Source organism: Malus sylvestris, chromosome 13 (genome assembly GCF_916048215.2).
Source record: "Malus sylvestris chromosome 13, drMalSylv7.2, whole genome shotgun sequence".
In the NCBI taxonomy this organism is placed as follows: domain Eukaryota; kingdom Viridiplantae; phylum Streptophyta; class Magnoliopsida; order Rosales; family Rosaceae; genus Malus; species Malus sylvestris.
This window is the reverse complement of record NC_062272.1, coordinates 17,871,734-17,943,822: the sequence shown is the minus strand read 5'-3', so window position 1 is coordinate 17,943,822 and position 72,089 is coordinate 17,871,734. Positions and strand designations below refer to the sequence as shown.

The following is a 72,089-nucleotide window of genomic DNA, read 5'->3' as shown; positions in this document are numbered from 1 at the left end:
TGCGAGACAATGAGAAAGAGAGCAATCAGCCAGCACTTGGTATCAATCTTCCGATCTGGAACCGACTACCTGGAACCCCTTCCTGATTGCTTACCTAGCCTTGCTCTCGAGTACTCATCTTCAACATCTTATGCTTCCTCTTCGTCTGGGGAACAGATAAGGGAAGTGAAAATGATACCTCGAAGCATGTGGAGACAATGTGCTAATTCATCCTCAGCTAGGGACAAGGAGAAAGAAAGGAAATTGTGGGCACTTGGAAAGATTGAAAAAAGAAACAGACCATCACCTCTACCTCATGTCTGCCTGCCGTGCAGAAGAAACAAGCAGAGAAGAATGCAGATTGCACAATCAAATCAACCCAGCAGAAGGAGTCTGATTTGAAACCAAGGAACTCTGATATTCCTCGCTCAGAATTCCAAACTAGTTCGAGATCAAAGCTATGGAAAGTCAACAAGATCATCTATCTCCAAAACCAGATTTGCATTCTTAAACTCTACTATGTCTGGTTTTTACTTTGCTATACTTGTCATGTTTATTCTTTGTTTGTTTGTTTGCTTGTTTTTGTATGAGTTTATGCTTGAAACATTGAGGACAATGTTTGATTTAAGTGTGGGGGGGGGGGTAACCAAGTGGTTTTGCATGAAATTCGTAGGAGTTTATCACCTATTACTTCTAGTGTTGTTCCTTGCTGTTTTAAGTGTTTTTAAGCTGTTTTGGAGTGTTTTAGTGTGTTTTGACATAAAAATCCGAAAATCTCATAAAAATTTGAAAAATTGTTTTGAAAAACCCAAAAAGAGTTGTTTTTGTGTGTTTATTTGTGTCTTAGGGTACCTTCCAACACAATGATGATGATTTGATTTTTAATTACATGACTGTTAAAGAGAGTTATAAACATGGATGAAAATTGATTTACTCTTTGGTGTATGCTTGGTTGTGATTATAATTTATGAATTCACATGCAATCATAAAGGAAAAAATCAGTTTTTGAAACATGCTTGAAGGAAGGAACTCAAAGTAACGCTACAACCTTGTGAGACTTGAGCCTAAAACCTTTATTTGGAGAGTTAATAATCTGTGCATTGTTGTTTTCTAAAGTCATTGCATGATCTCATTATTCTTTGCTTGGTTGCTACTTAGAAGGTGTTTCATCATTTAGTTCAAAATGCTAGAACTCATGCCTATTTCATTCAAAGCATCTTATTGATTTGCATAACACATATTCAAGATGAAGTTGTTTAGTGAGCCAAGAGCCAAAAAGCCTATCCTATTTCATTATGTGTTTAAGTTTAACCCCGTTGAACCTTGTTAAGCCTATATTCTTTGTTAATCCACACTATCCTTACCTAGCCTAGTTTTAGGACCATCCATACCCTTATTCTTGAAGCATAGTAAAGCATGACTTAAAATGAACTCTTTTTTTTATCAATGTATTACATAAAGCAAGTGTGGGGGAAGTGATTCTTGTATGTGTGTGTGTGCCAAAGTCCTTAATAAGGCACAGGTAGAAAAGAAAAAAAATATATGAAAAAAGAAAATAAAATAAATAAAATAAAATAAAAGAATTGAAAAAAAAAGTATGAAAATGAGCTCTAAAGTGTTGTTTGTTAAAGAAAGGGTTCAAAACATTGAATTCGGCCCTAAGTGTTGCATGAATCTTCCATTTGCATTTAAAAGTTGATTTTGCATTCTAAAGTGATTTCCAAGTGTCTATTTCATTGCTTTGCTTGCTATCGCTTTAAGAACGTTTGTTATCCCTATCCTTTCTTTGTTAGCCATTACCCCCAAGCCTTGTTACAACCCTTGACTTCAATCTTGAGTGTTGTGTGCTTCAATTTGTGGAGTTCGAAATTGGTATGAGCATATGGTGTCGCTGGTTCTCGCATCTAAGTAGTAGCATTCCATTCATGAGATCATATCTAAACATGCTTAATAACTCCAGAAAATTGCTTTTTTTTTTGTTATAACATATGTGAGTCCTAGTCTTTCGTGTTTACATCAATCTTCTCACATATACTAGTGTAGGGTGTGTAGTCAGAAAATGTGTGCGAAAATAGAGAGTATCTTGTAAGGAATTGAGAAAATTCTCTAAGGCATGTTACTACATTCAAAACATTGTTTTAATTGGTTAATTGTGAACTAGTAAGTGGTGACTATGATTAAGTATGTGCTCAAGTGTAAAGATGACCAAAATCTGTGGGAATGATGATTTTTAACATGTCATGTTTCATTAAAAATCCCTGAGGCAAATGTTGGAAGATCTAGGTTGTGTTTTGTTTGTTTTGTTTGTTTTGTTTTGCTCGAGGACTAGCAAAAGCTGTGTGAGGGAATTTGATAGGAGCATATTTATGCGGCTGAGTTAGCTTGTTCTCATGCATTTATGTTGTTATTTCTTAGTTAATTATGTATTTTAAGCTATTTTCGTGTGTTTGTAGGTCCATAGGCCTTATAAAGTAATAAGATGCATTTTGGTGCATTTTGAAGCAGTTTTGGGCTTGGAATGAATAGCACATGCATGGAGCAAGGTGGATGGACGAAATTGAAGACTAAAGAGGCTAGGAATGTGTTAAAAAGAAAGAAGAATTAATGTAAAAAAGACAAAGAGCTCAGCCACAAAGGGGTGTCACTCCACCATTCACCTTTCCATCATTGTCGTGCACCACCATTGCACTCCCTTTGGATTCCTATGCCGTGCATCATCATCCATGTTCCCTCCATTGACTTTTGTTGCATCATTCCACTTCCTTTCCTTTGTCTACCATGTGCACAATATCCTTTCACCTCCTTGCACTCATTGATTCATCACTTACTCACCTTTTCACCCATGCCATGCATAACCACCATTGTCCCCTTCATTATTTCAGATTTCATGCATCATTACATTGAATCATTGCACTCAATTGCTACATCATTCCTTGTTCCCTCCATCATTTCAGATTTCATGCATCATTACATTGAATCATTGCACTCAATTACTACACCACTCCATGTTCCCCTCCATTGCCATGCACTTCCTCTATAAAAGGAAGTGTGTGTAACATAAATTTCGTGGAGTTTTCGCTTAATCATTCATCCCCATTTCAATACAACCTTCACCCAAACACATTCATTCATCGTCACATCCATTCCTCCATACAAACAAACCTTCAAACACTCACCAACACCTTGTGTCGTAGCAAAGGAAGGGAAGGAAAATGCTTGGACGTGCTTCCTGTCCAACTTGGATCGTTGGAGCATTTAGGTGTTTTCGTTCTTTTGTTTCTAATGTTTAAATTCATTTCCTTTCATTTTGTTGTAAATATGAGTGGCTAAACCCCTTTTGGCTAGGGGTGATTTCAAAGCCATGATTATGTGTGCAATATAATTTGATAAATTCCAGTTATGAACTCTTGAATCGTGAATGCAATTGGCTTAACTATTTGATTGATAACTTATTTGTATTTGTTGATTAAGGGTCGACACTTAATTGGCATGCAAAAATCCGATGCTAGAATATAAGAAAGTTTCACATAATCGTTACAAACTTATATTCTTAAGTAGTGGAGGTCGCTTAGAAACGATCGTGTTAAGTTTAATTCTAGCATGAGTGACATGATGTCATAGTTGCAAGTGCTTTGTCAATGCTTATGATTTTCATTAAACGTAATGATCTTTGATTGTATCTCTATTATGATGTCATGTAGGGAACTTTTGAAGAATGTTTTAGGTTGTCGAATGATGTCATCCAATCCAATAAAACAAGGAAAATCTGAGTTAACTAGTGATGTCACGGTTAAGTTGGAGCATTGTCGTTCATAATTCAATGAAGTAGTAACTGGAAATCGAGTTATTTGCATACATGTCATGTGTGGAGAAAAAGCCTCTAGCTATCCCATCCATCATCTTATTTATCAAATTTGTTTTACAATCTGTCTAATTTTTCATACTTGTTTGTTTGTTTCAACTTCATCCAAATCAAAACCCCCATTTTAGTTTCTTGTTTCAAAGTGTTTCAAATCTGTTTTAGTTTGTGTTTTTAAGTGTTTTGATTCAAGTAAAAGTCAATTTTCGTCCAAAGTCATTCCTATTGTCTAGTTTAAGTTTATTTGGTTGTTTTAAGCTGTTTTGAGTATTTTAAATTTGCTTTAAGTCTTGTGAGTCTTGTTAAGTGTTTTTAAGTTTAGTTTTATGTTTTTGAGTCAGTTTAGAGGTTATTAGCAAGCCCTCCTAATCCCCGGTCCAGAACGATCTCTACTTATACTTGTACTACAATTGTCAAAAGAGGGTTAAATTTGTGTGTTGAGATAATTTTCGCATCAACCCTCCAGCCCAGTTCAAGAATAAGCCTGTGGAAAGTTACTTCTTCAAAAGCAAAGGTATCTCATATCATCTATTCTCCATTTGTTTATCCTTATCCTTGTTGCTGTTTACGACATAAGGAGAAGGAGAACAATCAACCGGAAGCTGAAGTCGAACCTCCGATCCAGGTTGCTTGCTTGGAAGTCTGATTGCTTACCTTGTTTGTTATCTCCTTCGGCAAATCTCCTAGCTCGGCGACTTGGGGGACTCCTACTATAGGGTTTGTATCGCACTTGACCAAGCTTAAAACTACAAGTAAGCTTCAAGTGAAATTGATACATTACCTTGTGCATCTTCATCGGTTAAAGATACCACCCTGGATAGAGGAAAAGTACTTCCAGAGAAGATGCCACATCTACATATGAGACAGATAAGGCAAGTGAAAATGATACCACACTTCGATACTTAGAAGTTTCATGATTATTCAATGGCTTGGATCTTGCAAGTCCCCAACCGAAGAGCTTCCCTCACTTGGGAACTTAAGGAAGCACTGTTTGTACCATACTTGACCAATCCCGAAACTACTAAGCACCGGTCAAGGTTATACCGTCAAGGACCCAGAAGAGTTTCCCTTCAACCAGGAGGCCAATAACAGCGCGACACGTGTCAACATCAGAAGCCAATCATAACACAACACGTGTCAATGTGAGAATGAAACTAGAAGCTCTCTTCTATAAATAGAGATCATTCTTTCACAATATTTCCTAATGTCATTTGTACTAAATCATTCACTAGTACTCACCAAAGGAGAGCTTGAACCTATGTACTTGTGTAAACCCTTCACAATTAATGAGAACTCCTCTACTCCGTGGATGTAGCCAATCTGGGTGAACCACGTACATCTTGTGTTTGCTTCCCTATCCCTATCTATTTACATACTTACCCACACTAGTGACCGGAGCAATCTAGCAAAGGTCACAAACTTAACACTTTCTGTTGTACCAAAGTCCTCACTGATTTTGTGCATAAACAGTTGTAAATGGTTGTAATTATGAAAAAAATATTTAAACAATTATTGGTTAAAATGTTAGTGGAATAAGGGATCTATCATTAAAATGAATTACAAATAAATTTGACATTGATGTCAAATCTGACTCCAAATCACAAATCATTCAAATTCAGTCAGGAAATAATACTTTGGTTAGAAAGACTTTTGATGTCAAATATGCACAGTGGCATTCCAACTAGGATTTTGACATCTCATTTGGAGATGCTCTAAGTATGTCTAGACTGCTTTTCTTAATTGTTAAACGGTTAGAGATTAATTTGAGTTGCGGGTAACCGACTAGTACCTAAGTAGAACCTAGGCAGTGCTCGGTTCAAATTTTAAATACAGTGAGCTCCACATGTGCCCTTCTATTTTGAATTATATATTATTGGATTTTATCTTTTAACTACGCAGTGTAGTGGATTTGCTGTGGTAGTTGTATTACTCTCTAATTCAATGTGTCTTAAGTTTAATCAATCTCCTTCTGAAGGGTGTATTGTATATGGATTTTGATAGACTCCAAAATTTCAATGTATTTAACATATAATTTTTAAGGAGACAATAAGATAACGTTACAAGTGTTAAACTATTAAATTGGTCTTATCTCGATTGTAGGTAAGTTTTAGATGGATAGACTATAATAAGTGACAAATTATTAGCTGGTTTTATCTCGGTTGTATGTAAGTTTCACGTGAATAGACTAAGGGTTGAACTATTAATTGGTGTTATTCAAACTCTAGTAAGTTATCAAGTGAATAAATTAAAGGGAGACTTTGGATGCGGTCCCTAGTTATGAACAATCTTTGACTGAAACTTTGTTGGTTTTCAATTTTTGATCCAAGTCCCTAAAATTAATTGATAATTTATTTCTATGTATGTTACTATATTTTTTAAACTAAAAATTAAAATTATAGTTGTTTATATTAATGAGATTTTAAATAAAAAACATAATTTGTGGGATTAAAAATATTAAAATATAAATATACTATTGTGTGTGTGTGTGTAAACATGGGTACATTCATAAAAAATAACCAAAAAATTATTGTATCAAAACATGGGTACATTCTTCAAAATGGGTACATTTAGCAAAAATAAAAATGGGTACAAATAAATAAAAAAATATGGGTACAATACAAATAAAACTTTAAAAAATATGGGCACAAAAAGAAATTAATATATGGGTACAAATTAAAATTGAAAGGAAAATTGGTACAAATTAAAAAAGGGTTGCAAATTAAAAATGGGTACAAACTAAAAATAAAAATATATGATAAAAAATTTAGCCATAAATATAAATATACTAATTGTAACATTTTTAATATTAAATGAATATATTTATAAATAAAAAATATTTTATTATTGAAATAATTAATGATATTATTAATACAAAGGACCTTGATCAAAAATTGAAAAGTAATAAGGTTTTAATCAATAGAGTAGTAAAAATAAGGATGAAAACCTAATTACTCCTAAATTAAATGTCAAACGTTTAAGTTGATCTTATTTGATATACACGTTATGTGTCGTTAACTAATTTACGAAAACATTCCTAAACGACTAATTATATCAAGAGTTATTCTAAATTTGCTCATTAAATTCAGAGCTTGCTCCACTTCAGTGTATTCAAACTTTTTTTTTCATCCCAAGTTTGACCATAATTTTTGAAATGCCCCTAATAATGGCTTGTTTACTAATCCATTACCGAAAAGGGCGAAATTACATTGAGGGATCAACTTGAGCCGGAAAAGAGTAAAAAAAACCCAAGAATAATGCAGGAGACTAAATTTTTTAAATTAAATTTATGAATGAAATGATATGCACGCATTGTTATTTGGTTGGGAATATATACACACCCAAGGAAACACCGAAAAGAGAACAACTGTCTTGCCGTGGCCTCCCCCACTCATTCAAAATTTCAAAGCGTGGAAACCTTCCGTTTTGTCCTTCCCATCAACTTCTTCCCACCAGCGGATCTCGCCAGAGCCCCAGAAAGTTTTCTCGATTGGGTTTTTATTCTCTCAAATCGTTACCAGGTTCGTTCGCTGAATCCCTCTTTGTTATCTTTTCCAAATTTCAGTTTGATCAGATTTGTTTTTTGTCTCATGTCCTTTGAATTTTACTTCTTTAATGTTCAATTCCGGTACTTTCAAGCATGTTTAAGCAGATTGTATCTGGGTTTTGATTAAATGAGTTTATTTCGTAGATAAAGATTTAATCTGCAATATTATATGATAATTCTTGTAAAATGAAAATATGTGTAAATGGAGTCAGAGAAAATGGCCTCTGTTGACTGCTATGTGAACGTAGGTGTGTAGATGAACACAAATATTTTTGTTTTTCATTCGAGCGATGTTCTTATCTAAATTACGGGGAAGGGGTTTGAACTTGGGTGTAGAGGGAGAAGGAGCAGCCAATTTCGCTAAAATACTATGGATAGATCTCACAAGCTATATGGTTTTGTTGATATTAAGGATTAATTGGACCAGAGAATTATGATTTATGCTGTCCTCTCCTCGTTATAAAATTTGAAAATCTTACTTTTATTTCCATTATCCTGATATAATTGTAACTGAGATTGTTCGAACAACTGCGTGTTTGATTGAATGGGATTTAGAGAAGTAATAAGGTAATACCTAACAAGCTGAGTAGTGTTCAACTGCTTGGTTAGCAGGGCACAAAAGGAAGAGATGCATTACTTATGTAATTGGTTTAGAGGTGTTTTTGACGGGTCAGATTGCAGCGTACATACAGCTTGTATGATGCTGTGCGAACAAATGATTTCCTGAATGCAAGTTACTTATTTCCTCTCTCTGTCTCTCTGCCTTGTTCGAGCGGTTTGAAAATTCTAATTTCTGATTGAATATAATATCTACCCTGTTATTAGTGCTGGTGATTCTGTGACACATAATTGTATTCGCTCTTTACAGCATTCCATCAATCAATGCCTGATAGATTAGCTCCCTCTAGTCCAACGTCTCTATGTTTAGAGATGTCTTCCGAGCCTGTTATTCAGTCTTGCTTCTCATTTTTCTCTGAGGCGTTTGTTTTCTTTTTACGCATTTCCTAAGAAGCTGCTCGATTGATTTATCAAACCTCTGTTTATAACCTCGTTTCTTTAGGAAAATTTTGAAGAGATTTGAGCATGTTTTATGAAGTGGAATTGTTCAGGGAAGTGGCTGTCCTTCCTGAAAATCTAGACCAAGACAGACTTGTATCTACAAGGACCGTTGTAACACGGCTTTTGGAGGATTTGTTAAGAGAGAAGGCAGACAAGGATCTCGGATACTTTCTCGCGGTCACTGGCTTAAAGAGGATTGGGAAAGGAGAGGTTGTAGACAACTCAGGAGACGTGTTCTTCCCTGTAGTATTCAATTGTCGCATGTTCCTACCTTGCAAGGGAGAGATCATGGAAGGAGTAGTTCATCACATATACAGGCTTGGGGTTTTCTTGAGATGTGGACCTATAAATTACGTTTTTCTCTCCGCTCGGAAAATGCCAAACTTCCGCTATGTTGCTGGCGAAAGTCCAGTTTTCTTGAACGACGACCTTGCAAAGATAGAGAAGGATGTTGTAATTCGTTTCAAGGTGCTGGGAGTCAGATGGATAGAGATTAGGGATGATATAAGAAAGGAGTTTGTGATGCTTGCCAGTTTAGAGGGCGATTCGCTTGGTCCCCTTACGTTACCTGGTCCTGATGGACTGGATTTGTAATTTTTCCAAATAATGAAGGTTTCTTCTGTAAATTAACTTGTGGGAAATCAATCTGGATTTCTTTTGTTGTGGAAATGAGATTATCAAAATCATTTGTTACATGTTGTTTAAGCCACGGGAACTATTATTTACACACCGAAAAGATATATCATGTATAATGCACCTACAGAGCGTGTCATTGAAAAAACTTTCTAAGCGACATTTTCAAATTGCCACATCAATAAACTAGTTTATGCTCTACATGAACAAGGAATCGCTTATTCTAGGTGGATTTAGGTCAGTTAATTACAATGGCATTGTTTGCACTCATGCACCCAAGTTTGAAATTACGTAAATTAAGAAATGGTTGTTTGAAAACTCCAATATAAATCAACAAATAGTTGTTCAACATTTTCCACTTAAGTTTGAATTCATAAAATATAATATAAAAAGGGGATATTTCTTTTAAAACAAATTGAGTGGTGCCAATTATCCACGTAGCTATAGCTATCAGTAGACCTAATATTTTGGAATCGATCCAACCTTTTAATATTAGTATTTAGATGGATGCTTAACGGGTTGGGTCACTAACGTGTGAACCCGTTAACAATCCGTTAAATAATGGATCACTTTGGGTCAACCCGTTAGTTGAGGATGTTTGAGTAATTTCAGTAAAGCCTTAACAACAAAAAATAAACTCTTAGCTTTTTCTAATGAGCATAGTTATCACCACACTGCACATAAAAGCTTCCGCAACAGCAACAACAAGGTAGCTTCTCATTCTCTACGTTTTTCGTGTTTATTCCCAATGTGGCTCGCCATTGTTGACTCACTATTGTAAATTCTTATGAAGGTTGGTGTTCCTGACGGAGTGTTTAATGTCATAACCGGATTTGGAGAGATTGCTGGTGCTGCCATCAGGTGAAGTTCATAATTTCTGTACCTAAACCCTAGTTAATACGTGTAAGTGTATTGTTATGCCAAAAAAAAAAATGTTAATAGCTGAAACGGGTGACCTATTAAATTAACGGATTGGGTTCAGGTAATCCGTTAGCTTAACGAGTTAGATTCAAATGACTCGTTAGCTTAACGAATCGGATTGAACCCGACCCAAACTGAGAAATTCGATCCATTTACAGGTCTAGCCATCAGCAATGGAAACAGTGGGCATGACACATAACCAATGTCTCAAATGCCAATAATATCGGCGATATATCGCCGATATTATCGGTTTTTCATGTTACCAATATTTTAATAGGTATCCAACAGGTTTTCGTCAAAATATCGCGATATTATCGATAATATCGCGATATTTTCGAAACTATCGCGATATTTTGAAACTGTGCTAATCGGAGAAGAATGCCGGAGCTTCTACAGCTCCGGCCGACTATAAAAAAGCACCTTAGACTCCGATCTAGGTATCAAAATGAAATAGAAGATGAGATGAATGTTTTTATAAATTCCGTTTGCCGTGAAACGGTCGGAGGTGTTCGGAAAGTTCATCGACACCCACGACCTCGCTGGAGATGGGTGTGCCTATTCCCGAGCCGATTTCGTCCCAAAAACCTTGCAAAAACACGATTTTGAACTTAAATTTCACATATAAGCTTCAATCTAGAACAGAAAGAGGCAAACCAGAAGTTTACCTAACCGGGGAAATTCAAGAAACTCGCCGGAGTTCCTGCGTTCGCCGAGTTGCAGAGACGAGAAGGAGAAGGAGAAAGACGAGGTTGCTGATGATGATGGGTGTCTTCCTAAAGCAGGTGCGATGGTGTGCGTGTGTGTATGTGGGTCTTGGACCCTCGGTGCAGAGAGAAAGAAGAGAGACGGCGCCGACGAGGGAGGAGCAGAAGGCGATGTGGGAGAAGGATCAAGAGACCTTGAGTCTTTGTGCGTGTGTGTGGGAGAAGGATCGAGAGACCTTGGGCCTCTGTGCGTGTGTGTGGGAGATCTGTGTGTGTGTGTGGGATAATGGAGAAGGGGGAGAAGGGGGAGAAGGGAGCTCAGAGAAGAGAGAATGATCGAGAGAGAGACTATCTGTGTGTGATGTCTGTGTGCGTGTGTTGTGTCACATAACTTGTGTGCGTGTGTGATCTCTGTGTGCGTGTGTGGTGGCGTGTCTGTGTGTGTGTAGTTGTGTCATCTGACTCACCTGACAACTTTTACAATCACTTTTTACAATTTCAGACTATGGACAAAAATAATAGTGCTTTCATAATGAAACCGTGTGCCACTGTGAGTCTGTGATATTCTTTCACATTCAAAACCGTGTGCCACTGTCTGTGATATTCTTTCACATTCTCAAAGGTGGAGTATCAGAGCCATTCAGAGCATTTTCGTTTCTTCTTCTTCCCTTACCCCTTTCAAAGCCATTCCAGATCCATTCCAGAGTTTGAACACAAAGGGTTCCATATTTAAGGTAAGTTTACAAACTTATATTTATATTATTGTAATTTATACAACAACAAAAAAATTTGTGTGGACTCGTATGTTAATTTTTTTAAGTAATTAATACTTGCATGTTAATTTTTGTAAGTAATGTTAACAATTACATGTTAATTTTTTTAAGTAATTAAGTAATGTTGTATAATTATTCCCTAGGATAATTTTAATATGTTTAATGTTATTTATTATTTTATTAATATTAGGTTTTATTATCAAATTGGATTATTATTCATTAATATTAGGTTTTTTTAATTATCAAATTGGATTATTCATTAAATTGGATTATTCATTAAATTGGATTATTATTAAATTGGATTATTATCAAATTGGATTATTATTCATCACTATGTTTTATATTAGTATTATTTTTTTATCAAATTGGATTATTATTCATTAATATTAGGTTTTATTATTCCATATTATTTTTATAATTACTTAAATTTTTACAATCATTTTCTTTACTTCATATTTAATTCTTCTGTAGAGTAACTTTATTATTTAGGTTCTCTTATATAACCATCATCACTACTATATTTTTTGGCCAAAAAATAATTGTCTAATTTTCATGAAAAATAAATATAGGTACGTTTAAGATGTCTAGTGGAGTTACTAAACGTGATCCAGCTTGGGAACATAGAGACCCATGGCACAATTTGCAAATGTTGTGGTTGGGTAATGAAGAGTGGCGGAGTGACACGACTTAAGTACCGTCTTAGTGGATTAGATCCAGCAAAAAATGTCCAACGATGCGATAATGTCCCCCCCAGAAGTGAAGGCATTCATCAGCACATTATTAAAAAATAAAAAATAGCAGAAGGAAAAGATAACACATGGAATGGAAAATATTCGAGCTGGGCTACGAGGAGAAGTCATTGGCCAAGCGGTTGACAGTGATGATGATGACGATGAGGACGAATGTGATGATGACATGGGACCTGAAGAACGACGCAGTTTGAAACAAGCATTACGTGCCTCCAAACAGTCAGCATGGGAAAGAGAACACCTTCATAAAATTCTTAATAGAGCACAAGGTTCCGGAACAAGTGGTGGTTCACAAATGAGACGGGGAGGTAGTCTTAGAGAATCACAACCAACACCACCAATAGCCCCAAGTTTATATAAGTCATCCAAAGCACGTCAAAAGAGTGTTTGGAGTTATTTCACTGGAGGTAATGTGAAGGAAGGAATGAGGCATCTAATTAGCAGGTTCTTTATCTATAAAAATGTCTCTGCTGAGAAAACATCATCACATAATTTCAAAAATATGGTAGTGGGATGTCAACAGGCCGGTGTTGGAGTACAACCTCCCACTCCCTATGAGATAAGAAACAAATATTTGGATATGGAGTATAAAGACATTGGCGAGTATGTTAACAAGTTGAGGTTAAAGTGGGAAACTAATGGTTGCACAATCATGTGTGATAAATGGACTGGCCCGACCAGATTGTCTATCATAAACTTCATGGTATACTCCAAGGGAAAGACAATTTTTTTTAAGTCTGTTGATGCTTCAGACCATATAAAGAACTGCAAGTATATTTACAAATTATTGAGGGATGTAATCATGGAGGTGGGAGAGCATAATGTTGTCCAAGTCGTGACCGACAACGGTTCTGCATTTGTTAAAGCTGGAAAAAAGTTAATGAAGCATCATAATGTGTTTTGGACATTATGTGCAGCACATTGTATTGATCTCATGTTTAAGGCAATGGGGAAGAGAGAGAATGTTGCTACTGTGGTAAAAAGAGCTAGAACGGTCACAAATTATATTTACAATCATGGTTGGTTGTTGGCAAAGATGCGTGAATTTTGCAAAGGAGAAATTATTCGTCCAGCTATCACTCGATTCGCCACCAACTATATTGCATTAGACAGCCTACTTCAGAAGAAAGCAGGGTTGAAGCAACTATTCACTAGTGACGATTGCGCCAACCACATTTTGAGCCGCTCAAATGCAGGTCGTATGGTGGAAAGTATAGTGCTTAATCATGCTTTTTGGACTCAATCAGAACATGTGTGCCAACTGTTTGAACCTCTTTACAAAGTTTTACGGATCGTTGACACAGAAGTGTATCCTACTATGGGGGCAATATATGAGTTGATGCGTGTAGTGAAGGATGAATTGGAAAGAAAACATGGTGCAAGGTGGGTCATAAAGATAATTGAAGACCGATGGTATAAAACATTATACCACGATTTGCATGCAGCAGGTATAAATTATGTCATAATTTGCAATTCATTTCTTTAGTTGCATAAGTATTATTTCTCTTATTAGAGTATGTGTTTCTTTGAACAACATATTATTTGAATCCTCGATACCAATACAGACCCGGTGTTGGAGATGATGGTACCCTTATACGTGTTGTACATAATATATACTCTAAATTAGACCTTGCATCACCAACAGTTGGCCAATTTGGAAATGAGGTAAACAATTACTTAAATTATAATAATTACTTTGTTTGATTAAACTAACACGATTTATTGAATTCAGCTAACATGGTTTAAAGATGCAAGAAGAACTTTTGGAGAACCAACATCAGTTGCTGCTCGAACAAAAATGTCTCCTAGTGAGTGTAAACATATTTCACGATAAGTTTATAATATTTGTTGGAGTTATTAGGCTTATCAACATTGTTTTTCATTGTAGCTGAATGGTGGATCATGTATGAGACTGATGCACCAACTGTGAGAAAGGTAGCAATCAAAGTATTATCACAAACAACTTCCTCATCTGCTTGTGAAAGAAATTGGAGCACATTTGCACTCATACACACAAAGCAAAGAAATAGGTTGGCTCATAGTAGGTTGGAAAAATTAGTTTATTGCTACTACAATATGAAGCTTCAAATTCGAGATAAGGAAGTAGAAATAAATCATGTCGACCGTGGTGACCCACTAGATGTGCTTGATATTGTTGCTGAAGATGATGATATAGAGGGTAACCAACTTTATCAATGGATTAGACCTCTTCATTTAGATGATGATGAAAGCAATCCAGCTCTCAGAGTTGCTGAAGAAGCACGTAATGAAGGGATAAATGTAGAAAGAGTATTAGAGGAGGAGGTGGGATCTAGCAGCGTTGACTCTTTGGAAGAACTTTTGCGCCCAAGACCAAGAAACACTAGAATTCCACCTTCTTCCAATCCTATACAAACACAACATCGTGCTGATACTAATGATAGTTTTAGTACAAGATCAGGAGACTCACCTACCATCGGAGGTGAGAATGATGAAGGATATAATGGAGTTGGAGGTAGTGGTGGTGGATATGGAAACTATGTTAGACCACCTCCCGGATTTATGAGCCTCTTCACTGGTGAGGCAAACTTCACGATGCAACACAGAATGAGGACCATGGTAGTAGGCGGGCAGGACCATGAATTGGTGCCATAGGGAAGGACTATACTCGTAGAGAAAGAGGCAAGGGGATTTTGTCAAGTCAAGAAGATGACTCGTTATCTATAACTTTAGACTCTGTTGGAGTGGGAAGTAATAACTATGGTTATACTCATAACCAACCATTTCCCTACCCTTCATATCCCATTCCTGTTAGGATGGAATCAAGCGACTTATGAAAATAATCTGAGACTCAATCTTCAAATGATTTTTCTTATGAACAACGTCAACCAATCTCGGATCCATATAGGTGGCATGTTAACAATTACATGCAAAACTATTTTAGGGATTTATCATTTGATAACTATTCTTCACAATACACTCACTCTACACATAGAGATGATGAAGATAGTGAAAATTTGAACCTCATAGGAACTCTATGTGGTACTAAGTTACTCATGTATCTTACCATGCAATGTATAAAGTATAAAATATTTTACTAATTCATTATATATAAATGATTATGGTGTGTTTAAATTTCTTTCATTAATTACTACATATTTTCTACACTCACAATGTTTGCCAGTTCGTTATATAATCAACTTGATAATGTTAAATCCATCATGAAATGCATTTCATTCTAATTTTTTGTAATAAACTAATAGATAATTGACTAAATAAATATTCTGCAAAGTTTCAATAAAAATTTCCAAGTTTTTCTTATAATTTCCGTGGTTTCCATATTATTTTTATCGATATCGATAATATCCCGATATTTCCATCGATATTTTCGTGTTTTCGAACTATCGATATTTCCAATATTACCGGTATTTAATAACGCATACCCAAAACAAAAACCAAGGAAAGTGTGAAGAGTCTATCTCTCCCTTGCCACTCGCCACTCGCCAGTCACGCAGTGTGCTCAGCTCAGCTCAGCTGGAGGGTCAGAGCCGTCGACTCAGTGAGTGAACTCGTTCCTAGGGCTCCACGCGGTTGACCCACTCGCCATCTGTCTCAGCCCATCCTCCAAAAGCTTCCGCTTTCTCTTGTGTAGGGGTTTTCGCCTTCCAAAGGTACGTGCTTTAAAGCTTTTGCAAACCCTAATCTTTGTGTGTGTGTGTGTGTATGTATGTGTGTGTGTGTGTGTGTATATATATATATCAATGTATATGCATGCTTGTGCTTGTATTATTTTGTTGTTTGAGTAATTGGGTTTCACATATTTGAGAAATTGGATTTTGGTTTGTAGATTTGTGAAATTTGACTTCACAGTGAGTCCTTGAGCGAGGAATTTTGTGGTTTTGGTACTGAAATGGAGAGGTTTGAAGAACATTTGAATGGATGAAACAGCTAATTTGTGGTTTCAGAACCTCTTTGCGCTAGATATTGATAGATCATATGAGGGAATGGGAAATGGGGTTTATGGTTTAGGCCTGATTTAATAGTGATTACGTATTTGTTTGTATTTTGCTGCTTCACTTTGTTTTACGGCGGGTGGTTAGTTCTTACTAATGTGTATAAGTGTATGGGTTCCAAGCACCTAGCAGAAGGCATGTACCTTAGTTTTCCACAACTAAACCAAGCTAGCAAAGGCTGGTGGTGAAGGGATAAATTTTCCATCCTTTTCCGTCCTCACTTTGATTTGCAATCTCCATATTTTGTTCACATTCTCACCTTAGGGAATGTGGGGTATTCATGTGCCCTCCCCTCCACTTTTTCGTAAAGGAAACAACTATATATACATAATATAGAACTGGTTTATGTTAATAAGCTTATAAGTTAATTTAGCATTTAAATGACATAGAAATATACAAAATTTGAAAAACTTAGCAAGTAAGCATATACTATATGTTTGTAGGCAAAGGGGGCAAGGATTGCCCTGGATCGGAAATTTTACCAAAATCTCCATCCCTACTCCTTTCCCCATTTATTTCACCAAAGCCCCTGGTAGGGGTTTGGTTACAGGCCTGTTGCCCAAAGCTCTGAAATGAGGTAGGTTGTGCGGAAAGTTCTTGACGCATTGTTCACCCTCATGCAGAGCTCTATAGTAGTCTGATGCAGAAATGAATCTGCAGACAATTTCCCAGAAGAAAGAATCTATGGGTCAACGAGTCTCCTTCAGAGGTCTATATGTTTGACTGTTTCCTTAAACCTCTGCTCTGATCTCAAATCTAAATATACATGATGACATTCATGACATGAGATAAAGATTGACAAAATGTCTTATTTCGAGTTTTGTTTTCTTGATAGGTCATTATTGTTAGTAACGAATGATGAATGAAAAGGGAGAGTGAGACGAGTTTCGAGGAACCAGGAGAGCATTCACTATCAGCTTCTATAACTTTACCTATTTTCTTATGTCTATTTACTTTATAGAGAGATTCTTTTTTTGTGTTCTGTATAATAATTAATAATACAGTTGCAATAGTCATATGATGATGCGTGTATGGTAAGGGGGATTGAGTTTCCAAATTGATTCCTATGATTTCATAGAGAGAAGTCAAGTGATAGAGACAACTGGACATTGAGCTTTGAGGCATGTGTAGAACCAGGGGAAAGAGTTATATTAGGTAGATTAACACTCCTCTCACAAAAAAAGTGGGGCCTATAGTTGAGCTGGTTCTGCAGTTCTGCTCAGAGTATTTATTTTCCTCAAATCTGAGTATCTTGTTTCTCCAGAAAAGGGAAAGGGTTTGGGAAGAGAATAATGAGAATAAAATGGGAGAGAACGTGCATGAAGGACCCAGCGTGAGTTATGGGAGAAGGATAGAAAATGTGGGGAAAGAAATATTGAGCTGATTCATCTGAAAAACGGACACTTGTTATGCTTATTTCTGTAATCCTTTGTAGCCATCTGAGCAATGTTGGAATAGTTGTGTTGCTCTGCTCTTTCAGGAGAGCAGGACTCACTTAGTTCATTGTTTGGTTGCTCTTTACATGTTTTCTTTTGCTTTCTAGATTTTTTACAGTTGATGGGTTGGATACTCACTTAGTTCATTCTCTGGTTTATGATAGGTAGGAAAAAGCAGCCATGTTTCTGAAAGTACAATTGCCCTGGAACGTTGTAATCCCTGCTGAGAGCTTGGATATGAAAGGGTTGATACTCCAAAAGTCAATTGTTATCCGCTTGCTGGAGGACTTTGCATCAAGAAAGGCAACCAAAGATCTGGGCTACTATCTCGCTCTCACAACTCTGGAGAGTGTTGGAGAGGGTAAAGTGAGGCAGCAGACTGGGGATGTTCTGTTTCCTGTTGTTTTTAGCGCGGTTACCTTCAAGCTTTTCAGGGGAGAGATTGCTGAGGGGGTTGTCCACAAGGTTCTGAAGCATGGAGTTTTCCTGAGTTGCGGCCCAGTTGAAAACATGTATCTCTCGAAGATGAAGATGCCGGATTATAATTATGTGCCAGGGGAGAATCCTGTATTCATGAACAGCAAGATGTCAAAAATTGAGAAAGGCACCACCGTACGCTTCATTGTTATTGGGACTAAGTGGCTTGAGGCACAAAGGGAATTTCAGGCTTTGGTTGGCTTGCATGCAGATTATCTCGGACCGGTTTCTTAGATCGGTTCCACTTCTGTAAGCAAATTAGGAAGGTGGTGTTCTTTTCTTATCATGACTTGGAAATGTACAACTTAGCGATGCTGGTTATTGTTGTTGACCTTGTTACTGTAACTTTGGTATGTTAATATCCTTTTGAGTAACTTCTGATCTCTTTTGTGTTAATTTTCTAGTTCTTATAGTTCTTATTGAGAGAATAAGTTTATTTTGAGACTGGTTGGTGGTTTTTATCCTGTGCATTATGGACGCTAGTTTCATCCCATGAGTCTTTTTAACTTTCAGATGTCTCATATGAATGCAGTTGATGAGTGCTGAACACAAACTGTCAAAGTGGTTTGATGTGTGTGATTTATGACAGTTTAATTGTTAAGTCACTCTCACCTGAAGGTGAAATGTACATTTGCAACAACATAAATTTGCTGGGCTTATTGAAGAATTACCGTGATACACCATTAGAAGGGGAGAACATCTAGATTTTTCACCATACCTTGTTTGTTCATCACCACCACCACAGGTTTACGCCTGAAATACCACATGTTCTCGATGAATTTGTTGCCAGCCGTTAAGTTTGACGAACACTGCACTATGTACCACGCACCGCATCTTCCTTCTCAAGATCTCGAACTTGTTTCGCAGTTCATCAGTCCACTGCTTCACAACGGGGATCCACACAATGTTAGATTTGTCATATGCTTTTATTCCCTCATTAACGATCTTGAGAGCTTCAATATCAGTCAGAAATATTGGTAAGGTTCGAAAGGAACAGCAACAAATTATTGTGGCTCAGCACATCCAACGGAACCTGTTTAATTTGTAGGGTGAGTGTGTGATAAAAAAGTATTACAATTGGCAAAACCATTTGAAAAGAAATTTAAAAAATGATCCAGTAGCATTGCATATGCGCTGCCTCTAATTAATTAACAAATGATCAAGAGGAGCAATGTGGTTAGAAAGAAAGCAAACCGGATTGTTAGTCGAACCATCAATAAGTACGGTCTGAGTACTATCCTCTCCAAAAATTCGCTCTGTTAAAAACTCCATAGGCTCAGCCATGGTCACAGCACATGAGCACAAACACGAATGCATAGTCACAATCTGCGACAAAAGGTTTCTGTAGATTTGGTCGATTTTAGAAGAAAACTGGGATAGATCGTGTGGCTTCTCCCTGAAATCGAGCAAATCAATTGGTCTCAAATGAACGATTTTAAGATCTAATTTACAATAATTTTAGGTGTGAGCATGGAAGAAAATGCCGATAATATCGGCGAAACATCGCCGATATTATCGGTTTTTCGCGCAATGGATATTTAAATAGGTATCCAAATGGTTTTCGTCAAAATATCGCTATATTTTTTGAACTACTACTCGGAGAAGAACGCCGAAGCTTCTACAGCTCCGGCCGACTGTAAAACAGGACCCTAGACTCCGATCTAGGGGGTCAGAGACTTGTCGGAGGAGGAAGATGAGGAGGCGGAGCAGTCGACACGGACGACAACGTTTTCTACTTGGGGGACGAGGGAGTGGAAGCGGCGGGAAACGACGCAGCAGCGGCCGAGGGCGGCGGTTGCTGTTGCGGCGGCGGATTTTGATTCCCGGTGAAACCCATGGGAGGAGGAGCAGCAGATCTATAAATATGTGTGTGGGTTTTGTATGTGAATGAAAAAGATGGGATTTTGATTCCCTGACGGAATGGATTTTAGAGAGAGAGAGAGAGAGAGGGGCGATTGGGAATTTGGGATTTGCAGAGAGAGTGGGATCTGAAGAGAGTGACGAGCAGGGAGGAGAGAGAGAGAGATATCGAAAAATAATTAAAAGTTGTGGGAATGAGGAAGGAGGGAGAAGGGAGAAGAGAGAAGGGAGAAGGGAGAAGGGACTGAGGTCTCTGTGTTGCGTCTGTGACTTGGCACCATCTGCAAAGAAGAAGAAAAAGAAGGGCTTTTGGATTGGTGCGTTGGCACCATCTGAAAAGAAGAAGAAAAAGAAGTGGTGCGTTGGCACCATCTGAAAACAAGAAGAAAAAATGTTTGCCAAAAAAAACAAAAAATGAAGAAGAAGAAATAATAATAATAAAAAAAGGTTTTGGAATGGTGTGCTGCATCATGTGAAAAGTGTAAAATATTGTACTAATTCATTATATATAAATGATTATGGTGTGTTTAGACTTCTTTCATTAATTACTACATATTTTCTATACTCACAATGTTTGTCAGCACGCTATATAATCAACTTGATAATGTTAAATCCATCATGCAATGCATTTCCTTCCAATTTTTTGTGATAAACTAATAGATAATTGACTAAATAAACATCCTGCAAAGTTTCAATAAAAATTTCCAAGTTTTTCTTACAATTTCCGTGGTTTCCATGTAATTTTTATCGATATCGATATTATCCCGATATTTCCATCGATATTTCCGTGTTTTTAGACTACCAATATTTCCGATATTACCGATATTTAATACCTTGGGTGTGAGAAATGAATTTTACGTTTTCTCATTTGAGTTTTAGTACAATGCCAGTACAATATAATGTTATTTAGATACATAATTTATAATTGTACGTCTATGAGACATATGCACTAGTACAAAAAGTTGTTTACGCAACGCTAAACACATAATGTTGCGCAAACGGCTTTTGTGCAACGACACTTTGGGCGACAAAGACTGGTGTCGCGCAAAACATCTTTGCGCAACGCGCATATTTGTAGCACAAAATAGTTTTGTGCAACACCAGTCTTTGTCGCACAAAGGACGTTGGCACGATGTTTTCTGCATTGCGCAAGATTTTGGCGCCAAACCAAGAATGCTTTACCGTTTTTTTCCTAGCTTTGCGCGACGCAGGTGTACCGACGTCGCGCAAAGCTGTTTTGACAATCGAATCAGTTCGTTGTATTCATATAGGGTCAAGGAGTGTAGCTGTAAAAAAAATCAAAATCAGAGTTAAAATAACCGTTAAATCATGATTTTCGTTTATAACCATCGAAAAAGTTTGTCTCATTACTTGATATTTGATTGTTTGATTTTTGCGATTTTTGGCATATGCGATCTTGAAGCATATACAAACAAGTTCGACAGTTTGATTGTTGAAACCAATTTCGTACAAAGCGTATCCCATCAAAACAATAAATTCACTAACACTTGGAGTTTACTTATACTTTCATAACATAAGATTTTGTTGTATCCACTTGTGTAAACATTTTAAATCGATGATCGAATTTGTCCATAAGCAAAAGGGGGAAAAAACTTTGCATGACGTAGGTCTTCGTAGTGCAAAGTTGTTTTGAGTGACGCCGGTGCACCTACATCACGCAAAGTTTTTTTTTTCCCTTTTGCTTTACTTTTGGGGTTCTTGCATTGCATTTTTCCTTTGTGGTATCCACTTGTGTAAATGTTTTAAATTGACGATCGAATTAGTTCATTGTATTCATATAGGGTTGTGGAGTGTAGCTGTAAAAAAATCATCAAAATCGAAGTTAAAATAACCGTTAAATCGGGATTTTTTGTTAATAACCGTCGAAAATGTTTCTCCCATTACTTGATATTTGAATGTTTGTCTTTTGCGATTTTTGGCGTATGCGATCTCGAAGCATACACAAACAAATTCGACGGTTGGATTGTTGAAACTAATTTCGTACAAAGTGTATACCATCAAAACAATAGATTCACTAACACTTGGAGTTTACTTATGCTTTCATAACATAAGATTTTGTGGTATCCACTTGTGTAAATGTTTTAAATCAATGATCGAATTAGTTCATAAGCAAAAGGAGGGAAAAAAAACTTTGAGCAACGCCGGTACATCTACGTCGCGCAAAGTTTTTTTTTCCTACTGCTTTTCTTTTGGGGTTCTTGCATTGCCTTTTTTCTTTTGTAGTATCCACTTGTGTAAATGTTTTAAATTGATGATCGAATTAGTTCATTGTATTCATATCTTAATGTTTGTTTTTTGTGATTTTTGGCATATGCGATCCCGAAGCATATACAAACAAGTTCGACTGTTAGATTGTTAAAACTAGTTTCGTATAATGCGTACTCCATCAAACAATATATTCACTAACACTTGGAGTTTACTTATACTTTCATTAAGTATAACATAAGATGTTGTGGTATCCACTTGTGTAAATGTTTTAAATCGATGATCGAATTAGTTCATAAGCAAAAGGGGAAAAAAAAAACTTTGTGCAACGTAGGTCTTCGCCGCGCAAAGCTATTTTGAGCGACGCCAGTGCACATACGTCGCGAAAAGTTTTTTTTTTCCTTTTGCTTTTCTTTTGGGGTTCCTACATTGCTTTTTTCTTTTGTGGTATCCACTTTTGTAAATGTTTTAAATTGACGATCGAATTAGTTCATTGTATTCATACAGTGTTAAAGAGTGTAGCTGTAAAAAAAATCATCAAAATCGGAGTTAAAATAACCATTAAATCATGATTTTTCGTTTATAACCGTTGAAAAGGTTTGTCCTGTTACTTGATATATGAATGTTTGTTTTTTGCGATTTTTGGCATATGCAATCTCGAAGCATATACAAACAAGTTCGATGGTTGCATCGTTGAAACTAGTTTCGTACAATGCGTATCCCATCAAAACGATAGATTCACTAACACTTCGAGTTTACTTATACTTTCATTAAATATAACATAAGATTATATGGTATCCACTTGTGTAAATGTTTTAAATCAATGATTGAATTAGTTTATAAGCAAAAGGGAAAAAAAACAAAAATTTTGCTAGACGTAGGTGCACCTGTGTCGCGTAAAGCTGTTTTGACGATCAAACCAGTTCGTTGCATTCATATATGGTCAAGGAGTGAAGCTGTAAAAAATCATCAAAATCGGAGTTAAAATAACCGTTAAATCGTGATTTTTTGTTTATAATTGTCGAAATTTTTTGTCCTGTTACTTGATATCTGAATGTTTGTTTTTTGTGATTTTTGGCGTATGCGATCTTGAAGCATTTACAAACAAGTTTGACGGTTGGATCGTTGAAACTAGTTTCGTACAATGCGTATACCATCAAAAAGACATATTCACTAACACGTGGAGTTTACTTATTCTTTCATTATGTATAATATAAGATTTTGTGGTATCCACTTGTGTAAATGTTTTAAATCGATGATCGAATTAGTTCACAAGAAAAAGGGGGAAAAAAAAACACTTTGCGCAACGGAGGTGCACCTGCGTCACACAAAGCTGTTTTGGGTGATGTAGGTCTTCGTTGCGCAATGCTCTTTCGAGCGACGCTGGTGCACCTACGTCGAACAAAGTTTTTGTTTTTTTTGTTTTTCCTTTTGCTTTTCATTTGAGGTTCTTGCACTGCCTTTTTATTTTGTCGTATCCACTTGTGTAAATATTTTAAATTGATGATCAAATTAGTTAATTGTATTCATATAGGGTTAAGGAATGTAGATGTAAAAAATCATCAAATCGGAGTTAAAATAACCGTTAAATCGTGATTTTTCATTCATAACCATCGAAAAGGTTTGTCTCTTTACTTGATATCTGAATGTTTATTTTTTGCGATTTTGGCGTATGAGATCTCGAAGCATTTACAAACAAGTTCGACGGTTGGATCGTTGAAACTAGTTTCGTACAATGCAAATACCATTAAAACGATATATTCACTAACACTTGGAGTTTATTTATACTTTCATTAAGTATAACATAAGATTTTGTGGTATCCACTTGTGTAAATGTTTTAAATCAATGATCAAAATAGTTCACAAGCAAAAGGGGGAAAAAAAAACTTTGCGTGACGTAGCTCTTCGTCGCATAAAACTGTTTTGAGCGAAGCGGGTGCAACTACGTCTCACAAAGTTTTTTGTTTTTCCTTTTGCTTTTCTTTTGGGGTTCTTGCATTGCCTTTTTCTTTTGTGGTATCCACTTGTGTAAATGTTTTAAATTGACGATCAAATTAGTTCATTGTATTCATATAGGGTTAAGGAGTGTAGATGTAAAAAATCATTAAAATCGGAGTTAAAATAACCGTTAAATCGTGATTTTTCATTTATAACCGTCGAAAAGGTTTGTCCTTTACTTGATATCTGAATATATGTTTTTTGCAATTTTTGGCGTATGCGATCCAAAGCATATACAAATAAGTTCGCCGGTTGGATCGTTGAAACTAGTTTCGTACAATGCGTATCCCATCAAAACGATAGATTCACAAACACTTGGAGTTTACTTAGACTTTCATTATGTATAACATAAGATTTTGTGGTATCCACTTGTGTAAATGTTTTAAATCGATGATCGAATTAGTTCATAAGCAAAAGGGAAAAAAAAAACTTTGCACGACACCTACGTCGGTCAAAGCTATTTTGAACGATGCTGGGGCATCTTCATCGCACAGAGTTTTTTTTTTTTTTTTCCTTTTGCTTTTCTTTTGGGGTTCTTGGATTGCCTTTTTCTTTTGTTGTATCCACTTGTGTAAATGTTTTAAATTGACAATCGAATTAGTTCATTGTATTCATGTAGGGTTAAGGAGTGTAGCTGTAAAAAAATCATCAAAATCGGAGTTAAAATAACAATTAAATCGTGATTTTTCGTTTATAATTGTCGAAAAGGTTTGTCCCTTTACTTGATGTCTGAATGTTTATTTTTTGTGATTTTTGACGTATGCAATCTCGATGCATATACAAACAAATTCGACGGTTGGATCGTTGAAACTAGTTTCGTACAATGCGTATCCCATCAAAACGATAGATTCACCAACACTTGGAGTTTACTTATACTTTCTTTAAGTATAACATAAGATTCTATGGTATCCACTTGTGTAAATGTTTTAAATTGATGATCAAATTAGTTCATAAGCAAAAGGGGGGAAAAAAAAACTTTGCGCGACGTAGGTGCACCTACGTTGCGCAAAGTTTTTTTTTTTTTTTTTTTTGTTTTTTTGTTTTTTGTTTCTAGTTTTTTTCCCTTTTGCTTTTCTTTTGGGGTTCTTGCATTGCCTTTTTCTTTTGTGGTTTCCACTTATGTAAATGATTTAAATTGACGATTGAATTAGTTCATTGTATTTGTTGATGCACAAAATCAGTGAGGACTTTGGTACAACAGAAAGTGTTAAGTTTGTGACATTCGCTAGATTACTCCGGTCAAGCTCTCCTTTAGTGAGTACAAGTGAATGATTTAGTGAGGACTTTGGTACAACAGAAAGTAGGTTCAAGCTCTCTTTTAGTGAGTACAAGTGAATGATTTAGTACAAATGACATTCGAAAATATTGTGAGAGAATGATCTTTATTTATAGAAGAGAGTTTCTAGTTTCATTCTGACATTGACACGTGTCGTGTTGTGATTGGCTTCTGATGTTGACACGTGTCGCGCTATGATTGGCTTCTGATGTTGACACGTGTTGTGCTGTGATTGGCCTCTTGGTTAGAGGGAAACTCTTTTGGGTCCTTGATGGTATAACGTTGACTGGTGCTCAGTAGTTTCGGGATTGGTCAAGTATGGTACAAACAGTGCTCTCCTAAGTTCCCGAGTGAGGGAAGCTTCTCGGTTGGGGACTTACAAGATACAAGCCATTGAGTAATCACGAAACTTCTAAGTACCTAAGTGTGGTATCATTTTCACTTGCCTTATCTGTCTCATATGTAGATGTGGCATCTTCTCTGGAAGTACTTTTCCTCCATCTAGGGGTGGTATCTTTAATCGATGAAGATACACAAGGTAATGTATCAATTTCACTTGAAGCTTACTTGTAGTTTCGAGCTTGGTCAAGTGCGATACAAATCCTATTGTAAGAGTCCCCCAAGTCGCCGAGCTAGGAGATTTGCCGAAGGAGGTAACAAATAAGGTAAGCGATCAGACTTCCAAGCAAACAACCTAGATCGAAGGTTCGACTTCGGCTTTCGGTTGATTGTTCTCCTTTTCCTTGTGTCGTAAACAACAACAAGGATAAGGAGAAGCAAATGGAGAAGAGATGATATGAGATACTTTTGCTTTTGAAGAAGTAACTTTCCACAGGTTTATTCTTGAACTGGGCTGGAGGGTTTTCTGGTTTCCTCTAGAGTATAAGGCCGACTCAAGAATTTGAGGGTCAAAACAAGTCCATCAAATCTAGAGTACTTTCGACCCTGATGATATGTGATACTTTTACTGTTGACAAAGTAGTGGATGTATCGGCACATGTTTTGTTACGCTTGTCTCCACATGTTTCTTTGTATCCTTCTCACTTGCCCTATCTGTTCCTCAGGCAGACGTGGTATCTTCTCTAGAAGCATAAGATGTTGAAGATGAGTACTCGAGAGCTATGCCAGGTAAATAATCAGGCAAGAGGTTCCAGGCAGTCAGTTCCTGACTAGAAGCTTGATTCAAAGTGCTGACCGATTGCTCTCTGTCTCTTTGTCTTGCTTGGTAAGAACAAGGCCAAAGGAAAAGACAGGGAAAAAGCATGATATGGGATACTCTTGCTTTTAACCCTGATGATATGAGATACACTTGCTTTGGTGTGGCTTGTTTGCAGAGGTATTATCGGGAGGAAAAGAAGCTGAGTATTTCGAGAGACTCTGCTGAGAATGCCTTTTCGGATGTGAAGAAAAGTTGAGCATTTTTTTTATTTGCAGGTCTGCCTGGCTGTGGAGGATGGAGGTCGACATATATAGGAGTCGCTCTAACAACAAGTAGTAGTGTTATTCCTTTACCCTTCTTGGTCATAGCAATGTAGTGGGAGTTGAGCTTCACGTATTTTAACTTTGTCAGAGCACTTTGAAAAAGTGGTCTGTGGTATTTGGAAAGCTGATGTTGCGTGTTAAGATTGCAGACAAGCTTTATCCAAGGAAATCTGGCTCTCGAAGTTCGGAGAGCGGTGCCTCTTCGGTTTTCGAACAAGCAATCCTGTTGGGGATCTAGTTCTTGAGATTTAGAGAGCGGTGCCTTTTCAATTTTTGAGAAAGCAATCCTGTTGGGAGTCTGACTCTTGAGATTCGGAGAGCAGTGTCTCTTCAATTTTTGAGAAAGCAATCATGTTGGGAGTCTGGCTTTCGAGATTCGGAGGGCGGTGCCTCTTTGATTTTTTAGCACGTAATCCTGTTGGGAGTCTGGCTCTCGAAATTCGGAGGGTGGTGCCTCTTCGATTTTTGAGCAAGCAATCTTGTTGGGAGTGTTTTCTCCAATGTGAGTAAAGGTTGGGCATTTTTGTTAGTTTGCCTTGCCACGGAGCATGGAGGTTGACACACATTGGGACTTTCTAGTTATCAAGCAATGGTGATGTTTCTTTACCCTTGTAAGTAATAGTATGGTAGCTGGACCTTCAATATTTATGTGTCTAAACTTTGTCAGAGATCTTTGGCAAAGTTATTTGTGGTACCCGAGGAGTTGATGTTGTGTGTGGAAAGTGGTGCCTCTTTGATTTTTGAACCAACGGTCCTGTTGCCCTTTCTTTTATAAGGGCACCAATTGTGTGCAAGAAGTACATTCAGAGAGTTATTGCTTGTAGGAATTTTCCCCTTACTTCAAAGATTTATTGCACCTCATTTCTCCTTCATCATTTCTGAGAATGTCTGGCCCATCCGACCGTCGTTTTGACATGAACTTTGGTGAAGAGGCAGCCATACCTTCTCAAAATAACATATGGCGCCCATCATTCTTATCCTTTGCTGGTCCTCTTACCGTTGGGGACTCTGTGATGAAAAATGATATGACTGCTGTGGTGGTGGCCAGGAACCTTCTCATTTCCAAAGATAACAGACTACTTTCCAAACGGTCTGATGAGTTGGTTGTTAAGGATTCTTTGGATCTCAGTGTTCAGTGTGCAGGTTATGTATCTAATATGGCCCAACGTCTATTTGCTCGAACCCGCCAAGTTTAATCATTGGCGACTGAAGTGATAAGTCTCAAACATGAGATCAGAGGGCTCAAGCATGAGAATAAACAATTGCACAGGCTTGCACATGACTATGCTACAAACATGAAGAGGAAGATCGACCAGCTGCAGGAATGTGATGGTCAGATTTTACTTGATCATCAGAGGTTTATGGGTTTGTTCCAAAGACATTTATTGCCTTCATCTTCTGGGGCTGTACCGCGTAATGAAGCTCTAAATGATCAACCTTTGGTGCCTCCTCCTTCTACGGTACTGCCTAGTACTGAGGCTCCGAATAATCACCCTCTGGTGCCTTCTCTTTCTGGGGTTCTGCCGACTGCTGAGACTTCTCCTGAGCAACCTTTGTGAAGGCTCCATCTTGTTTGTTTATTTTGATTCATGTATATGTACATATTTGTAACTTATCGGAGATATCAAAAAACAAGCTTTGCTTTATTTCAACATATTGTGTTAAATACACCAAGGTCTTATTCACTAAGTTCTTTGAATTTTTCCTTTTGTTGAAGTTTGTATGTTGAAGCTTTATGAGTGAAGCATGTAGGTTGAGGTAGTGCTCCCTTAATTTCCCGAGTAAGGAAAACTTCTCGTTTGGAAACTTGAAAAATCCAAGTCACTGAGTGGTCATGAGTCTTCCGAGTATCAAGGTGCATTAGCATATGGTAGGAGTCCCCCAAGTCTCCGGTCGAAGGAGTTGACGAATGAGGCATTTCCTTTCTAAGTGGTAGCCCAAAACTCATTCTTCATATATATTTGTTATGAAAGTTGTTAGGCCCAAAGAAGAGGAGGCCTAGGTAAATTTTTTTATCGAATTTTTTTTATTCGAATTTCCAAATTTTTGAATTTTTGAATTTCCAATATATATATATATATATATATATATATATATATATATATTTTTAAAGCTTTGTAGGTGAAGCTTTGGTGTTGAAGCTTTGTAGGTGAAGCTTTGAGGTTGAAGCTTTGTTGGGTACCATGAATTGATTTTGCTTCACACTATCTGAATCAAGATAGTGTGAAGCTTTTGTAGGTGAAGCTTTTGTGGGTGGGTGAAGCTTTTGTGGTGGGTGAAGCTTTTGTTGGTGAAGCTTTTATGGGTGAAGCTTTTATGGGTGAAGCTTTTGTAGGTGAAGCTTTTGTGGTGGGTGAAGCTTTTGTGGGTGAAGCTTTTGTAGGTGAAGCTTTTGTGGTGGGTGAAGCTTTTGTGGGTGAAACGTTTGTGGGTGAAGCTTTTGTTGGTAAAGCTTTTATGGGTGAAGCTTTTGTAGGTGAAGCTTTTGTGGTGGGTGAAGCTTTTGTAGGTGAAGCTTTTGTGGTGGGTGAAGCTTTTGTGGGTGAAGCTTTTGTTGGTGAAGCTTTTATGGGTGAAGTTATTGTGGGTGAAGCTTTTGTAGGTGAAGCTTTGGAGTTGAAGCTTTGTAAGTGAAGTTGTCCTCCATTGATGAAGCTTTTGTTGGTGAAGCTTTTATGGGTGAAGCTTTTGTTGGGTACCATGAATTGATTTTGCTTCAGACTATCTTGATCAAGATAGTGTGAAGCTTTTGAGAATTTGTAGTTGTCATCCATTGATGAAGCTTTTGTTGGTGAAGCTTTGTTGGGTACCACAAATTGATTTTGCTTCACACTATCTTGATCAAGATAGTGTGAAGCTTTTGAGAATTTGTAATTGTCCTCCATTGATGAAGCTTTGTTGGATTTCCTAATTTTTTGTTTTTTGTTTTTTTTTTTTGGGGAAACTAGAAATTTGAAAATGTGGGAGAGACAACATTTACAAATTTTGCTTCCACACTATTGAGCAAGAGATTGTGATGCAAGCCACACCTTGTAGTAGTCGAAGGTTTGGATGAACCATATAAATTGAATTTGCTTCGAAGGTTTGAGAATTGTAGTTGCCCTCCATTGATGAAGCTTTTGTTGGCACCATAAATTGGTTTTGCTTCACACTGTCTTGATCAAGAGTGTGTGAAGCTTTTGAGAATTGTGGTTGAACTCCTTTGATGAAGCTCTTGTTGGCACCATAAATTGGTTTTGCTTCACACTGTCTTGATCAAGAGTGTGTGAAGCTTTCTATGAGTTGTAGTGTTTGCATTGTTATAGAGGGGAAATGTTTGAAGCAGACGCAAGAGGGCTGAATAGCTTGATTTTCGTATGCCATGCACTGAAGTTGTTGTTGGCTTGCAATAAGACTTTGTTGGTGACTATAACTCTTGTTGGGCATAAATGCTCCCCTAGTTGAGTTGTGAAGCTTGAGGGTTTTTGATTATTTGTGAATGCTAGGAGTTCACATGTACAAGTTGTACCACTCATTTTCTGGTAGGTGGAATGAATGGTGAGTTGCTTTTATCACTTGGTTAGTGGTACGAAGGTGAGTTCCTTTATCACCTTTTATCACATTTCATCACCTGGTTGGTGGCACAAGGATAAGTTCCTTTTTCCCCTGGTTGGTGGCATGAATGGCAAGTTGCCAAATGATATTAGAGTACGGGTTGTACATTTCATCACCTGGTTGGTGGCATGAAGATGAGTTCCTTCTTCACCTGGTTGGTGGCATGAGTGACAAGTTGCCAAATGATATTAAAGTATGGGTTGTACATTTCATCACCTGGTTCGTGGCATGAAGGAGAGAACGGATTGTACATTTCATCACCTGGTTGGTAACATGAAGATGAGTTCTTTTTTCACCTGGTTGGTGGCATGAGTGGCAAGTTGCCAAATGATATTAGAGTACGGGTTGTACATTTCATCACCTGGTTGGTGGCATGAAGGAGAGTACAGGTTGTACATTTCATCACCTGGTTGGTGGCATGAATGACAAGTTGCCAAATGATATTAGAGTACGAGTTGTACATTTTATCACCTGGTTGGTGGCATGAAGGAGAGTACGGGTTGTACATTTCATCACTTAATTGGTGGCATGAAGATGAGTTCCTTCTTCACCTAGTTGGTGGCATGAGTGGCAAGTTGCCAAATGATATTAGAGTACGGGTTATACATTTCATCACCTGGTTGGTGGCATGAAGATGAGTTTCTTCTTCACCTGGTTGGTGGCATGAGTGGCAAGTTACCAAATGATATTAGAGTACGGGTTGTACATTTCATCACCTGGTTGGTGGTATGAAGGAGAGTATGGGTTGTACATTTCATCACCTGGTTGGTGGCATGAAGATGAGTTCCTTCTTCACATTTCATCACTTGGTTGGTGAGAATAAGGGTAAGGTGTCTAGGCACATTGTAGCAAGTGTCGATTGACACAAAGTATGTTGAACCCTTTCAAAGCACAGTTGGCTTATGTATGAATGTGTTGGAATGTATGATTGAACGACTATACTGTGAAGTTGTTCGTTTATTTGTATAGTCTTGTTAACATATACTTAGACTTTGTTTCATGTTGGAATCATTCATGTTGAAGCTTTGAACCCGAGTGTTTCATTGCTAGGAATGTAAGAGGATTAGGATCGAGTTGTCTAAATCAACTCTTTATTGAATTCATGCTAAATAGTCTTCGTTACATAGGATGCCGAACGGCTGAAGCTTAACACTTGTACTATGTGAGTTTACTTGTAATAGTACTTCAAGTGATCAGCGTTCCATGGATGGCCAAGGGTCTTGCCATTGAAGCTTCTAAGCTTGTAGGAACCAGGGCGACTGATGCCAACAACTTCAAACGGTCCATCCCAGTTTGAACTAAGTGTTCCTTCACTCGGGACTCTGTCGCAGAGTAATCTTTTCTTCAATACCCAGTCCCCCACTTTGAAAGAAAGAGGTTTGACCCTTGAGTCATAGTAGTTGGAGATGCGCTGCTTGTAGGCGACATTCCTCAAGTGAGCCTGGTTTCTGTGTTCCTCGACTAGATCTAAGTTGAGGGTAAGTCGTTTGTCATTTTTGCTTTGCCCGTAGTTATGGACTCGGAACGTTGCTTGCTTAAGCTCAACTGGAACAACTACCTCTGTACCAAAGGCAAGTGAGAATGGGGTTTCTCCTGTTGATGTCCGATACGAAGTGTGGTATGACCAAAGAACTTGGGGTACAAATTATGGCCAACAACCTTTAGCCTTGTCCAAGCTGGTTTTCAAAGTTCACTTGATTATTTTGTTAATGGCTTCAGCTTGTCCATTAGACTGGGGATGAGCTGGGGAGGCAAAACATAAATGAATGTTGAACTTAGAGTAGAACATCCTGAACTTATTGTTGTCGAACTGTCGCCCGTTGTCAGTGACTATCGCATTGGGAATGCCGAATCTGCAAATGATGTTCTTCCATACGAAGTCTTCTATTTTTACCTCAGTAATGGTTGCCAAGGGTTCTACTTCGGCTCACTTTGTGAAGTAGTCAACTGCAACGATTGCATAGTGAACCTTGCCCTTCCCTGCAGGCATTGGGCCGATCAAATCAAGTCCCCATTGGGCGAAGGGCCAAGGGCTGATCATAGGAGTGAGCGGCTCAGGAAGGGAGTGAGGAATAGTTGCGTAGCGTTGACACTTATCACATGAGTGAGATATTTTAATGGCATCTTGGTGGAGTGTTGGCCAGTAATATCCTTGGCAAAAAAGCCTTGTGTGCTAGGGATCGAGATCCAGCATGATCTCCGCAGACTCCTTCATGTATTTCTTGAATGACAGTTTCCGCCTCTACGGGCGTAAGGCATCTTAGGTATGGTAGGTTAAAACCCCGCTTATAGAGTTGGTCATTAATGATCAAGTAACGGGTAGCCTTGTATCGAATCTGCTTAGCTTGGACTTTGTCATTTGGAAGGGTGCCATGAGCAAGGAATCTATAAATCGGGGTAATCCAACAATCCCCCTGTTGTAAGTTGCACATTTCCATAGCCATGGTGCTTGGTACTGCCAACAATTCGACCTGAATTTTTCTCCCAATCTTGTCTTCCACCGGTGAGGCGAGGCAAGCCAAAGCATCTGCATGACTATTTATTGCTCGAGGAATTTGGGTGATCTGGTAGTGGAAGTGTTTGAGCAACAATTGTGTTTGTGCCAGATATGCTGCTATGGAGCTATCCTTAGCATCAAAGTTGTTGGTGACCTGGTGAACCACCAATTGGGAGTCATTGAAGATATTAATTCGTTTAACCCCAAGGTGTTTGGCCAAACGTAAGCTTGCTAGGAGGGCTTTATATTCAGCCTCATTGTTCGACGCCTTGAATTTGAAACGAAGAGCATACTCCATCGCCACTTTGTCAAGGGTCGTAAGGACTTGTCATGCTCCATAACCTTGTTGGTTGGACAAACCATCAACATATAGACTCCATGCTGGGGCTGTTGGTTCTATTTTTTAAGCTTCCGAGGGTAATGAAACCACTTCTTTAGGCGTAGAAACAATGTCAACAGGATATATGAAGTCGGCGATGAACTCTGCCACTACTTGGCCCTTCTCAGCTGGTTTTGGTTGGTAGGAGATGTCAAACTCACCCAATGCTATCGCCCATTTGATCATTCCTCCGGAAGTGTTAGGACTTTGGAGTATCTGTCGAAGAGGATGATTAGTAAGCACGATGATGAAGTGTGCTTGGAAGTAAGGGCGAAGTTTTCGAGCAGACATGACTAATGCTAGAGCTAATTTCTCAATGTTGGAGTATCATGTCTCCGCATCTTGTAAGGCCTTGCTAGCGTAGTAGACAGGTCGTTCGACATTACCATCATTTCGAATGAGAACGGAACTTACTGCTGAAGCCAATACCGACAGATAGATAATGACAGTGTCACCAACCTCAGGTTTGGAGAGTTGAAGGGCTTTACTCATGTAGTCTTTGAGGTTCTTGAATACATCAGCACATTTATCAGTCCAGGTAATGTACTTCTTACTTCCCTTAAGTGCTTTGAAGAAAGGAGCACATCTATCTATGACCTTAAAGATGAACCTAGTTAAGGCTGCTACCTTGCCAGTAAGGTTTTGGATGTCTTTTGAAGTTACCGGTTCCTTCATGTCGAGGATTTCTTTGATCTTCTCGGGATTAGCCTCAATGCCTCATTGGCTTATCATGAAGCCTAAGAATTTGCCAGAGCCTACGCCGAAGGCACATTTGTTGGGGTTCAACCTTATTCGATACCTCTTCAGAATAGTGAAAGTTTCAGATAGGTTGGCGATGTGTTGGTCAGCATGTTTGCTCTTGACTAGCATATCATCAACGTAAACTTCCATGCTCTTCCCAATCTATTCGGTGAACATTGAATTGACCAGTCTTTAATAAGTTGCTCCTGCATTCTTTAAGCCGAAGGGCATGACTTTATAGTAATATAGTCCCCTGTCAGTAGTGAAGGCTATGTGTTCTTGGTTCGAAGGGTTCATGAGGATTTGGTTGTATCTTGAGTAAGCATCCATGAAGCTCAATAGTTCACACCCTGCCGTAGAGTCTATAAGTCTGTCTATGAGAGGAAGAGGAAAGCTATCATTCGGGCATCCTTTGTTTAGGTTAGTGTAATCGACACACATTCTCCACAAGACCTTTTGGAGCAAGTGACTTTTCTTGGTCGGATTCTTCTTAACAAGGACAACATTTGCTACCCACGTTGGATAATTGACTTCGCGGACGAAGCCTATGCCTTTGAGTTTTTCAAAATTTGCCTTCATTGCCTCGTACCGTTCAGCGTCATAAGATCTTCGCTTCTGTCTCACTGGCTTGGTCTTGGGATCAATACTTAAGCGGTGACAAATGATATCGGGAGATATGCCTGGCATGTCTTCGTATGACCAGGCGAAGACCTCAATGTTCTCTTGCAAAAAAGAGATCAATGCCAACCGAATTGGTGGTGACAAGGTGGTGTCAATCTTCACCATGCGATCCAGATAATATTTTGAGATAGAGACCTTCTCCAACTCTTCAGCGGGTTGTGCTTGCTGGGTTAAAGAGTCATCTCGAGGATTGTCGGGTTGATTGTTGCCATCATGAAGATCCAAGTTGTCTTCGTCTGGGCTGGTCTTTATGACTTGGTCATGTATAGAAAGGGTTTCCTTGGGCACAGACAGGTGTTGTTGCTTGACCGAAGTGTTGTAACATGGTCGTGCACTAAGTTGATCTCCTTTGATATAACCATTGCCATAGGGGGTTGGAAATTTTATCAACAACATACGTGTGGATACCATGGCCTTGAGATCATTGATGCCTATGCGTCTGAAGATGACATTGTACTCCGTTGGGCAATCAACCACCAGGAAGTTAGTGGTAATGGTAGCTGTGTAAGGGCATGTACCAATGGTGAAAGGTAAGTGTATGCTCCCCAAAAGTTGCATGATATCACCGGAGAAGCTTATCATAAGGGAAATCGAGCGATCGAGCAAGTGTTCAGCTACATTAAGTGCCCTGAAAGCTTCAGCAAACATGATATTGACCGAAGCCCCTGTGTCTACCAGGATTCATCGTACTTCAAAGTTGGCTAAGTGAGCTTTCACAATCAGTGGGTCATTGTGAGGGTAGATGATACCTCTTTCTTCCTCAGGGTAGAAACATATTGGATCCCAGTTAGGCTTTTAATACTTACCTCCCCTGATGTCTTCCAAGTGAAACACTTGGTGGCCAGACCTTAAAGCTCGTTCACTATTTTTCATGGTCATGTTGGAAGATTTAGATATGGGTGTGCCACCACTTATGGAATATATCACATTCACCTGGTGTTGGTTACGGTTACCCCTTGGAGGGTGAAGGAGGAATTGATCAATTTTTCCTTCACGTGCCAAAGCTTCAATATGATCACGAAGGGTGATACACTTCTCGTCGTCATGGCCGTTATGCTCGTGGTAGCAGTGATGCGAAAATTAACTTAACACACAAATTAACCCTCTTGTATTAATCGTAGTAAAGAATGTAAGTAGGGATAGTTCTGGACTGGGGATTAGGAGGGCTTGCTAATAACCTCTAAACTGACTTAAAAACATAAAAACAAAGTTAAAAACACTAAACTAGATTCAAAGAACTCAAAATAAGCTAAAAACGCCCAAATCTGCCTAAAAACACAAACTGGGCAGATTTGGACTCTAAACACACTTTTGGACGAATTTTGGTTTTAACTTGGTTCGAAACACTTAAAAACAGAAACTAAATCAGTTTCTAACTAATATGACTCAACAAGGTAAATGGGGTTTTGGTTTTGACGAATTTGAAAACAAAACAAGTAAATTAAAGAACTAATGAAATCTGCACGAATTTGAGTAGATTGAATGGATGGAAGGCTAGCTAGGAGGTTCTTCTCCACATATGACACGCTTGCAAACAAAACGATTTCTAGTTGCTTTTCAATAAACTACGAATTCTCAACGCCCCAGATTAACTGTGAATTGCACTAATTAACCCTCAGATTTTCCTAATTTCATTGAATTGGATGATTGCATACAACTACCCAAAGCATTCCCCACAAGTTCCCTACATGAATTGCATAATAGAGATACAAGCAAGAAGCATTAAGTTCTATGAAAATCATAAGCATTGACGAAACATTTGTAACTATGAATTGCATGAAACTTATGCCAAGAATTTACTTAACATGGTTGTGACGAGCAACCTTTACTACTTGTGAATATAAGTTCATAACGATTAGGTGAAACTCCCTTATATCCTCGCATCAGATTTATGCATGAAAATTAAGCGTGCACTCTCAACCAACATACACAACTCAGTTTTAATTCAAATGGATAAGTAAATTGAATTCACAACTTATGAATCACAACTGAAAGTAATCAAATCATATTGCAAGCATGAACCTGGTTTCGAATTCCCCCCTAGCTAAGGGGGGTTTAGTTCCTCATACTTACAAAGTAACGATAAACAAATTTAGACATTGAAAACAAAAGAAAGAAGACACCTAAACGCTCCAACGATCCAAGTTGGACAACATGCACGTCCAAGCACTTTCCTTCACTTCCTTTGCTACGGCACAAGGTGTTGGTGAGTGTTTGAAGGTTTGGTTGTATGGAGGAATGGATGTGAAGATGAATGAATGTGTTTGGATGAAAGTTGTATTGAAATGGGGATGAATTCTCAAGCAAAAACTTATTGTAATGGCTGCCACACACACTTCCTTTTATAGAGGAAGTGCACGGCATGGAGGGATGAATGGTGGTGTGAGCAATGATTCAAAGGTGAAAGTGAAGTAATGATGCAAAACATGAGGGGTAAAATGGAGTGGTGTTGTAGTTATGAATGCAAGTGGGGAACATAAATGATTGTGCACATGGTAGATAAAGGAAAGGGAGGTGGAATGGTGCAGAAATGAGTCATAGGTGCAGGTTGATTCATGATGCACGGCATGGGCAAGGAAAGTGAAGGAGTGGTGCATCAATGAGTGCATGTAGTGGAGGTAAAAGTGAATGAAATCTGATGGATGAAGGGGACAAGGGATGTGCACCAATTGAGTGCAATGATTTAATGTAATGGTGCATGAAAACATAAATAATGAAGGGGAGAAGGGTGGTGCATGACATGGGCAAGGAAATGTGATGGATAACACCCCTTTGCAGCTGTCCATGTGCCTTCAAACTTGATTTTCTGCACTCTTTGCCATGTGTTCTAGCTCACTTCTCATGTGTGTGTGCTGTCATGTAATCATCATTTCCACATAACATCATTTCAGCTAGCAATCAAGTCCATGCCGTGTATGAATGTTGTCTCTCTGTTCTTTGCATGTGTGTGTGTTGTTTTCTATCTTTATTTCCACATGTACCAGCTATTACACTTGCACACACATATGTTCTTCATTATTTCAGCTAGCAATCAACATATTTTCTGCCCATGCCGTGTATGAATGTTTGCAGTTGTAGGTCAATACACTTGCACACACACTTGCTGATTTCTAGCTTTCTAATCTTCAAAAACGTCCATCCTCATGTCTCCATGCTTGCACTATCCAATCTTGGCCCAAAAATGCTCCAAAATGCTCCAAAATGCTCCAAATAGCACTTTGTTGCCAACTTTGTTATTTGAACCTACAAACACACGAAAATAGCTTAAAGTACTAAAATAACTAGAATTAAACTAAGTAAATGCCAAGAAACAAGTTAACTAAGTTGCATAAATATGCACCTATCAAGTAGCAAAACGTGCCCGTGTTCTTCGTGGGCTTATTATTCGAGTGCCTCAGCTTTGGCTTAGGTATTAGGTTTGCTATGCTAGGGTAAATGGCCACGCATGTGGCGTTCAAAGGTGTGTATGCCTCATACCTCAGGGTAGGAGCTGTCCTGACACGTGCTTGACCCACTGTGTTGATTGCCTGGGGTCGGGGATTATCATGGCGATACCCTTGGTTATCGCGGTAGTGTTCCTTACTCCTTTTACTAAAATGAGACTGGTGAGGATGGAAATCTTTCCTTTTGCCTTGAGATTGATATGTTTGTTGACTTGGCAAATTATTAAGTAAGGCAGGGGGAGGCACCGCTGCCGTTTGGAAGGTCGAGGTCTTCTCATTTGGTTGGATCTGGCTTCCACTCCCTATTTACTGATAAGGGGTGGTTGTGTGGGGTTTCCCTTGATATGTCCTTGCTTCGGCGGAGGCGTGGTTGTAAGCATGTGCCATTACCTCAGAGTAAGTCTTCCAAGTGTTGGCATTGATCATATACTTGAAGAAACAATCATGTAGGCCTTGAGGGCGGTCTTGTCATCTGCCTCAGCGCAGCGAGAATACTCATGACTCGTCCGGCTTCTCGCGAATAGTGTACAAGTCATCTGCAGAATGCAAGTGATTGGTCTGGAAGATGTGTTGAGAGACAAACAGTTTCCTCAATTCCTCAAATGAGTCTACTGTCACAGGTGGAAGACAACAGTACTAGTTTAGAGCTCCGCCAGAGAAGGTGGAAGGGAAGAGAAGACATTATTCTTCGTCGGTGTGCATCCGATATGCCATGGTGGACTCAAAGAGGTTAAGGTGTTCAATTGGGTCCTCCCTTCTTGTATAGAGTTGTAAAACAAGCTTTTGTTTTGTCTTCGCTTGAAGGGGGGTGTCGAGGATCCTTCTTGTGAGAGGGTCATGCCTGGGTTGGTTCCAGTTAGGTATCTCGGCTTAACATTCAGCCTTCAACTTGTTTACTTCCTCAAAGAGCTGTGGGACAAGGGGGTCCTGAGTGGAGTCATGTACCACTGGAATTTTTCTTTCGTAAGTCTCCATCGCCTCTTGGAATTAGGAAAGTTTGAGCAAGGGCATGTGGTTTTTTCTTAGACTCGCCGTACTGACTTCTAGAGCGAGTTTGTCGGAATACCTCAGAGTCCCTCGTACCTTCATGTTCCTTTGGGACCTGTCGTTCCTTCCCTAGATTGACAGCTGGCCTGGGTCGTGGGAGGGGACTGAGTTTTTCAGAAACCCTTGGGTCATTGATCTTCGAGCATATATGGAAGGGATTCTCTCGACGTTGCTTTAGGAAGTCTCGGTAGTCACGATAAATGGCTTTCGATCCTTTCAACCTTTCTATAAGGAGGTGTCTTCCTCCACTTCTTCTACTTCGAGTCGAAGCATCTGGGTTGAGAGAAGTCTCATGTTGATCAATGTTTTGATGATTAGCTCGCTCCTCATCAGGGATACCCATGTCGAAGGGAGGTGACCCTCCGTGTTGGGGGGCACCCAGATGATGGTTGATGTCCACAGGGGCAACGAGCTCGCGTGTTTGAGTACGCCTAGTTTCGTGGAGCGTCTCAAAGAACTTCTCATACTGCTCCTGGAGGACCTCATTCTTCATTGCTATCTTGTTGCTCTGAGCTTCTAGGTCATTAACTTTAGCTTGAAGAGCAACCCTCTTTCCTTCCTTCTTTCATTGCTTCGCACTAGGTGTAAGAAGGGTGTCATTCTGTGTGATGTGGCTTCCTTCGCTCCCCATGTTGGAGTGGGATGCCTGTCAAAAGAGAGTGTACGAATGGTGGAAATCAGCTTGGCAAAGCTGAAGAGAATGGGAATAAGTGTCGTTCCCACAAACGACGCTAAATGTTGATGCACAAAATTAGTGAGGACTTTGGTACAACAGAAAGTGTTAAGTTTGTGACCTTCGCTAGATTACTTCGGTCACTAGTGTGGATAAGTATGTAAATGAATAGAGACAGGGAAGCAAACATAAGATGTACGTGGTTCACCCAGATTAGCTACGTCCACGGAGTAGAGGAGTTCTCATTAATTGTGAAGGGTTTACACAAGTACATAGGTTCAAGCTCTCATTTAGTGAGTACAAGTGAATTATTTAGTACAAATGACATTCGAAAATATTGTGAGAGAATGATCTCTATTTATAGAAGAGAGTTTCTAGTTTCATTCTGACATTGACACGTGTCGTGTTGTGATTGGCTTCTGATGTTGACATGTGTCGCGCTATGATTGGCTTCTGATGTCGACACGTGTCGCGCTGTGATTGGCCTCCTAGTTGGAGGGAAACTCTTCTGGGTCCTTGACGGTATAACGTTGACCGGTGCTCAGTAGTTTCGGGATTGGTCAAGTATGGTACAAACAATATTCATATAGGTTTAAGAAGTGTAGCTGTAAAAAAACTCATCAAAATCGGAGTTAAAATAACTGTTAAATCATGATTTTTTGTTTATAACCGTCGAAAAGGTTTGTCCTATTACTTAATATCTAAATGTTTGTTTTTTGCGATTTTTGGCGTATGCAATCTCGAAGCATATACAAACAAGTGCGACGGTTGGATCGTTGAAATTAGTTTCGTACAATGCGTATCCCATCAAAACGATAGATTTACTAACACTTGGAGTTTACTTATACTTTCATTAAGTATAATATAAGATAATGTGGTATTCACTTGTGTAAATGTTTTAAATTGATAATTGAATTAGTTCATAAGCAAAAGGGGGAAAAAAAGAACTTTGCGCGACATAGGTGCACCTGCGTCGCACATTTTTTTTTTTTTCCTTTTGCTTTTCTTTTGGGGTTCTTGCATTGCCTTTTTCTTTTGTGGTATCCACTTGTGTAAATATTTTAAATTGACGATTAAATTAGTTCATTGTATTCATATAGGGTCAATGAATGTGGATGTAAAAAATCATCAAAATCAGAGTTAAAATAACCGTTAAATCATGATTTTTCGTTTATAACCATCGAAAAGTTTTGTCCCGTTACTTGATCTCTGAATGTTTTTTTTTTGTTTTTTTGGTCATATGCAATCTCGAAGTATATACAAACAAGTTTGACAGTTGGATCGTAGAGATTAGTTTTGTTGAATGCATATCCCATCAAAACGACAGATTCCCTAATACTTAGAGTTTATTTATACTTTCATTCAGTATAACATAAGATTTTGTGGTATCCACTAGTGTAAATATATTAAATTGAAGATCGAATTAGTTCATTGTATTCATATAGGGTCAAGAAGTGTAGCTCTAAAATATCATCAAAATCGGAGTCAAAGTAACCGTTAAATCGTGATTTTTTCGTTTATAACCGTCGAAAAGTTTTGTCCCCTTACTTGATATCTGAATGTTTGTTTTTTGCAATTTTTGATGCATGCAATCTCAAAGTATATACAAACAAGTTTGATGGTTGGATCGTTGAAATTAGTTTCGTAGAATGCGTATCCCATCAAAACGATAGATTCCCTAACATTTAGGGTGCGTTTGTTGCACCGGACTATCTTGGATTGGACTAGCTTCCGGGACTAAGCTGAATTGGCTTAGACTAGACTAAGCTGGACTGACTTAGTGAAGCGTTTGATGCAGTGACAGACTAAAAGAAGCATAAGTAACAACTATAATATTATCTCTACTAATTAATAAGACCCTCTTTGTCAACCAAAAAAGGGTGAAAAGACAAATTAGTCTTTTATCACACAAAAAAAAATGATGGGCAATAATGTAATTTCACAGGTCCAAATTTTACTTTTTTTATTGAAGCTTCACATACAGGTGATGTTAAAATACCTCCAATATTAAAAAACAAAAAAAAAACAAAAACAAAAACCTCCCACTCCCCCTCATATTCTCCCTCTCTCCCTCTCTCCCTCTCTCCCTTTCTCCTTCTCATTTTCTAAAAAAATGTGTTCATACACAAAGTGTTGGCAAATACTAGTATTATTTAATCTAATAATATTTTATTCAATCTTTTTTCATTTTGTCTCTAAACTGTCTAGAACACTCTTTAGTTCCGTCCCCTTTATTAATTCAATAATATTTTAATTTTTTTATTCAATCTCTCTCTAGACTCTCTGTCACATCCCGGCCTCGGCCCCCACCACATCCCGAGCTTGACTTTGCCGTAGCACGATATTGTTTGCTTTGGGCTCTGACCACGCACTCACAATTTTGTATCTGGGAACTCACGTGAGAACTTTCTAGTGGGTCACCCATCATGGGATTGCTCTCGCGCGAACTCGCTTAACTTCGAAGTTCCGATGGAACCCGAAGCCAGTGAGCTCCCAAAAAGCCTCGTGCTAAGTAGAGATGAGAATATACATATATGGCTTACATGATCCACTTCCCTAGACGATGTGGGATGTTACACTCTATCTAGAGAGTTCTTTCTTTTTTTCCTTTAGTTTCGTCCCCATAACACTCATTTTCTCCATCTTTTGTCCTGCAAAATCACAACCTTCAAAATCATTTTTCCTTTGCAAAATTGTCCCCAAAACTACTATCTCCTCCCTCTCCGTCTCTCTATTTCTCTTCGTCCAAAGCTACTTTCTCCCCTTCTCTTTGGAATTTTCTGGGAAAAAGGAAAACTTTATGGGAATTTTTCTATTAGGATTGTTGTTATCGTTTTGCATTTTTTATTTTTTTGAATTTTGGTGTTGAGATTTAGGCAGTGGTGAGGCTGGGTTTCCAATCTGGGAAATGGGTTGGCAAACAGAGTTGCCCAAAAGCATGCTTGCAGACTTGCAGCGTTCATAAACTTGCAGCGTGCGATCGTCTTTGGAGATGGGATTAGCAATCCTATGATTTTTGGGAAGCCAGTGAGAGCTAATCTCATTAAATCTAGGCCGTGTAGGAAACAAACACGGGACTGGACTAACCCTTAGTCTAGTCTAGTCTAGTGAATTTTAGTGAGGGAAAACAAACACCCCCTTAGAGTTTATTTATACTTTCGTTAAATATAACATAAGATTTTGTGGTATCAATTTGTGTAAATATTTTAAATTTATGATCGAATCAGTTCATTGTATTCATATAGGGTCAATGACTGTAGCTATAAAAAATCATCAAAATTGGAGTTAAAATAATCATTAAATCGTGATTTTTCGTTTATAACCAATCAAAATGTTTGTCCCGTTACTTAATAACTAAATGTTTGTTTTTTACGATTTTTGGTGTATACGATCTCGAAGCATATACAAACAAGCTCGACGGTTGGATCGTTGAAACTAGTTTCGTACAATGCGTATCCCATCAAAACAATAGATTCACTAATAATTGGAGTTTACTTATACTTTCATTAAGTATAACATAAGATTTTGTGGTATCCACTTGTGTAAATGTTTTAAATCGATGATCGAATTAGTTCATAAGCAAAAGGGAAAAGAAAAAAAAAACTCTGCGCGACGTAGGTCTTCGTCGCGCAAAGCTGTTTTGAGCGACGTCGTTGCACCTACGTCACACAATGTTATTATTATTTTTTTTCCTTTTGCTTTTCTTTTGGGGTTCCTGCATTGCCTTTTTCTTTTGTGATATCCACTTGTGTAAATGTTTTAAATTGTTGATCAAATTATTTCATTGTATTCATATAGTGTCAAGGAGTGTATTTGTAAAAAATCATCAAAATCGTGATTTTTCGTTTATAACCGTCGAAAAGTTTTGTCCCGTTACTTAATCTCTGGATGTTTTTTTTTTAATTTTTGGTGTATGCAATCTCGAAGTATATACAAACAAATTTGACGGTTGGATCGTTGAAATTAGTTTCGTAGAATGCGTATCCCATCAAAAAGATAAATTCCCTAACATTTAGAGTTTATTTATACTTTCATCAAGTATAACATAAAAATTTGTGGTATCCACTAGTGTAAATATATTAAATTGAAGATCAAATTTGTTCATTGTATTTATATAGGGTCAAGGAGTGTAGTTGTAAAAAATTATCAAAATCGGAGTTAAAATAACCGTTAAATGGTGATTTTTCGTTTATAACCGTCGAAAAGTTTTGTCCCATTACTTGATCTCTGAATGTTTTTTTTTTTTGCGATTTTTGGCGTATGCAATCTCGAAGTATATACAAACAAGTTTGACGGTTGGATCATTGAAATTAGTTTCGTAAAATGCGTTTCCCATTAAGTTCAATGATATATATATTTACCAAGTAGATTTTAATTAATTTATTTTGTACTTATGACACTTAAGAAATTGAATGATATATATGTAAAAAAAAATTATTGTGGGTTTTTGTTAGAAAAATATATTATTGTGGGGTTTACCGTTTATGTAAAAAAAAAAAAATTGAATTGTAAATGAGTAAAGTCATATTTTCAATAATTTTTATAATAATTTTTTTTATAAAAAAAAACCTTGTGCGACGTCTTAATGTGAGCGTCCGCAAAATCACTTTGCGTGACGTCAAATTAGATACCTACTTTGCGCCATTAGTGATAATTTTGACGGTGCAATAGTGGAAAATAGGCGCTTTTTTTTCAATTTTCCAAGTTTGCGTGACCTCTCTCTTCCGTCTCGCTCATACCTCCAAAATCCTCTTCCCTTCCTCTTTCCAACCTCAAGTTACTTTCTCCAAATTCGTAGCCGAATTTTCTCAATTTCAGATCTAAGAAACGGTGACCGTGGGTATTCCGGGCAATTTCCGACGAAGTCTGCTAGAATTGGACCTCAACCAAGAGGTAAAAATGATCATCTCCTCGTGGCTGTTCCCTAGTGTAAGTGCTTTCTCAAAATAAAAACTTTCAGTTTTTGGATCGATTCTAGATTTCGAATTTTAATTCCATTTTCTGTATGCATGTTGAAGATTGGGGACGAGGAAGGTGAATCAAGGTTGTTTCCAACCTGGGCCGAGAAGAATGGAAGCCTTGGAAGGTGCTCGCCGCGTCGGGGGTTATGGCCGCAACTGCCTTAACCAATGTTGCATTCCAGGTATTTGTTTAAATGTCCTCCACTTTGAATTTGAATTTTTGTGCTTTATCTTTTACGTACTTGAATTGGTGTTTTGCAAAACAAACCTCCCTATGTGATATGTTGTCAAGAAATTGCTTCAATTGCTTCATTTGTTGATTTCGTGTTTTTCGACGGGTTCGGGCGTTATTTCTTATCTGGGTATTTGTCAGTTACTCGATCTATACGGGTTGGAGTAGGAGCGAAGCTTCTTTCTTTTTTTCTTTTTTTTTTTTGGATTTGAAGAAAATGATTTTATGTTTATGACTGGGTTGTGTACCGTTTTCAGTTTGCGTAGGTGCACAGCTTCCATTGTATTTCTTCAAGAAGCTGAACATGAATGATGGTGACACGGGCTTGCTCGGACATGAGAAAAGAGAGCCTCCCATTAAGGAGTTAAATTGATATACAGGAGATGAAGAAAGAATCACCAGCTTTGTTTGTTTCCTTTTGTAGTTAACAATTATTATGGAATAAAATTGTTTACCACTCCATGGTACAGTGGGAAGATCGCATGCAGAGAGGGCTATTTCGCTATGATCTCACTGCTTGTGAAACCAAGGTGGATTCACTTACTGTTTCCTCAATTTTGTAGTTTCTGTAAACGGGAATTGGAATTCAAGCTTAGGAACAATGTGTATGTATATGTACTACTTATTTGGGATATGGGTACCAATTTCTTTGATAATTTGGTGTAGGTGATCCCAGGGCAATTTGGTTTCATAGCCCAGCTGAATGAGGGCGCCATCTTAAGAAGAGGCCAACGGAGTTTCGAGTTGATAAGGTTCTCCAGCCCTTTGATGGCAACAAGTTTAACTTCACTAAAGTTGAACAAGAGGAGGTTCTATTCCAGTTTGAAGCCAGCGAAGATGGTGAAGCTCAATGAGTATTCCTTGCATATTTTTCTGTTTAACTGGACTCTAGCGTTTTCTTTTTTTTCGTGAAAATTGGACTAGTGTTAGTTGTAGGAAAACAACATTCTTTCTTTTTTTTTCCTACCCAAATTGTAGAGCAATGCATGTCCAAGCTCCACAACACAAACCTTATAATTCTGAGAAAGTTCAAGGCCATCATCAACAATTCATATGTCTTTCTGTCAAAATTATTTATGCATGTCTTGCATTACGGTTTCAAAACCTGCAGCAGCCCGCATTCAATTTTTCTAGTTGATTATAAATTTGTAGTCTATTTGTTAACGGTCATTGTTACCAACATTTGTGCAAAATTGTATAAGAGATCAGTTATCTACTCGCAAGTATATCACTTGTGAAATGTTGAGACTCATAAATCTATTTGCTGAAAAATTGATCTACTTGCCACATCAGTTTTTCGTGTGGAATGTTAGAGACTCATACTCACAAGTATATGCTTTTTATGCAGGTGGTAGGAAACAATAAAACTGTAAAGGCATACTTTTGTGTATATTTTAGTCATTTGATCCATGTGCTTATGTGTTTGCAGGTAGAGATAGCAATTATTGAGGCGCAAGCATTACGAGGAGCATTTTACTCTTAAAAAACATGTTCGGAGTTGTTCAAGAAAATGTGAAGTCTTGTAAGTGGCAATGTCCTTCAAATTTGGTGTCTTTTTTCACACATGGTTTATTTGTTCAGTTTTCTTTGCTTTTTTATTCTAGTTTCAAATGCAAGAAGGGATCAGTTTTCTTTGCCGTGAAGGTTTGCGCGACGAAGAAGTAACCTACGTCGCGCAAGCCTTGCTGTCACTGCCTTGGCGTGACGGTTGACGTGTGATGTTTTTTGACTTTACGTGATGAAGGACCTACGTTGCACAAAGTGTTTTTTGTACTAATGATGGTCAGTTTTGTGTCTACAACAGTTATATAGCAATGTTAGTGCATTACTTCGATCGTTATAATAATGGCATGTAGAAGAAAACTTACTCCTCACTAGCAAGACGGGCGACTTGATTCTCGCAAGCTACAACAGTTATGATTGACCACACAGGGATATTAGCCATTGCAGTCTTCATACTAGGTACATCCGATGGACAATTATTACGAAGGGGATTTTCCGTGGCGCAACGATGAACTTTACCACTTTTAATGTGCCCATCATCAAGCTGTCTAGCTGAATAATTGCTTCTTGACGTTTTTTCAGGTTTGTAGGTTTCGAATTAGGGTCGGGTACTTCTTTAAGGATTGCCACTGACTTGCCAAGTTGGTAAGATTCTTTATATTCCAAAGCAAAATCCGCTAGCACCAATAATGCCTTCAATGCCCACGAATACTTTGATAGATTTCCAAGTGTTTCTAACGTTCTTGATTCGACGGCAATTTCATCACTTGATCCCTCGTATGATATCTAAAGAGTATACCTCGTTAATTAGCTTTCCCACTGTTCATAATACATTGTTTAATTCATTTTCATTTAGGATAATTGGGGATTGGGGTGTGCCATCCACACACCTCTTTTTACTTCTCACATACTTCTTGTTAATTTATGTCCATTGATCATCTTCAATTCATCTAATCTAAAGGCTGAAAATTAAAAAGGTATGTGAGAAGTAAAAAGAAGTATGTGGTTATCACATCCCTAGGGGATTTACCACGAAGATGTAAAGAGTAAATCATAAACATATTATTTTCTTGAGATAAGAAAAATCATCTTCCAGACATATGAAACAAAATGTCGTTAGACAATGATGATGATCCTGAAGATATGTCTAACGAGTTCGATAAGTTAGAGAATTTATAAGGGCTCATTTGGATGTGCTTTTAAAATGATTGAAAGTGCTTTTAGAGAAAATGTTTTTGGGTTCCAAAAGCACTTTAAGTGCTTTTTCAGGATTTTCCAAAAGCACTTAAAGTGCTTTTTCAGGATTTATTAGCATTTTCACCAAGGAATGTTTCCTAAAAGATTTTCACCAAAAGTGCTCTAAATCATTTTAAAAGTACATCAAAACGAATTCTAAATAAAAAGCTTACGATATGTATCTGATTCTGACTCTAAAAAACAAAGATATATGTTATGCAATCAATGACAATAATTAGAGAAATAACATAAATTGTAATGCAATTTAATGACCTTGCCACGATTTGCTGAAGTGGAGCTAGAGGACTTAATATCACTTGGCTGTATGCCCTGAACAAGTCATTCACAAGTAATCTTTATAAAAAGAAAACAGAAATACTATAGTGTATATCAATGTGTAACATATTGCTAAATTTAATCATTAGAGTTGCGTTCAAGAATCTAAGAGAATTTAACGGATCGATGCATAATCTTATTGTAAACGTTTATTCTAAAAAACAAGTTTGATAAGTTAATAAATTGACAATAATAATTATCTTAGCTAGTAGTTAGCGTCATACCCGCAAAATATCAGAAATAACCTCGTTTGACCGCACGATGATGTCTTTAGTGGTGGACAAAAGAGAAGAAATGTCAGAGCTGGTATGTTCCTGAGGATGATCGGGAACATGAGTTGCAGAAATCAGGTCTGATGAGTCAATATTATATCATATATTTTACTCTATTCTTAGTATAATTTGCTAATTATTTTGGTAGAATTTTGATACTTCGCTTTATATTTTTAATGTATGACGTTCGACTTCCTCTGGAGAAAAACGTGACCAAACGGACGAATTTTGGGGTGTATCAAATTGGGGGATGTTCGTGTGTCTCTTGACCTATTTGTATCAAAATTTGGGATTTTTCTACTAAACGGTTATTTTCTGACAATTTATTAAAGAAGTAGTGCGAGTTGCTGAAAAGTGATATTTCTGAGCTTAAACTGCGTTTTTGGAGCCCAAGATGATCTCAGATGGGTTCATGGCCTTTTGGAGAAGTGTTCAGAATAGTTCAAGCTTTAAACTCAACTATTTTAGGCTAGTTTTGGAGCTGATTTGGGTCCAAAACGTGCTTGTGCAAATTTTTGGGCGAATTTACCAAGTTAATTTAGGATTATGTTTTCTATTTTATTTCAATTTATTAGGTTTCCTAGTTTTATTATAAGACATTTTACTAGGAGGATTTAATTAGAGTAGTATAAATAAGGCTTGTTAGCCATTAGGGTTTACTACGCAACATTGAGGAGGGGAACGAATGTGGAGAATTTAGCTAGGCTTTGACGCTTTGTATTTTCAAGGTGTTTTCTATCATTTTTCTATTTCAATAAAATTCCTTTTGTTTTATGATTGTTTGTAACTAATTTTCGTTTGCTAGGGCGATACCTTGAGCCTTAGCATGAATATGTAGTATTTATTTAATTGCTTATGATATTATGCATGTTTACTTTGAATTATTAATTATTGTGCTTTAAACTGTCTCCATATCTTAATGCTTAGCTACCATTATGATGTTTAGATAAGTAATCGGATGCAATTCGGTTGGAATACCACATGGGGATTGAGTATTGCTTCTTGTGATTGATAGTTGTAATTTCACCTAGGGTGAATACCACATCTTAGGGGTTGCATGGTTTTTCAAAAGGTTTTCACAAAACATAATGAGTCATGCATGTTTATATTTAATCTGAATACTACAGATGGATTGCATGTTTGATATACGTTTTAGCTTTAATACTACGAGTAGAATATGCATTAGGAAAAGATAACCTTCAAAGTTGCATGGGTAATTCATAAGTAATTAGTAAAATTGCATAGAATTGTTAAGGGGCCGGCGGAACTCTAGGCTTTTACAATTTGGTTTTCAAAACTATTTTCTTTTGTTTTATTTACCTTGCTAGTTTCTTTAATTGTTTTAATTTAAAAATCGTTTTTAATATTTTAGGTTATAAAATCACCTTTTTCCAAACTTCGTTTTCAAATAGTTAATTAAGAATTAGTTTAAATACAAATTATTCATTCAATCCCTGTGGAAAACGACCTTACTTGAGCTGCTATACTACGACAACATTGTACTCTTGCAAGTATTTTTAAGTGTTTTTATCCCTACTTTTGCAGGTGGTAAGAATCTCTATCAAGAAATTGGCGCTGTCGCCGGGGATTGTTTTAAATAATTTGTGTTTATCATATTCTTAGTTAATTATTTTTGTATATAACTTTTTATTTACTTGATTTTTTTTAGGTTACAATTTGTGCAACAATGGAATTTGTTCCTCCTCTTGGATTCAATATACAATTACGAGGACCGCTCTTATGGGTTAACTCTGCAGAATGGAGGTTTTATGGATTTAAACCTACAGTTTGTGCACTTTGCTGTTTGAAGACCCATGATATTTTACAGTGTCTTGAGAGGGAATATTTTCTAGGGTTTGTCCAAGAGCATATCAATATGAGAAACGACTCAAAAAGAAATTGAAAATTCAGAGTTTTACACCTCAAGCTTGCAAAGGCATCTTGAGCACTATTTTGAGCAGTTTAATGTGCCACATGAGCTTCCGGTAGAGGACAAACTCTCTAATTTGTTGGAATCAACTGAGTTGTACATTAAAATAACCAATCAAGGATTTCTGATTCAAGCATTAAACTGTGGGACAAGCTATGATGATCGAGAGGTTGGTGTAGGAATTGAGGAGCCATCTGCTTGTTCTTCACGCCCAAGGAAGGAAACAACACATGCTGATCCTAAAATCCTCCCAGAACCATTTGCTACCCATGCTTATATGCCACACGAACTTTTCCCACAATGTTTGCTTTGGCTGGATCAAGAGGCTACAAAGAAACAAACCAAGATGCTGGAATTCATCATAACTAATGTGTTGCAAGGACCAGTTCACAACAAATCATTATCTGGAAAATCACATGGTCGGCACTTGGAGACTGTAACCTTGGATACACGACAAACAGCTATTGATGAAAATGTTTTAGCTGCTTTCACAGACACTGCACCTGCACAACCTATTAAACCCAAGGAAATTCATGAAAAATCCTACAAGCAGGCTAAATCCTACATGGGAATGAAGAAGAAGCTTAATGTCAACCCAATTCTTCGTCATGAAATTCTTCCAGTGCAGAAATTGTGGGTATTAAATACTAGATTTAAGTCAATTCAAGGGAGACACAAGCCTCACTGGAAGGGAATTTATTTGGTTTCAAAGACTAAATCACACAAAAGGGTGGAGAAGAAAGATTCAACCAATGAATTCAAATGCACAGTTCAAGTCAATCCCCACCTACTATTGATCTATGATGCTATCAAGAAGTGGCTAACTTTAAGAGAACACGTAACGTGATCACAAACCTCATTCCAATCCGTCTAGTTATAGACGTTAACTAAAGCACTAATTGAGAGGCAACCCAATTTTTCTAATTCTTTTTAGTTCGTTTATTTTATTTTCCTGTTTTTTTATTCTTAATTACAAAAATCACAAAAAAAAAAAGGAAAATTGAAAGAAAAAAAAAATTGCAATTTTTAATTCTAGTTATTTTTCTTTACTTATCTAATTAGGTTTTTTTTTTTGTTTTAATTTGTGATTGCATGTTGCATTTGGAACTGATTCGGTATAATCTCAACTATTCGTGGATTCATAGCATTCATATTCACCTCAGTATGCATTAAACTATCCATTCATCACAGCTTTGCATTCAACATCAACATTACGGTGTAGAAATTTAAAAGGAAAGCCAACCGGAGTTTGAGAAACGTTATAGTGGGTTTGCAAAGAAGACTTTGTACTACTTGGACCCACTCCACTCATTCGCTCTCACATTTCAATAATAAAAAAAACTACAATACAAGTTTGGGGGTGAACCAAGTAGCACATAGGAGACTAGTACTTAAGCTAAGTTCAGATCCAGATTTTTTGCACGAATTTTCCTCGGCATTCATCATCAGGAGACATGCACAACAAAATGACCATTATGAGCATGCAGAGATCATATTCCTACATGGGCGCACGAATACACAAAGACACAGATTAACATAATCTATTCATCCAAATCGTGGTTGAAAATTTATACCTTTCGTTCAACTTTAAGATCTGCGATTTGGGTTGTTTCCTGATGTGGATCCGAGAGTCCTGCACACGATATACATATGCATGAGATTACACTAATTGTTGTACTGAGATGGGATTGATCTGGTAGTTGAGCAAGGAGGCGAGTTGGTTTCAAGTTTGGGGGTTGCAAGATGTACTTCGAATATGAGCTATGGTTTTGGAGGCACGGCTAGGGAGCAGCGGTTTTGTGTTAGGGTTTGAGAGAAATGAAGAGAGAGGAAGAGAGCTCTCATGGCTCTAGGCTCTGTTATAGTATGAAGAATGAATGATGAGGATTAGGCCACGTGTCAGTAATTGGAAGGATAGATTACACTAGGCAGTTATAAAGGTTGTTAGGCTTAGTTGTAATGAAGAATGTTGTAATAGAAGGATAAGGTTGTTGTAACAAGATAAAGAAGCATATATGTGTAAGATTGAACACAAAAAGATATAATCAATGATTTTCTATGTATCTTCTTTCTATCTTCTCTCTCTAATTTCTTCTCTCTCTGTTTTCTATATTCTTGAGTTCTTCACTATGCTTAACATGGTATCACTCGCCCGTATAGCTTAGATTTAAGCTTCTTCGATCTTGCGATCTGTCTGCTTCCGCTTCTCATCAAGATTTCAAGTTTTTTTGGCTGGTTTCTTTCTGATTTTTCTGGGCATTTCTTACCAGCTTCTTGGTATTCTTCATCTTCTATTTTTCTTGCACACCAAGTGTTTGACGTTTGTTCTCAAAGAGAAATTTCTTACAATGGTTACTGCTTCGCAATTGCAAATTCTGCAATCACCGATTACTAGGTTGATTTCGTCGGTTTCGACGTCGGTGATAGTCAAATTAGACAATACAAATTATCTTCAATGACATTTTCAGATGAAGCTTATGCTCGAAGGCTATGGTATTATGGACTTTGTTGATGGCACCAATCCCTGTCCTTCTCAATTCATGTCCCCTTCTTCTTGTGATTTCGGAGTTGCTTCTAGTGGGTCTGAATCAGGAATTGAGTCTGATGCATACAAGGTCTGGAAGATGCATGATCGGGCATTGATGCAACTCATTACTGCTACTTTGTCTTCAATGGCAATCTCGTGTGCTATTGGTAGTTGCAGTGCGAAAGACTTATGGGTTCGTCTTCAGGAGCAATTTTCTACAGTCAGTAAAACTTCTATCTTTCAGTTAAAGTTTGACCTGCAAACAATCAAGAAAGGGGCAGACTCAGTTACTCAATATCTTTAACGCATCAAAGAAGCACGAGACTATCTTGCTGCTGCTGGGGTCATGTTTGCTGACGAAGATATCGTAATCTTGGCCTTAAATGGGTTACCTGCAGAATACAACATATTCCGATGTGTGATTCTTGGTCGAGAAAATGTCATTTCCCTAAAGGAATTTCGTGCTCAGTTACTTGCTGAGGAAGCGCTTATTGAGAATACATCAACCACTCCATTTCTTTCTGCAATGGTAGTCAAGAATTCAGATATGGACCATAATGTTGTTGCATCTTCTGGTTTTCATGGAAATTCTAAAGTTCATGGGTCTTCTGGTTATAATGGTTTTTCTGGACAGCAAAATTTTTACAATGGTGGCAACCGATCCAAGTTTAAAGGCAAAGGCAAGGCTTTCAACAATCAAGGTCAAAGGCACTATAACAATCAAGGTCAAAGATACTCTAAACCAGTTATACATGATTTTTCACCTGGCATTCTTGGTAGTCCCTCCTAGTTTCATGATGGTGGATCTTCTTCTACCATTATATGTCAGTTGTGTTCACAGCAAGGCCATACTGTTGCTAATTGTGCTTATCGAAGTACTGATGTCTCTGAAAATTGTCAGATATGTGATAGGAGTAATCACACTGCTAAGACATGCTTCTATAGAAATAAGGTTAAGAATAATTTTTCCCCCATGGCTGCAATGCAAACTACATTTTCTGGAGTACAACATCCTACTATGATGGCTTCTCAGCCTACATATAATGTTCCTGCAATGTTGTCTCACCCTGTGATGCCTTCTTCACTAGTGAATATGGTCCCTAGTCATATGCCTAATCAAATGTCAGCCTCTACTTCATATGCCATGTCTTCCGTTTCTGCTTCTACATCCACTGGAGTTCCTCAGCAAATTTGGTTAACAGATTCTGGTGCCACCAATCATATGACACATAATCTGAACAATTTATCTCTTGCTTCGCCATATCCTTAACATGATACTGTGCAAACTGCTAATGGGGAAGGTTTGCATGTTACACATATAGGCGATTCTCTCTTAAGAACTCCAGTTCAATCCGTCAAATTAAACTTAGTTCTTTATGTGCCTAAACTGTCTCATAATTTGTTGTCAGTTCATAAGATTTGTTTGGACAACAATTGCTGGCTAATTTTTTATGCTCACTGTTTTTGGATTCAGGACAAGGCCAATAGGAGAATCTTGTTTAAGGGGCTCTGCAATAATGGACTTTATCCCATTCCTTCTTTAGCTGCACTTCCTTCTGCTCCAGTGTTCTCAGCAAATCAAGCCATTACCTGTCTTGGGAAACTTGTCACTTCTACCTTGTGGCATAACCGATTAGGTCATCCCTCAAACCCTATTGTTTCTCTTATACTTCATAAGTCCAAAGTGTCGGTTGTAAAGGATACATCTCCTATGGTTTGTCAAAGTTGTATGGAAGGAAAGTTTGTTAAACTTCCCTTTCAATCTGTGTCAACTAGATCTGTAATTCCTTTTGAAGTCATCCATAGTGATTTGTGGGGACCTGCACCATGTATATCCATTGATGGGTTTAGGTATTATGCCATTTTTGTTGATGAATGTACTAGATTTTGCTGGATGTTTACCTTACTCAATAAATCAGATCTTCATTCTATCTTTGCTACATTTCATCAGTTTGTGTATACTCAATTTTCTGCAAAGATCAAAATATTACAGAGTGATGGGGGTGGAGAGTACATAGGACACACATTTCAATCTTTTCTCACCACAAATGGTATTGTTCACCAAAAATCTTGTCCTTGTACCCCAGAACAAAATGGCTTAGCTGAGAGAAAACACAAACATATTGTTGAAACTGCCATTACACTTTTGCAAAATGCCAAATTACCATCCAAGTTCTGGTCTTATGCTTGTCAAACAGCTACTTACCTCATTAATCGAATGCCATCTTCTGTTATTGATCATAACTCACCTTTTGAAAGTCTTCATTCTGCCATACCTGATATCCAGCACCTTAGAGTATTCGGATGTGCATGCTATCCTCTTTTAAAATCGTATAACACCACCAAATTACAACCTAAGACTTTGAAATGTGTCTTCTTGGGTTATGCATCTTGTTATAAGGGCTACATATGTTATGAGTTAAGTCATAAGAAAATCTATATCTCAAGGCATGTAATATTTGATGAGTTAGATTTTCCTTATGCTTCCTTTACTGCACCATCACCACCTTCACAAACATCACATGTTCCAGTTACTTCCCCTTCTTTGGTCCCTAACCTTCAGAATATTTTGGTATCTACTATTGAACCATCTTCCTCACCAATTATAAATGTTCCTCCATTTTCACAATCACCTATACCTGCCTCTCAGTCCATTATTGCCCAAGATTCTCCTGCAGCAGTGGTCCCTGAATTTAGTACTGACAGTTTGCAAGTGGTTACGAGTATACCACCTATGAATCTTCATCCTATGCAAACTCGGTCTAAAAGTGGCATCTTTAAGAAGAAAGCTCTTATTGCCCCCCTTCACAGTGACTCTACTGTTGATTTTACACAAACAGAACCTACAACTTATAAAACTGCTTAGAAGGTTCCTGTGTGGTTTGGTGCTATGAAAGAGGAAATTGAGGCATTGCACTCTCAAAAGACTTGGACCTTGGTTCATCTTCCTTCTCAGAAAAATTTGGTGGGTTGTAAATGGGTGTTCAAGATTAAAAGAAATGTTGATAGGACAATAGCACGGCACAAGGCTCGTTTAGTAGCAAAGGGCTTTAGTCAAGAACAAGGTCTTGATTATGGAGAGACGTTCAGTCCTGTTGTCAAACCAACAACTGTAAGGTTGGTTTTTGCACTGGCTTCTCAGTTTGATTGGGAATTAAGGCAGTTAGATGTCAAGAACGCTTTTTTGCATGGCATATTACAAGAAGAGGTGTATATGTCGCAACCACCTGGTTTTGAAGATGTTAGGTACCCTTCCTTGGTTTGCAAGTTACACAAATCGCTCTATGGATTAAAACAAGCTCCCCGAGCTTGGAATGACAGATTTACTCAGTTTCTACCACACTTGGGGTTCAGTAATACCTATTCAGATAATTCTCTGTTTGTGAAGCATGTTGGCAGCTCAATTGTGATATTGCTTTTGTATGTCGATGATATTATAATAACTGGTAGTGCCATTGATGGTATACAACAGGTTATTTCTGCTTTGAGAAAGGAGTTTGATATTAAAGATCTTGGATCTTTGCACTTTTTCTTGGGAATTCAGATTTCTAAAACCAAGGCTGGTTTATTCTTATCTCAAGAGAAGTATATCCAAGACTTGTTGAAGAAAACAGAAATGTTCGACTCCAAAGCTGCTGCAACTCCTTGTCTTCCTTATAGTATACTGCTTAAAGATGATGGTCAGCCATATCATAATCCTTCTTTGTATAGAAGTATCGTTGGGGCATTGCAGTATCTTGTGTTTACCCGGCCGGATATTGCATTTTCTGTTCATCAGGTTTCTCAATTTATGCAGGCTCCTATGGAGTCTCATTTCACCGCAGTTAAGCGTATTTTACGTTATCTTAAGGGGTCCTTATCTACTGGGATTACTTATACCAAAAGAGAGATGGTTTTAAAGTCTTTCAGTGATGCTGACTGGGCAGGGGACCCAAATGACAGGCGCTCTACCACAGGTTTGGTTGTGTTTCTGGGTAATAATCCCATATCCTGGTCATCCAAGAAACAGCAGACCGTATCCAGGTCTTCTACTGAGGCCCAATACAGGGCACTTTCCTCTACAGTTGCTGAGTTGGATTGGATTCAACAAATACTTCACTTCCTGCAGATCAAACTTCAAGATACTCCAGTCTTGTTTTGCAATAATATGTCTGCCATTGATCTATCCTTTAATCCGGTTCAACATCAGCGCACTAAGCATATAGAAGTCGATGTCCATTTTGTCCGAGAGAGAGTTGCCGCAAAGAAGCTTTTGGTTCAATTTGTATCTTCTTCTGAACAGTTTGTTGATATCCTTACCAAGGGCCTTAGCTCTCCTTTATTCAATACTCACTACTCCAATCTCATGCTTGGTTCATCCCACCATGAGCTTGAGGGGGGATGTTATAGTATGAAGAATGAATGATGAGGATTAGGCCACGTGTCAGTAATTGGAAGGATAGATTACACTAGGCAGTTATAAAGGTTGTTAGGCTTAGTTGTAATGAAGAATGTTGTAATAGAAGGATAAGGTTGTTGTAACAAGATAAAAAAGCATATATGTGTAAGATTGAACACAAAAAGATATAATCAATGATTTTCTGTGTATCTTCTTTCTATCTTCTCTCTCTAATTTCTTATCTTCTTTCTATCTTCTCTCTCTAATTTCTTCTCTCTCTGTTTTCTATATTCTTGAGTTCTTCACTATGCTTAATAGGCTCGAGGCTAGAGAGAAGAGGGGAGAAGAGCTCAATGGCAGAAATGGGAAATGAAGGAGCATGGGCTGCTAAAATGTTTACATAATGAAGCATCTGGGTTTATTCACACGTGTGGTTCCGTGTATGCTGTGTAAAGCTCAGCACCTCTTCTCATACTTTTTTCCAATTTTTACGATGCTTCCTGGTTGCTCTTCTAGGTCTCAGGTTCGAATCCCAGGTGTGTTAGTTTCCTTTTCTTTTCTCTTGTTTTCTGTTTTATTTGTTATTTTATTTCTTTTATTGTTTTCTATTTTCTTTTCCTAGTTTATTTTCTTTATCTTTGTTAGTTGTTTTACATTTTTATTTTAGGACTTATTATTTTTGTTTCTTTTCATTTCTTTATTTTTCCACACTTTGAGGACAATGTGTGATTTAAGTTTGGGGGTGGGAAATAAGAAATTTTAAAATTTTCATTTTTGGGTTAAAAAAAAAAATCATTCTTTATAAGTTAATATCCATAGATTAATTTAAATGTTAGAACAAATGGACATGGTGAAGGTTAATCCCATAATAGAGTCTTTTCTATTTATCGTTGCTTAGACACTAATTCATGAGTTATACTTTGCAAATTTGCACATTCACATCAACATGGTTTGTGGGCAGTGAGATTGAAACACTTACTTTTAGTCTAAGTTTATTTTTAATTTTTGTTTTAAGTAAAGTTGAGTATGTGTTATAAATAAAGTAATAATTGTTCCACCAAAGACTTTGCCTAGTAACCGGGCCAGTCCTGCCTAATCAACAGTGATTCTCGTGTCAAACAGTAGAGTCTTGGCATGGGACAAGGTGGTTAGTTGGTTCCGTAGCCTTTTCAGCTCGAGTTAGTAAGTCCTTAGGGGTGTTCTACACCTAGTGCCCTAAAGCCTTTGTGGTTTGGCAGTCATTGACCTAAAGCTCGTTACATGGGTTGAATTGAAAGCTTAAGAGAATTGGCATTGCACGACCACCACTGTTACTAAAAAAAAAAAAAACAAAAAAAACAAAAAAAAAGAAGAAAATTCAAAAAAGAGAAAAAAAAATGTAATATTTTAGGCGAGTCTCCTTAATTATGTTGGTTCACTTTACACCAAAGGAAGTTCATGAATTGTTTTCTAATTGATTCTAAACGGCTTAGACTCTGTGGTGGGATTAGTTGAAGCTTTTGGAAGGATGTTCTAATTTTTAATGTTTTCTATGGATTGCAACTTGAAGGTGAAATTTTGTTTTAGTTGAATTTTAATAAAGTTTTTAATTTGTTTTTGAGTTTTGTTTTGCTTGAGGACAAGCAAAAAAACTAATTTTGGGGGTATTTTGATGAGTCAATATTATATCATATATTTTACCCTATTCTTAGTATAATTTGGTAATTATTTTGGTAGAATTTTAATACTTTGCTTTATATTTTTAATGTAGGACGTTCAACTTCTTCTGGAGAAAAACTAGTGTTCTAAAAATCGGCCTAGGCCGCCGCCTAGGCGCTCCACGGTGGCCATCGGCCCCGATTAACCCATACTCAGAAGAAAAATCGGCAAAGAGATTAGGCGGGTGCCGAGGCTTCCTAGGCGGGCGATTGGTGGCCTAGGTGGTAGTCTGGGCGTTTCAGATATTTTTTGCGCAGCAGTTGGTTCTATTTCTAGGTTCTACATTTCAAACTCATTTCCATTAAAGAAGACGAGAGGAAGAAGAAAGAGAAATGAGTTTCTCTCTCTTCCCATTCACACCCACATGACCAACAAGACTGACCACCCAACTTTTGGTTTAATTGTTTTTCAAATTGATTCCAATGGAATTGGGAAATGCAACTGACATAAATATGTATTAAATATTCACTTGGTCCACCCCCTTTTTCTGTTGCATATTATCTCACTTAAAAAATGGTATTCAACATACTACAACACTACATAGTTTGACTTTTCTTTTAAGTTCACTATATATTTATAATCTTTGAAAATATTTAGTAAGTACTACAAACTTATAATCCTTTAAACTTTCATCTCATATTATCAAATTCATCAAAATATTAATAATATAAAATAATTTACTCAAATCCGTCTTGTTTGCCTAGGCCCCTGCCTAGGCGCTAGGCTCCAGCCCATTGCCCGACTAGCGCCTAGCATCTTTTCGAACCTTGTTTTTTGCATTTTATCATTCTTTTATTATCTTATCCATTGATTTCATATAAGTATAATTTTTTGTAAGTGTCAATATGCATTTATTTACAAGATATACTAGAAATTTACCTAAATCCGCCTAGGCCGCCTAGGCACCCTCCTAGACCCCTCCTAGCAGCCTAAGCACTAGACGCTAGCCTGCCGCCCGACTAGCTTCTAGCGTTTTTTAGAACCTTGAGAAAAACATGACCAAACGGACGAATTTTGGGGTGATTCAAATTGGAGGACGTTCGTGTGTCTCTTGGCTTGTTCGTATCAAAATTTGGGATTTTTCTACTAAGCGGTTTTTTTCTGACAATTTATTAAAGAAGCAGTGCGCGTTGTTGAAAAGGGTTGTTTCTGGGCTTAGACTGTGTTTTTTAAGCCCAAGATGACCTTAGATGGTTCGTGGCCTTCTGGAGAAGTGTTCATAATAGTTCAAGCTTTAAACTCAACTATTTTGGGCTAGTTTTGGAGCTGCTTTGGGTCCAAAACATGGCTGTGCAGATTTTTGGGCGAATTTACCAAGTTTATTTAGGATTATGTTTTCTATTTTATTTCAATTTATTAAGTTTCTTAGTTTTATTCTAAGATCTTTTACTAGGAGGATTTTAATTAGAGTAGTATAAATAAGGCTTGTTAGCCATTAGGGTTTACTATGCAACATTGAGGAGGGGAACGAACGTGGAGAATTTAGCTAGGCTTTGACGCTTTGTATTTTCAAGGTGTTTTCTATCCTTTTTTCTATTGATCAATAAAATTCTTTTTGTTTTATGATTGTTCGTGACTAATTTTCGTTTGCTAGGGCAATACCTTGAGCCTTAGCATGAATATGTAGTCTTTATTTAATTGCTTATGATATTATGCATGTTTACTTTGAATTATTAATCATTGTGTTTTAAATTGTCTCTATATCTTAATGCTTAGCTACCATTAGGTTGTTTAAATAAGTAATCGGATGCAATTCGGTCGGAATACCACCGGGGGATTGAGTATTGCTTCTTGTGATTGATAGTTGTAATTTCACCTAGGATGAATACCACGTCTTAGGGGTTGCATGGTTTTTCAAAAGGTTTTCACAAAGTGTAATGAGTCATGCATGTTTATATTTGATTTGAATATCACAGACAGATTGAATGTTTGATATACGTTCTAGCTTGAATACTACGAGTAGAATATGCATTAGGAAAACCTAACCTTCAAAGTTGCATGGGTAATTCATAAGTAATTAGTAAAATTGCATAGAATTGTTAAGGGGACGACGGAACCCTAGGCTTTTACAATTTGGTTTTCAAAACTATTTTCTTTTGTTTATTTACTTTGCTAGTTTCTTAATTGTTTTAATTTAAAAATCGTTTTTAATATTTTAGGTTATAAAATCACCTTTTTCCAAACTTCGTTTTCAAGTAGTTAATTAAGAATTAGTTTAAATACAAATTATTCATTCAATAAACGACATTGCTTGAGCTGTTATACTACGACAACCTTGTACTCTTACAAGTATTTTTAAGTGTTTTTATCCCTACTTTTGCAGGTAGTAAAAATCCCTATCAATGTCCAAGATTTCACTGTCAGATCTGCTAAACAAGCTCCCCCTGTACCCTTACCGGCTGCTCCGTGTCGCCGAACAGTTCCAGCAACTACTGAGACATCATCCTTTCGTGGGATGGGTTCCATGATGATAATAATATGGCTGACGAGAAAACTCTTGGGGATGAGAATGGAAGACTTTTATTTTCATGTTAGACATTACTCCTAAATATCCTATATATAGTGCCTCTTAACCCTAGAAGCCTTACTATTAAGAAAGTATAAAAAATGTTGTCAAAACTTAAAACCCTAATGAAACACTATAAACGATGAACTTTGGCCAAAAAAGACATAACACCGCAAAGTAGTGAGTTTGATGTCCTCGTCATATTTCGGAAATGACGGGCCATGGGCCCAAATCGAACGCCAAAGCCCAAGTCTGCAAAGTTTTGTTCTCGCTGCCCAATTTAATCCTTTCAACATGAGCTTCAATTCATTCCTCAATCTGATCTACATTATTGGTGAACCAGACCAACCTTTCAATCTATGAAATTCTTTTTCCTTCATCAATGAGAAGGGAGACTCAGATTTGAAACTTCTTCCGACGTAAGGAAAAGAAATATAACTAAACTAACGACTATTTGTTCTTGTTAATTAATGCCATGATATTTTGATCTGTTTCTCAATTATTCAATAAAAAAAAGGCTAAGACAAACTGAAAATGTGATTACATACGACCCTGTTTATTGCTTGTTAGGAAATTAATGTAGTCGCATTCAAAATAGGTCGCTAGGGCTTTTATACCGGTTGGCATATAATAATGAAAGAATAGTGTTATTTACTTCCGAAAAATCCTTGTTAATTTTTTGAGCATTGATTCTTTTAAATTCATTCGATTCGACATTCAAAAATTGAGAAGAATGTGTGTGAGAAGTAAAAATGGATGTGTGTATTGCAGTACCTTGTTGGAATCGCACAAAAACGACATAAGGGCATTGTACAAATACACCAGAAGTGATATGAAGGCCATCACTTAATTTGCTTGAAACATTTATGCATGGTTTATACTTAGTCAACATGTTCCAGTGAAGCAGATTAAAGATGTGGTTGCCTATGTTGCACATGGAGAATGACTTGTATGACACGAGTACACTGTTATATATAATATTCTTTGCCAATCATATAAAAACACGTGTTAGTTTTTCTCTACATGTGACTTGGAACGCTATTGTAAGGAAATAATCGTACTATACAAGTAGTTCTCGTTGCACATGACATGCACCGACAACCACTAACGAAAGATGTGTTGAGCTGAGGGGTATAGCCCATGGAAAAAGAGCAAAAATTAGCTTGTTTTGTAATAAATAATGGTCCCAAATTCCCAATAATTCAGTGAAGTTATGAATTCGTGACAGCATTTTGGACTTTGCAAGTTTCATAAGTTAAAAACAAAGAACCTAACATTATTTGAGTTGAATGGAAAATGAAAGCTGGTATTGGCATGGGAGCCACACCTGAAAATACAAGTTATACAACTTAACAACAAGAGTCGATCAACGGTAGATATGGATTTTAGGTTTAGGATAGTATTGGCTGGCAAGGATAGTTAAGGAAATAAATTTAAAGCTGAGTCGTGAGTCGTGTCTCCTGAGTCATGACTCGTTATCGCTAGGTCTTCCTAGTCAACGAGTACTATATAATAATGTCAATATTTGAGCAAGGCAGTAGAAGAAACTCAAAAGCCCAGACAATCTTCACCCAGAAAGATTATAGTAGTTCAGCACATTCCTAGCTAGCTCGAGGTTCCTATGTAATCTGCTGCCTGTTTTGCGTTTCTGAGGACCCAATCGAACTTGTAAGTCTATGACAATGAAACTCAAGGATTTTCTGTAGCTTATTGTGATCAGTTTCTAAATGTTGATTATTTTTCGGTCTTTATTATTTTCAAATGAAACATAACGCTGCAAATTAGTTGGATCAGATCCTAGTTTAGCATAGTCCCTGAGTTAACTAATTAAGCAAGCGTTGCCGATAGATTAATAACTATTTCGTTTTTTGTTTTTGTTTTTGTTTTTAATTTCTTAAAAACTGAAAACTTATTCAGTAAAAATTAAAGACTAAAAACGAAATGGTTATTAAATGGCTGCTAAGTAAAATGAGCTCATACATGGAACACCATATCTACCATTTGCTCCACTTGATATTCTCTTCTTTTCATACATACATAAAATTATAAGCAATGCGGTCAATTACATCTTTTTGGTGTAGAGATGCCAGCTTGGTATATTGTTTTATAATTTATAACACTAATATTGGGACTTTATTACATTATCAACACTTGATTCAAATGGTTGTCGATGCAGATGACTGCACCGCAGAAGGATTGTGTATGTGTGCGTGTGTGTGTGTGTGTGTGTGTGTTTTAGAAGAAAACAAGTCTACTATTACAAGTTAGGATAGAATTAGAATTATAATGTCCCAATCTTGATGCATGTCTTATGCAATTGTTGGACAACATTAGATTGGAATCATAGATGGCATGAAAAATGGTAGTGCTGTAGAAACAACAGATATTGTTGTTGAAGAATTGGAAAAAACCATTAGAGCCTAGATCAGCGGTGATTCGCCATTTTCTCCCAAAAGTTGCATTTTCAAAGTTCCTGAGGTGCTGAGGATATCAACCTGATGTTGTCTCAATTGGACCCTTTCATGATGGACGGGCTGTAAACCATAATCTAGCTGCAAGATTCAGTTACTTAAACTACAACCAAGTAGACACAAAACATCAATCCAAATAAAACCTAATTATACTAACCTGTAGAACTCCCGTTTTGATGCAGTCATGGTGGATCTCGATCAACCTGAAAAGCACAACAATTCTTCTTCTCTCTGTCAGGGTATTTATCACTCAAACTAAGAATAGGGCTTAGTTCCAAAAGAGCACACACCTGTGAGAGAAGAGATTGCCATATATATATATATGTACACACATATCCTTCTCATATTAGAATATGGATTCCCTATTAAAATCCTTATGGAAAACTACTTAAGCCTTCCTAATTCAAATCAGTTTTTCCCTGCAATAGAGTCCTCTACTGCCAAGAACTGAATTCCATCTTCTTAGAGGCTTTCTTATTCGGATTGGACTCAAACAACTAATATCCGATCATCTTATCTCATGTTCACATTCTTACATTCTCCCACTTGAACATGAGACAAAGATCAAACCTTGCCGTCACCAATCATAAGAAGTGATCACATAACCTCATCTAAGATTTAACCATCATGACCACTGTCCCATTACATCTCAAAATATAGAAACCAAGAATCTCAGACCACAACCAAATTGTAGTATTAATTCAAGGCTCACATGTATTCAATTTGTAAATATGACTCATGACTAACATAAACCGTCAAACATTATGCTCCCACTTTTCAAAAGATCACAACACACATTAATCTTCACAGAAAAGCAACATAGTAATTGACTATATAAAATCATTAACCACAAACTTAAAAACAGACAAACTGTTCTTTCAAAGTTACTAATGAAACTAAATTCTAACTCAGTCCAGTATTCGTACCTCAACACCTGAAAGCCAAAGTATCGAGTAGCAGACAAGGACACTTATTAAAACACAAACAACCTTAACAAACTAACTGAAGCAAGTTAAAACATAAAGCATCCTTAGTTCAGCTTGTCAGAATTGCACATACAGTTCTTGAAACACATATACTTCTGCAATCCCAAGCCTTTAACACACACGTGATTACTCCCACTGATCAAAACCTTCTAGTACTCCCATTGAAGAAACATGTTTCTTGAATTCTCCAATTGGCAGTGCCTTAGTCAAGGGATCAGCAATCATCATAGTAGTGCTAATGTGCTGTACTTCAATAACTCCTTTCTTGACTTGTTCTCTGACCTTAAGAAACTTCACGTCCATCAATCTAGATGCTGAAGTCCTTTTATTATTCTTAGCAAAAAACACAGCCGAGTTGTTATCACAGAACATTGTTACTGGTTTCTGAACCGAATTCACAATCTTTAAATCTATCAAAAAATTCTTCAACCATGCTGCTTGTTTCATGCCTTCAAAACAGGCTACAAACTCAGCTTCCATAGTTGATGTGGCTATAATAGTTTGCTTTGCACTTTTCCACGAAACTGCCCCTCCATTGAGTATGAAGATATAACCCCCTGTGGACTTCCTGTCATCCACATCTCCAGCTAAATCCGAGTCTGTATACCCCCTGAGCTCCAAAGAATCAGTTCGGCCATATACTAACATGTGAGTTTTGGTTCTCTGCAAGTATCGAAGAACCTTCTTGGCTGCCACCCAATGTGCTTCTCCAGGATTTGCTTGAAATCGTCCTAGCATACCAACTATGAAGGCAATATCAGGCCTTGTACAGATAGTTGCATACATAAGACTTCCAATCAACGAGGCATAAGGCTTAGCTTGCATTTTCTTCACCTCCAAATCAGATCTTGGACATTGAATCTTCGAAAACTTGTCACCTTTATTGACTGGAACCTGACCACAATTGCAACTTGCCATATGAAATTTCTCCAACACTCTGTCAATGTACCCCTTTTGAGATAAACCAAGGAGCCTCCTTTTCCTATCTCGAACAATCTCTATTCCTAGTACATAATGTGCTTCTCCAAGATCTTTCATCTCAAAGTTATCACTTAGCATTCTCTTAGTGCTATGAAGCAATTGGGGACATGAACTAGCTAGGAGAATGTCATCAACATAAAGTACTAAGAAGATGAACTCGGAACCTGAGAACTTAATGTATATACAATCATCCAGTTTGTTTTCTACAAAACCTTGTGCAGAGATAATTTGATCAAACTTTAGGTACCATTGCCTTGATGCTTGTTTCAAGCCGTATATGGACTTATTGAGCTTGCATACCAAATTCTCTTTCCCCTTTTCAACAAATCCAACAGGTTGTTTCATGTATATAGCCTCTTGTAAGTCTCCGTTAAGAAAAGTGGTTTTTACATCCATTTGATGTAATTCAAGATCGAAGTAGGCAGCTAAAGACATGATAACTCGCATGGAGTCTTTGGAGGAAACTGGAGAGAAAGTATCATTATAGTCGATCCCCTCCCTTTGAGTAAACCCCTTAGCAACCAACCTTGCTTTATATCTTTCAATTCTTCCAGCAGCATCCCTTTTGGTTTTATATACCCACTTGCAGCCTATTGGCCTAATTTCAGAGTTGGATTCCACCAATGTCCAAACCTGGTTTTTGGACATTGAATCTAACTCATCCTTCATTGCATTGTTCCAAAGAACTGCTTGAGGACTTTCAGTTGCCTGAGTATATGTAAGAGGATCATCAATGTCACCAATATCGAACTCAGTCTCTTGTAAGTACACATAGTCATTGCTTGCAGTGGTTTTCCGAGCTCTTGTGGACCTTCTGATTTCAACTGGAGGTGGAACAGCAACTGGTTCACATGCTTCTGCAAAAGGAATTGTTGCAGCTTGTGTTGTGGAATCAACTCCTACAGAGTTGTCATCAGGAACTCCTAAATCTTCACTCATATCTTCAATGGCAATTGATGATTGATTGGGAAACAATGAGACCGGATTATAATCCATTGTCACATGGTCCCCACCATCTGAATGCATCTCTTCAAATATGAAATTTTCCCTTGACAAATGAGAGACATCTTCATCTTCTAGGAAAACTGCATTGCGTGTCTCTTGGATCCGAGTGTGACCTTGAGGGATATAGAACCTGTATCCTTTTGATTTCTCAGGATAGCCAATAAAATAATATGACTGAGTCCTTGAATCCAACTTTCTTTCATTAGGATTATATAACTTAGCTTCTGCTTTACAACCCCAAACATGGAAATAAGTAAAACTAGGAACTCTCCCATGCCATAACTCATAGGGTGTGGTAGATACTGCCTTGCTTGGAACTCGATTCAATATATGATTAGCTGTTTTCAAAGCTTCTCCCCACAAGAATCCTGGCAATTTTGATCTGGACATCATGCTTCTAACCATACCCAATACCATACTTCTCGAGATAGAGAGCAAATGGTCCCTTTTGCTGCCCGGATTCAGTGTACCTGCCAAAGTATTCACCTCCCCTATCCGATCTAACAATTTTAATAACCTTGCCTAACTGTTTTTCAACCTCAGTTTTGTAAATTATAAAACACTTAAGGGCATCAGCTTTTTCATTAATCAGAAAGGTATATCCCAGCCTTGAAAAATCATCTATGAAATTAATGAAATACTTGTTTCCACATATTGTCTTAACTGGAAAAGGACCACAGATATCAGTGTGTATGATTTCAAGTAACCCCTGGCTCCTTTTGGCATCTGTTTTTCTAAAATTGGTCATTTTACCCTTTAGGCAGTCAACACATTCAGTTGCAGTAGAAATATCTAATTTTGGAATCAAGTCAGTTTTTGACAGCTTAATTATCCTTTCTTTAGAGATGTGTCCTAGTCTTTTGTGCCATAAAATGTATGAAGTATCCTGACCTATCATTCTCTTAGTACTAATGCTGAAAATCGTGTGATTGAGTGCCTTAACAGTGCAATTTAGATTCCATAAATTATCAGACAAAAAGGCAGTCCCTAAAATAGTGTTAGGACAGTTTTTCTTGAAAATTTTGAGGCACTCATCATCACCAAGAAAAGAAAAACCATCTTTTACAATTTTAGAGGCAGAAATTAAGTTTCTTCTCATCTTAGGCACATATAGCACATCTTTCAACTCTAAAACATAACCAGAACATAAGACTAATTTGACTATCCCAACTGACTCTACTGCAACTTTAGTTCCTTCCCCAACAAAAACATTATATGTAGCATTTCCAAATTCCTTTTGTTTTTGAAAACCATTTAAAGAATTAGTTATATGCACTGAGCATCCGGTATCAAACCACCAAGAATCAACAGGTACTTCACAAAGATTTGATTCAATACAGACAAGTACTTGTTCCTTTTCTTTGCTCTTTACATAATCTTTGAAAATTTCACAGTTAACTTTTAAATGGCCCTTAGTTTTGCACCAAAAACATTTTAATTTAGACACATCTTTAGGTTTAGCTTTAAACTTGATAGATTTTCTAGGGGAGTCAACTACTTTAGCAGAATTACTGAACTTATTAGAAGTTTTAAAAGGCTTAGAACTCTTACCAGAACCAGAAAAGCTTCTGTTGTTGAACTGCTTTTTGTCATTTATAGTTTGCACAAAGTTGATGTCCTCAACTTCTTTGCCTCTTTCTTGTTTTTGACGAGTTTCTTCTTGCACACACTGTGCAATCAACTGATCAATATCCCAGTTTTTGTCTTGAGTATTGTAGGAGATCTTCAACTGACTATATTTACTGGGAAGTGCTTGAAGAATCATGAATACTAACTGCTTTTCACCTATGTTTATGTCCATTGCATTGAGTCTTTCTGCAGCATCTGTCATCTTCATTATGTGATCCCTTATAGAGCTTGTACCCTCCATCTTGTAAGTAGTTAATAAAGACATATACTGACTCACTTCAGCTTTTTCAGATTCTTGAAATTTCTTTTCAATAGCTTTTAGGTAATCAGCAGCCAAATCGTGCTTCTTAATTCCTCCTCTGATTGTATCAGTCATGCCACTCTCAAGGATGGACAATGCTACCTTATTAGCCCTTGTCCATCTCTCAAAATCTGCCTTTTCAGCCCTTGTGCTCTGATCATTGACCACGGGTTTGGGATTCTCGATTGCTATATCAAACTCGTTTAGAGTCAACAGCAAACTGATTTCCCTTCTCCACTTCTTGTAATTTCCCCCACCAGTAAGAATTGGGATGTTAGCCAAATTCAGAGTCTTCATTGATATTGCAGACACTGTAGAACACAATGAAATCACAGAAGAACGTTTAGAGTTCCAGATTTCATCTCACAGTCCTTTGTACATCATATCATCAAAACCTTTTATCCATATATATAATCTTAACAATGAAGAATTGATAAGCACATATAGAATAAAAGATTTTTCCTTTTAAGAACACAGTTTTAGCAGATCTTTATCAAATGAACAGTTCTTCATAAAACTTTCTGCATAAAACAAGTGAAATCTGCAAAGGTTCTTATCGAAGAACTCCCTTCCATAGATGGTTAGAGAAAAACGCATAAACATAGGACTAATCAGCATAAATAAGCATATTTTTATGCTCACTATTCGAATCATGCTGTAGAACATAATGAAATTCAAGATAAGATTGATTAAAAACAAATTTCAATTCAATGTTCAGGAGACATACCCGTTTGTTCTATGAGCATCAACACCCAGTAGCGGAAGCAATTAAAATAAATTGTGGATACTCAACAACAATTCATATAACCCAGTTTTTCAAACCCCGAAATCGAAATCGATAGATGTCGTATAACCCAGTTTTTCAAACCCCGAAATCGAAATCGATAGATGTCGATTTGTATTCCCAATTCGGAAGAGAAGATAGTTTATTAGTTCTTAACGGTCAAGTATTAATCATCATATTTTAATCAAAACGCACCGTTTCTTCTTTTCCTAATTTTAACTACCAGAACCTGTTTCGAAGTCTGAAGACCGGAATTTTATTTTGGATTCAATCAATTTTATCGATTGAATTTAAGAACATGAATCTATGGCTCTGATACCACATGTAAACCATAATCTAGCTGCAAGATTCAGTTACTTAAACTACAACCAAGTAGACACAAAACATCAATCCAAATAAAACCTAATTATACTAACCTGTAGAACTCCCGTTTGATGCAGTCATGGTGGATCTCGATCAACCTGAAAAGCACAGCAATTCTTCTTCTCTCTGTCAGGGTATTTATCACTCAAACTAAGAATAGGGCTTAGTTCCAAAAGAGCACACACCTGTGAGAGAAGAGATTGCCATATATATATATATATGTACACACATATCCTTCTCATATTAGAATATGGATTCCCTATTAAAATCCTTATGGAAAACTACTTAAGCCTTCCTAATTCAAATCAGTTTTTCCCTGCAATAGAGTCCTCTACTGCCAAGAACTGAATTCCATCTTCTTAGAGGCTTTCTTATTCGGATTGGACTCAAACAACTAATATCCGATCATCTTATCTCATGTTCACATTCTTACACGGGCCCCACAATTCCAACCAATGGAAAAGGTGAAACACTGGTACTTACATAACTTTCTCTCACGCACAAATACGAGTTTAGAGGGGTTGATAAAAGCCGAAGAAAGTGAAGGATCCTAGCATTAAGAATGACCTCATACTCAAGACGACTTACATGTTTCAACACATATGTCGTGACCTTTTGCTACTAGAAATCAGCTGCCTTGGTTTATTCTCGAATGTATCTGGGACAAGGGCAGTTATGACAAAGTTCCCTCCCTCAGTATACTCATGCTCACCGTCTTCGGCTCAAATCCCCCACTCGCGCATAATTGCAAGTCTTATCTAAACTATCTACTGACGTAAAAACAAACGATGCCAATGATGAAATTCTACACATACTTGATCTCCTGAGAACTTCAATAACGTTCCCATTATCGAACGATCAAGCTTACAAGGACTCAGAGATACCGTTAAAGTATCCGGCAACTGTTCTTTCAAAGTCTGGCATTAAATTCAAGAGGGGCTCCGTCGAAAACGATCGCAATAGCATAATGAACATTCAATTCCAAGACGGAGTTTTTACGAGTCCACAACTGATAACCGGTGAGTTGACTGAACCGTTGTTCAGGACCTCATTGCCTTTGAACAATGCTATCACAATCGTCCACTTCACATAACATCTTATGCTGTTTTGATGGATAATCTCATAGATTCCAGCGAGGACATGAAATTTCTTTGTGAGAATCAAATAATAGGTAATTGGCTGAGCGCTGAAGATGGTTCCAAATTCTTCAACAAGCTTTACATTGACACCCTTGTCACCGAGTTCTACTATCACAAACTCTGCACTTCTCTGAATCAACATTACGAAAAAAAATGGAACACATGGCTAGAAACATTTAAGCGTGATAATTTTTCTAACCCTTGGAAAGCTATTTCTCTGTTTGCCGCATGTATCCTGCTGGTTCTCACAGCCCTGCAGACCGTATATACCCTTGTCTAATATTATTCTCCTTCGTCTTGAAAGAATTGTTGGATAATTAGAAAATTAAATAGTGTTTGAGATTGGTAGTTTTTTTAATTGTATTTTAATTTCCTATGTTTGGGAGTAATATTTAGGTTTCCTTGTGGATTTTTATTTTGTTTATTTACTCAGGTTTATTATTCAATTAGGCTTGTATCTTAATTCTTTATTAGTATATGCCCATACATAAAGTGTGGGTGAAATTTTTTTACTTCTGTTTTTTAAATTGCACGAAAGAGAGAGAGAGATTTGTTTTTTATTTTTTATTTTTATAAAAAAATTAGAAATGATAAAATCACTTGTGGGTGAGATTTAAACAAAAAATAATAAAATTTTGTTTTATAAAATTATGTTACCATCCTTAATATGTAGTTTAGATAAATACCTCCATAAATGAGAAAATGGTCCATTCACTACCTTTTCTTCTAGGCTTTGTAGCCAAAATGGTCTTTAAGATTTGCATAACTCCTCACTTTGGGTCCCTGAGATTTGAAATAAGAAAAAGTGATCCCTGAGTTTGTCCACCA

General features: G+C 37.4%; 2 protein-coding genes and 2 pseudogenes across 2 annotated transcripts; all 4 read left to right on the top strand.

The window, feature by feature from the left end:
* Window positions 1-7,152: 7,152 nt before the first annotated feature.
* LOC126596052 (DNA-directed RNA polymerase V subunit 7-like) lies at window positions 7,153-9,134 on the top strand. The gene is made up of 2 exons (XM_050262515.1): window positions 7,153-7,356; window positions 8,443-9,134. The coding sequence occupies exon 2, from the start codon at window positions 8,466-8,468 to the stop codon at window positions 9,033-9,035; it is 570 nt and encodes a 189-aa protein (XP_050118472.1). The 5' UTR covers window positions 7,153-7,356; window positions 8,443-8,465; the 3' UTR covers window positions 9,036-9,134.
* A 6,511-nt stretch (window positions 9,135-15,645) lies between these two features.
* Window positions 15,646-18,500, top strand: LOC126596053 (DNA-directed RNA polymerase V subunit 7-like). The gene is made up of 2 exons (XM_050262516.1): window positions 15,646-15,871; window positions 17,814-18,500. The coding sequence occupies exon 2, from the start codon at window positions 17,830-17,832 to the stop codon at window positions 18,358-18,360; it is 531 nt and encodes a 176-aa protein (XP_050118473.1). The 5' UTR covers window positions 15,646-15,871; window positions 17,814-17,829; the 3' UTR covers window positions 18,361-18,500.
* Window positions 18,501-44,727: 26,227 nt separating this feature from the next.
* On the top strand, window positions 44,728-51,468 carry LOC126597504 (uncharacterized; annotated as a pseudogene).
* A 19,399-nt stretch (window positions 51,469-70,867) lies between these two features.
* On the top strand, window positions 70,868-71,773 carry LOC126595309 (UPF0481 protein At3g47200-like; annotated as a pseudogene).
* Window positions 71,774-72,089: the final 316 nt, after the last annotated feature.

Coding starts and splice junctions, on each gene's coding strand:
- LOC126596052 (XM_050262515.1), top strand. CDS start 8,466: ATGTTTTATGAAGTGGAATTGTTCAGGGAAGTGGCTGTCCTTCCTGAA.
- LOC126596053 (XM_050262516.1), top strand. CDS start 17,830: ATGTTTCTGAAAGTACAATTGCCCTGGAACGTTGTAATCCCTGCTGAG.